This window comes from Triticum aestivum, chromosome 5D (genome assembly GCF_018294505.1).
Source record: "Triticum aestivum cultivar Chinese Spring chromosome 5D, IWGSC CS RefSeq v2.1, whole genome shotgun sequence".
NCBI lineage: Eukaryota > Viridiplantae > Streptophyta > Magnoliopsida > Poales > Poaceae > Triticum > Triticum aestivum.
Window position 1 is genome coordinate 35612387 of NC_057808.1, and position 72089 is coordinate 35684475.

At 46.2% G+C, this 72089-nt stretch overlaps 3 protein-coding genes across 3 annotated transcripts; 2 read left to right on the forward strand and 1 right to left on the reverse strand.

Annotated features, from left to right (window-relative positions):
- Nucleotides 1-29388: 29388 nt before the first annotated feature.
- On the reverse strand, nucleotides 29389-29829 carry LOC123120187 (E3 ubiquitin-protein ligase EL5-like). Its single transcript, XM_044540180.1, has one exon. It carries the CDS (start codon nucleotides 29827-29829, stop codon nucleotides 29389-29391), a length of 441 nt encoding a protein of 146 aa, XP_044396115.1.
- A 7610-nt stretch (nucleotides 29830-37439) lies between these two features.
- On the forward strand, nucleotides 37440-45228 carry LOC123125249 (E3 ubiquitin-protein ligase Os03g0188200-like). Its single transcript, XM_044545770.1, has 2 exons — nucleotides 37440-37775; nucleotides 45157-45228. Exons 1-2 carry the CDS (start codon nucleotides 37440-37442, stop codon nucleotides 45226-45228), a joined length of 408 nt encoding a protein of 135 aa, XP_044401705.1.
- A 2611-nt stretch (nucleotides 45229-47839) lies between these two features.
- LOC123120189 (E3 ubiquitin-protein ligase Os03g0188200-like) lies at nucleotides 47840-48328 on the forward strand. Its single transcript, XM_044540181.1, has one exon. The coding sequence runs from the start codon at nucleotides 47840-47842 to the stop codon at nucleotides 48326-48328; it is 489 nt and encodes a 162-aa protein (XP_044396116.1).
- The last annotated feature ends 23761 nt before the right edge of the window (nucleotides 48329-72089 follow it).

Consider the following 72089-nt stretch of genomic DNA (forward strand, 5'->3'; position numbering starts at 1 on the left):
GGATTTCATTTTTTTGAACTTATTTCAACTCCTGACTTTTTGTGTGTTCAAAATGCACCATTCAAAGCCACATCATCATTTTTCAATCCTTTCTGACTTCATTTGTTATTTTTCATGCATTTACTAATTATTTTGAGCTATAAGACCCTAAAATTGAAAACTCATCTGTTTCAATCCTTTCTGACTTCATTTGTTATTTTTCATGTATTTACTAATTATTTTGAGCTATAAGACCCTAAAATTGAAAAGCATTTCAAATGAACTCAGAAAAGGTTGAAAGTTGGCATGGTATCATCATTTCATCCACATAGCATGTGCAAGAAAGTTGAGAGGGTTACGGAAAAACTGGATGCACTTCGTGTACAAAACGGACAATCTCTTTCAAAGTATCAGGATTTCATACGGAAACTCGTCTGTTACAAAGGGATTTCATTTTTTAAAACTTATTTGAACTCCTGACTTTTTGTGTGTTCAAAATGCACCATTCAAAGCCACATCATCATTTTTAAATCCTTTCTGAATTCATTTGTTATTTTTCATGCATTTACTAATTTTTTTGAGCTATAAGACCCTAAAATTGAAAAGCATTTAAAATGAACTCTGAAAAGGTTGAAAGTTGGCATGGTATCATCATTTCATCCACATAGCATGTGCAAGAAAGCTGAGAGGGTTACGACAAAACCTGGATGCACTTCGTGTACAAAACGGACAATCTCTTTCAAAGTATCAGGATTTCATACGGAAACTCGTCTGTTACAAAGGGATTTCATTTTTCTAAACTTATTTGAACTCCTGACTTTTTGTGTGTTCAAAATGCCCCATTCAAAGCTACATCATGATTTTTCAATCCTTTCTGACTTCATATGTTATTTTTCATGCATGTACTAATTATTTTGAGCTATAAGACCCTAAAATTGAAAAGCATTTCAAATGAACTCTGAAAAGGTTGAAAGTTGGCATGGTATCATCATTTCATCCACATAGCATGTGCAAGAAAGTTGAGAGGGTCCCGGCAAAAACTGGATGCACTTCGTGTACAAAACGGACAATCTCTTTCAAAGTATCAGGATTTCATACGGAAACTCGTCTGTTACAAAGGGATTTCATTTTTTAAAAACTTATTTGAACTCCTGACTTTTTGTGTGTTCAAAATGCACCATTCAAAGCCACATCGTCATTTTTCAATCCTTTCTGACTTCATTTGTTATTTTTCATGCATATACTAATTATTTTGAGCTATAAGACCCTAAAATTGAAAAGCATTTCAAATGAACTCTGAAAAGGTTGAAACTTGGCATGGTATCATCATTTCATTCACATACCATGTGCAAGAAAGTTGAGAGGGTCCCGGCAAAAACTGGATGCACTTCGTGTACAAAACGGACAATCTCTTTCAAAGTATCAGGATTTCATACGGAAACTCGTCTGTTACAAAGGGATTTCATTTTTTAAACTTATTTGAACTCCTGACTTTTTGTGTGTTCAAAATGCACCATTCAAACCACATCATCATTTTTCAATCCTTTCTGACTTCATTTATTATTTTTCATGCATTTACTAATTATATTGAGCTATAAGACCCTGAAATTGAAAAGCATTTCAAATGAACTCTGAAAAGGTTGAAAGTTGGCATGGTATCATCATTTCATTCACATACCATGTGCAAGAAAGTTGAGAGGGTCCCGGCAAAAACTGGATGCACTTCGTGTACAAAATGGACAATCTCTTTCAAAGTATCAGGATTTCATACGGAAACTCGTCTGTTACAAAGGGATTTCATTTTTTAAAACTTATTTGAACTCCTGACTTTTGTGTGTTCAAAATGCACCATTCAAAGCCACATCATCATTTTTCAATCCTTTCTGACTTCATTTGTTATTTTTCATGCATTTACTAATTATTTTGAGCTATAAGACCCTAAAATTGAAAACTCATCTGTTTCAATCCTTTCTGACTTCATTTGTTATTTTTCATGTATTTACTAATTATTTTGAGCTATAAGACCCTGAAACTGAAAAGCATTTCAAATGAACTCTGAAAATGTTGAAAGTTGGCATGGTATCATCATTTCATCCACATAGCATGTCAAGAAAGTTGAGAGGGTCCCGGCAAAAACTGGATGCACTTCGTGTACAAAACGGACAATCTCTTTCAAAGTATCAGGATTTCATACGGAAACTCGTCTGTTACAAAGGGATTTCATTTTTTAAAACTTATTCGAATTTCTGACTTTTTTTGTGTTCAAAATGCACCATTCGAAGCCACATCATCATTTTTCAATCCTTTCTGACTTCATTTGTTATTTTTCATGCATTTACTAATTATTTTGAGCTATAAGACCCTAAAATTGAAAAGCATTTCAAATGAACTCTGAAAAGGTTGAAAGTTGGCATGGTATCATCAGTTCATCCACATAGCATGTGCAAGAAAGTTGAGAGGGTTACGGCAAAAACTGGATGCACTTCGTGTACAAAACGGACAATCCCTTTCAAAGTATCAGGATTCTATACGGAAACTCGTCTGTTACAAAGGGATTTCATTTTTTTTAAACTTATTTGAACTCTTGAATTTTTGTGTGTTCAGAATGCACCATTCAAAGCCACATCATCATTTTTCAATCCTTTCTGACTTCTTTTGTTATTTTTCATGTATTTACTAATTTTTTTGAGCTATAAGACCCTAAAATTGAAAAGCATTTAAAATGAACTCTGAAAAGGTCGAAAGTTGGCATGGTATCATCATTTCATCCACATAGCATGTGCAAGAAAGTTGAGAGGGTCCCGGCAGAAACTGGATGCACTTCATGTACAAAACGGACAATCTCTTTCAAAGTATTAGGATTTCATACGGAAACTCGTCCGTTACAAAGGGATTTCATTTTTTAAAACTTATTTGATCTCCTGACTTTTTGTGTGTTAAAAATGCACCATTCAAAGCCACATCATCATTTTTCAATCCTTTCTGACTTCATTTGTTATTTTTCATGCATTTACTAATTATTTTGAGCTATAAGACCCTAAAATTGAAAAGCATTTCAAATGAACTCTGAAAAGGTTGAAAGTTGGCATGGTATCATCATTTCATCCACATAGCATGTGCAAGAAAGTTGAGAGGGTCCCGGCAGAAACTGGATGCACTTCGTGTACAAAACGGACAATCTCTTTCAAAGTATCGGGATTTCATACGGAAACTCGTATGTTACAAAGGGATTTCATTTTTTAAAACTTATTTGAACTCCTGACTTTTTGTGTGTTCAAAATGCACCATTCAAAGCCACATCATCATTTTTCAATCCTTTCTGACTTCATTTGTTATTTTTCATGCATTTACTATTTATTTTGAGCTATAAGACCCTAAAATTGAAAAGCATTTCAAATGAACTCTGAAAAGGTTGAAAGTTGGCATGGTATCATCATTTCATCCACATAGCATGTGCAAGAAAGTTGAGAGGGTCCCGGCAAAAACTGGATGCACTTCGTGTACAAAACGAACAATATCTTTCAAAGTATCAGGATTTCATACAGAAACTCGTTTGTTACAAAGGGATTTCATTTTTTTAAACTCATTTGAACTCCTGACTTTTTGTGTGTTCAAAATGCACCATTCAAAGCCACATCGTCATTTTTCAATCCTTTCTGACTTCATTTGTTATTTTTCATGCATTTACTAATTATTTTGAGCTATAAGACCCTAAAATTGAAAAGCATTTCAAATGAACTCTAAAAAGGTTGAAAGTTGGCATGGTATCATCATTTCATCCACATAGCATGTGCAAGAAAGCTGAGAGGGTTACGGCAGAAACTGGATGCACTTCGTGTACAAAACGGACAATCTCTTTCAAAGTATCAGGATTTCATACGGAAACTCGTCTGTTACAAAGGGATTTCATTTTTTAAAACTTATTTGAACTCCTGACTTTTTGTGTGTTCAAAATGCACCATTCAAAGCCACATCATCATTTTTCAATCCTTTCTGACTTCATTTGTTATTTTTCATGCATTTACTATTTATTTTGAGCTATAAGACCCTAAAATTGAAAAGCATTTCAAATGAACTTTGAAAAGGTTGAAGGTTGGCATGGTATCATCATTTCATCCACATAGCATGTGCAAGAAAGTTGAGAGGGTCCCGGCAAAAACTGGATGCACTTCGTGTACAAAACGAACAATATCTTTCAAAGTATCAGGATTTCATACGGAAACTCGTTTGTTACAAAGGGATTTCATTTTTTAAAACTCATTTGAACTCCTGACTTTTTGTGTGTTCAAAATGCACCATTCAAAGCCACATCATCATTTTTCAATCCGTTCTGACTTCATTTGTTATTTTTCATGCATTTACTAATTATTTTGAGCTATAAGACCCTAAAATTGAAAAGCATTTCAAATGAAATCTGAAAAGGTTGAAAGTTGGCATGGTATCATCATTTCATCCACATAGCATGTGCAAGAAACTTGAGAGGGTCCCGGCAAAAACTGGATGCACTTCGTGTACAAAACGAACAATATCTTTCAAAGTATCAGGATTTCATACGGAAACTCGTTTGTTACAAAGGGATTTCATTTTTTAAAACTCATTTGAACTCCTGACTTTTTGTGTGTTCAAAATGCACCATTCAAAGCCACATCATCATTTTTCAATCCGTTCTGACTTCATTTGTTATTTTTCATGCATTTACTAATTATTTTGAGCTATAAGACCCTAAAATTGAAAAGCATTTCAAATGAAATCTGAAAAGGTTGAAAGTTGGCATGGTATCATCATTTCATCCACATAGCATGTGCAAGAAACTTGAGAGGGTTACGGCAAAAACTGGATGCACTTCGTGTACAAAACGGACAATCTCTTTCAAAGTATCAGGATTTCATACGGAAACTCGTCTGTTACAAAGGGATTTCATTTTTTTTAACTTATTTGAACTCTTAAATTTTTGTGTGTTCAGAATGCACCATTCAAAGCCACATCATCATTTTTCAATCCTTTCTGACTTCATTTGTTATTTTTCATGTATTTACTAATTTTTTTGAGCTATAAGACCCTAAAATTGAAAAGCATTTAAAATGAACTCTGAAAAGGTTGAAAGTTGGCATGGTATCATCATTTCATCCACATAGCATGTGCAAGAAAGTTGAGAGGGTCCCGGCAGAAACTGGATGCACTTCATGTACAAAACGGACAATCTCTTTCAAAGTATTAGGATTTCATACGGAAACTCGTCTCTTACAAAGGGATTTCATTTTTTAAAACTTATTTGATCTCCTGACTTTTTGTGTGTTCAAAATGCACCATTCAAAGCCACATCATCATTTTTCAATCCTTTCTGACTTCATTTGTTATTTTTCATGCATTTACTAATTATTTTGAGCTATAAGACCCTAAAATTGAAAAGCATTTCAAATGAACTCTGAAAAGGTTGAAAGTTGGCATGGTATCATCATTTCATCCACATAGCATGTGCAAGAAAGTTGAGAGGGTCCCGGCAGAAACTGGATGCACTTCGTGTACAAAACGGACAATCTCTTTCAAAGTATCGGGATTTCATACGGAAACTCGTATGTTACAAAGGGATTTCATTTTTTAAAACTTATTTGAACTCCTGACTTTTTGTGTGTTCAAAATGCACCATTCAAAGCCACATCATCATTTTTCAATCCTTTCTGACTTCATTTGTTATTTTTCATGCATTTACTATTTATTTTGAGCTATAAGGCCCTAAAATTGAAAAGCATTTCAAATGAACTCTGAAAAGGTTGAAAGTTGGCATGGTATCATCATTTCATCCACATAGTATGTGCAAGAAAGTTGAGAGGGTCCCGGCAAAAACTGGATGCACTTCGTGTACAAAACGAACAATATCTTTCAAAGTATCAGGATTTCATACGGAAACTCGTTTGTTACAAAGGGATTTCATTTTTTAAAACTCATTTGTACTCCTGACTTTTTGTGTGTTCAAAATGCACCATTCAAAGCCACATCGTCATTTTTCAATCCTTTCTGACTTCATTTGTTATTTTTCATGCATTTACTAATTATTTTGAGCTATAAGACCCTAAAATTGAAAAGCATTTCAAATGAACTCTGAAAAGGTTGAAAGTTGGCATGGTATCATCATTTCATCCACATAGCATGTGCAAGAAAGTTGAGAGGGTTACGGCAGAAACTGGATGCACTTCGTGTACAAAACGGACAATCTCTTTCAAAGTATCAGGATTTCATACGGAAACTCGTCTGTTACAAAGGGATTTCATTTTTTAAAACTTATTTGAACTCCTGACTTTTTGTGTGTTCAAAATGCACCATTCAAAGCCACATCATCATTTTTCAATCCTTTCTAACTTCATTTGTTATTTTTCATGCATTTACTAATTATTTTGAGCTATAAGACCCTAAAATTGAAAAGCATTTCAAATGAACTCTGAAAAGGTTGAAAGTTGGCATGGTATCATCATTTCATCCACATAGCATGTGCAAGAAAGTTGAGAGGGTTACGGCAGAAACTGGATGCACTTCGTGTCCAAAACGGACAATCTCTTTCAAAGTATCAGGATTTCATACGGAAACTCGTCTGTTACAAAGGGATTTCATTTTTTTAAACTTATTTGAACTCCTGACTTTCTGTGTGTTCAAAATGCACCATTCAAAGCCACATCATCATTTTTCAATCCTTTCTGACTTCATTTGTTATTTTTCATGCATTTACTAATTATTTTGAGCTATAAGACCCTAAAATTGAAAAGCATTTCAAATGAACTCTGAAAAGGTTGAAAGTTGGCATGGTATCATCATTTCATCCACATAGCATGTGCAAGAAAGCTGAGAGGGTTACGACAAAAACTGGATGCACTTCGTGTACAAAACGGACAATCTCTTTCAAAGTATCAGGATTTCATACGGAAACTCGTCTGTTACAAAGGGATTTCATTTTTCTAAACTTATTTGAACTCCTGACTTTTTGTGTGTTCAAAATGCCCCATTCAAAGCTACATCATGATTTTTCAATCCTTTCTGACTTCATATGTTATTTTTCATGCATTTACTAATTATTTTGAGCTATAAGACCCTAAAATTGAAAAGCATTTCAAATGAACTCTGAAAAGGTTGAAAGTTGGCATGGTATCATCATTTCATCCACATAGCATGTGCAAGAAAGTTGAGAGGGTCCCGGCAAAAACTGGATGCACTTCGTGTACAAAACGGACAATCTCTTTCAAAGTATCAGGATTTCATACGGAAACTCGTCTGTTACAAAGGGATTTCATTTTTAAAACTTATTTGAACTCCTGACTTTTTGTGTGTTCAAAATGCACCATTCAAAGCCACATCGTCATTTTTCAATCCTTTCTGACTTCATTTGTTATTTTTCATGCATTTACTAATTATTTTGAGCTATAAGACCCTAAAATTGAAAAGCATTTCAAATGAACTCTGAAAAGGTTGAAACTTGGCATGGTATCATCATTTCATTCACATACCATGTGCAAGAAAGTTGAGAGGGTCCCGGCAAAAACTGGATGCACTTCGTGTACAAAACGGACAATCTCTTTCAAAGTATCAGGATTTCATACGGAAACTCGTCTGTTACAAAGGGATTTCATTTTTTAAACTTATTTGAACTCCTGACTTTTTGTGTGTTCAAAATGCACCATTCAAACCACATCATCATTTTTCAATCCTTTCTGACTTCATTTATTATTTTTCATGCATTTACTAATTATATTGAGCTATAAGACCCTGAAATTGAAAAGCATTTCAAATGAACTCTGAAAAGGTTGAAAGTTGGCATGGTATCATCATTTCATTCACATACCATGTGCAAGAAAGTTGAGAGGGTCCCGGCAAAAACTGGATGCACTTCGTGTACAAAATGGACAATCTCTTTCAAAGTATCAGGATTTCATACGGAAACTCGTCTGTTACAAAGGGATTTCATTTTTTAAAACTTATTTGAACTCCTGACTTTTGTGTGTTCAAAATGCACCATTCAAAGCCACATCATCATTTTTCAATCCTTTCTGACTTCATTTGTTATTTTTCATGCATTTACTAATTATTTTGAGCTATAAGACCCTAAAATTGAAAACTCATCTGTTTCAATCCTTTCTGACTTCATTTGTTATTTTTCATGTATTTACTAATTATTTTGAGCTATAAGACCCTGAAACTGAAAAGCATTTCAAATGAACTCTGAAAATGTTGAAAGTTGGCATGGTATCATCATTTCATCCACATAGCATGTCAAGAAAGTTGAGAGGGTCCCGGCAAAAACTGGATGCACTTCGTGTACAAAACGGACAATCTCTTTCAAAGTATCAGGATTTCATACGGAAACTCGTCTGTTACAAACGGATTTCATTTTTTAAAACTTATTCGAATTTCTGACTTTTTTTGTGTTCAAAATGCACCATTCGAAGCCACATCATCATTTTTCAATCCTTTCTGACTTCATTTGTTATTTTTCATGCATTTACTAATTATTTTGAGCTATAAGACCCTAAAATTGAAAAGCATTTCAAATGAACTCTGAAAAGGTTGAAAGTTGGCATGTTATCATCAGTTCATCCACATAGCATGTGCAAGAAAGTTGAGAGGGTTACGGCAAAAACTGGATGCACTTCGTGTACAAAACGGACAATCCCTTTCAAAGTATCAGGATTCTATACGGAAACTCGTCTGTTACAAAGGGATTTCATTTTTTTTAAACTTATTTGAACTCTTGAATTTTTGTGTGTTCAGAATGCACCATTCAAAGCCACATCATCATTTTTCAATCCTTTCTGACTTCTTTTGTTATTTTTCATGTATTTACTAATTTTTTTGAGCTATAAGACCCTAAAATTGAAAAGCATTTAAAATGAACTCTGAAAAGGTCGAAAGTTGGCATGGTATCATCATTTCATCCACATAGCATGTGCAAGAAAGTTGAGAGGGTCCCGGCAGAAACTGGATGCACTTCATGTACAAAACGGACAATCTCTTTCAAAGTATTAGGATTTCATACGGAAACTCGTCCGTTACAAAGGGATTTCATTTTTTAAAACTTATTTGATCTCCTGACTTTTTGTGTGTTAAAAATGCACCATTCAAAGCCACATCATCATTTTTCAATCCTTTCTGACTTCATTTGTTATTTTTCATGCATTTACTAATTATTTTGAGCTATAAGACCCTAAAATTGAAAAGCATTTCAAATGAACTCTGAAAAGGTTGAAAGTTGGCATGGTATCATCATTTCATCCACATAGCATGTGCAAGAAAGTTGAGAGGGTCCCGGCAGAAACTGGATGCACTTCGTGTACAAAACGGACAATCTCTTTCAAAGTATCGGGATTTCATACGGAAACTCGTATGTTACAAAGGGATTTCATTTTTTAAAACTTATTTGAACTCCTGACTTTTTGTGTGTTCAAAATGCACCATTCAAAGCCACATCATCATTTTTCAATCCTTTCTGACTTCATTTGTTATTTTTCATGCATTTACTATTTATTTTGAGCTATAAGACCCTAAAATTGAAAAGCATTTCAAATGAACTCTGAAAAGGTTGAAAGTTGGCATGGTATCATCATTTCATCCACATAGCATGTGCAAGAAAGTTGAGAGGGTCCCGGCAAAAACTGGATGCACTTCGTGTACAAAACGAACAATATCTTTCAAAGTATCAGGATTTCATACAGAAACTCGTTTGTTACAAAGGGATTTCATTTTTTTAAACTCATTTGAACTCCTGACTTTTTGTGTGTTCAAAATGCACCATTCAAAGCCACATCGTCATTTTTCAATCCTTTCTGACTTCATTTGTTATTTTTCATGCATTTACTAATTATTTTGAGCTATAAGACCCTAAAATTGAAAAGCATTTCAAATGAACTCTAAAAAGGTTGAAAGTTGGCATGGTATCATCATTTCATCCACATAGCATGTGCAAGAAAGCTGAGAGGGTTACGGCAGAAACTGGATGCACTTCGTGTACAAAACGGACAATCTCTTTCAAAGTATCAGGATTTCATACGGAAACTCGTCTGTTACAAAGGGATTTCATTTTTTAAAACTTATTTGAACTCCTGACTTTTTGTGTGTTCAAAATGCACCATTCAAAGCCACATCATCATTTTTCAATCCTTTCTGACTTCATTTGTTATTTTTCATGCATTTACTATTTATTTTGAGCTATAAGACCCTAAAATTGAAAAGCATTTCAAATGAACTTTGAAAAGGTTGAAGGTTGGCATGGTATCATCATTTCATCCACATAGCATGTGCAAGAAAGTTGAGAGGGTCCCGGCAAAAACTGGATGCACTTCGTGTACAAAACGAACAATATCTTTCAAAGTATCAGGATTTCATACGGAAACTCGTTTGTTACAAAGGGATTTCATTTTTTAAAACTCATTTGAACTCCTGACTTTTTGTGTGTTCAAAATGCACCATTCAAAGCCACATCATCATTTTTCAATCCGTTCTGACTTCATTTGTTATTTTTCATGCATTTACTAATTATTTTGAGCTATAAGACCCTAAAATTGAAAAGCATTTCAAATGAAATCTGAAAAGGTTGAAAGTTGGCATGGTATCATCATTTCATCCACATAGCATGTGCAAGAAACTTGAGAGGGTCCCGGCAAAAACTGGATGCACTTCGTGTACAAAACGAACAATATCTTTCAAAGTATCAGGATTTCATACGGAAACTCGTTTGTTACAAAGGGATTTCATTTTTTAAAACTCATTTGAACTCCTGACTTTTTGTGTGTTCAAAATGCACCATTTAAAGCCACATCATCATTTTTCAATCCGTTCTGACTTCATTTGTTATTTTTCATGCATTTACTAATTATTTTGAGCTATAAGACCCTAAAATTGAAAAGCATTTCAAATGAAATCTGAAAAGGTTGAAAGTTGGCATGGTATCATCATTTCATCCACATAGCATGTGCAAGAAACTTGAGAGGGTTACGGCAAAAACTGGATGCACTTCGTGTACAAAACGGACAATCTCTTTCAAAGTATCAGGATTTCATACGGAAACTCGTCTGTTACAAAGGGATTTCATTTTTTTTTAACTTATTTGAACTCTTAAATTTTTGTGTGTTCAGAATGCACCATTCAAAGCCACATCATCATTTTTCAATCCTTTCTGACTTCATTTGTTATTTTTCATGTATTTACTAGTTTTTTTGAGCTATAAGACCCTAAAATTGAAAAGCATTTAAAATGAACTCTGAAAAGGTTGAAAGTTGGCATGGTATCATCATTTCATCCACATAGCATGTGCAAGAAAGTTGAGAGGGTCCCGGCAGAAACTGGATGCACTTCATGTACAAAACGGACAATCTCTTTCAAAGTATTAGGATTTCATACGGAAACTCGTCTCTTACAAAGGGATTTCATTTTTTAAAACTTATTTGATCTCCTGACTTTTTGTGTGTTCAAAATGCACCATTCAAAGCCACATCATCATTTTTCAATCCTTTCTGACTTCATTTGTTATTTTTCATGCATTTACTAATTATTTTGAGCTATAAGACCCTAAAATTGAAAAGCATTTCAAATGAACTCTGAAAAGGTTGAAAGTTGGCATGGTATCATCATTTCATCCACATAGCATGTGCAAGAAAGTTGAGAGGGTCCCGGCAGAAACTGGATGCACTTCGTGTACAAAACGGACAATCTCTTTCAAAGTATCGGGATTTCATACGGAAACTCGTATGTTACAAAGGGATTTCATTTTTTAAAACTTATTTGAACTCCTGACTTTTTGTGTGTTCAAAATGCACCATTCAAAGCCACATCATCATTTTTCAATCCTTTCTGACTTCATTTGTTATTTTTCATGCATTTACTATTTATTTTGAGTTATAAGGCCCTAAAATTGAAAAGCATTTCAAATGAACTCTGAAAAGGTTGAAAGTTGGCATGGTATCATCATTTCATCCACATAGTATGTGCAAGAAAGTTGAGAGGGTCCCGGCAAAAACTGGATGCACTTCGTGTACAAAACGAACAATATCTTTCAAAGTATCAGGATTTCATACGGAAACTCGTTTGTTACAAAGGGATTTCATTTTTTAAAACTCATTTGTACTCCTGACTTTTTGTGTGTTCAAAATGCACCATTCAAAGCCACATCGTCATTTTTCAATCCTTTCTGACTTCATTTGTTATTTTTCATGCATTTACTAATTATTTTGAGCTATAAGACCCTAAAATTGAAAAGCATTTCAAATGAACTCTGAAAAGGTTGAAAGTTGGCATGGTATCATCATTTCATCCACATAGCATGTGCAAGAAAGTTGAGAGGGTTACGGCAGAAACTGGATGCACTTCGTGTACAAAACGGACAATCTCTTTCAAAGTATCAGGATTTCATACGGAAACTCGTCTGTTACAAAGGGATTTCATTTTTTAAAACTTATTTGAACTCCTGACTTTTTGTGTGTTCAAAATGCACCATTCAAAGCCACATCATCATTTTTCAATCCTTTCTAACTTCATTTGTTATTTTTCATGCATTTACTATTTATTTTGAGCTATAAGACCCTAAAATTGAAAAGCATTTCAAATGAACTCTGAAAAGGTTGAAAGTTGGCATGGTATCATCATTTCATCCACATAGCATGTGCAAGAAAGTTGAGAGGGTTACGGCAGAAACTGGATGCACTTCGTGTCCAAAACGGACAATCTCTTTCAAAGTATCAGGATTTCATACGGAAACTCGTCTGTTACAAAGGGATTTCATTTTTTTAAACTTATTTGAACTCCTGACTTTCTGTGTGTTCAAAATGCACCATTCAAAGCCACATCATCATTTTTCAATCCTTTCTGACTTCATTTGTTATTTTTCATGCATTTACTAATTATTTTGAGCTATAAGACCCTAAAATTGAAAAGCATTTCAAATGAACTTTGAAAAGGTTGAAGGTTGGCATGGTATCATCATTTCATCCACATAGCATGTGCAAGAAAGTTGAGAGGGTCCCGGCAAAAACTGGATGCACTTCGTGTACAAAACGAACAATATCTTTCAAAGTATCAGGATTTCATACGGAAACTCGTTTGTTACAAAGGGATTTCATTTTTTAAAACTCATTTGAACTACTGACTTTTTGTGTGTTCAAAATGCACCATTCAAAGCCACATCATCATTTTTCAATCCGTTCTGACTTCATTTGTTATTTTTCATGCATTTACTAATTATTTTGAGCTATAAGACCCTAAAATTGAAAAGCATTTCAAATGAAATCTGAAAAGGTTGAAAGTTGGCATGGTATCATCATTTCATCCACATAGCATGTGCAAGAAACTTGAGAGGGTTACGGCAAAAATTGGATGCACTTCGTGTACAAAACGGACAATCTCTTTCAAAGTATCAGGATTTCATACGGAAACTCGTCTGTTACAAAGGGATTTCATTTTTTAAAACTTATTTGAACTCCTGACTTTTTATGTGTTCAAAATGCACCATTCGAAGCCACATCATCATTTTTCAATCCTTTCTGACTTCATTTGTTATTTTTCATGCATTTACTAATTACTTTTGAGCTATAAGACCCTAAAATTGAAAAGCATTTCAAATGAACTCTGAAAAGGTTGAAAGTTGGCATGGTATCATCATTTCATCCAAATAGCATGTGCAAGAAAGCTGAGAGGGTTACGACAAAAACTGGATGCACTTCGTGTACAAAACGGACAATCTCTTTCAAAGTATCAGGATTTCATAGGAAACTCGTCTGTTACAAAGGGATTTCATTTTTTTAAAACTTATTTGAACTCTTGACTTTTTGTGTGTTCAAAACGCACCATTCAAAGCCACATCATCATTTTTCAATCCTTTCTGATTTCATTTGTTATTTTTCATGCATTTACTAATTATTTTGAGCTATAAGACCCTAAAATTGAAAAGCATTTCAAATGAACTCTGAAAAGGTTGAAAGTTGGCATGGTATCATCATTTCATTCACATAACATGTGCAAGAAAGTTGAGAGGGTCCCGGCAAAAACTGGATGCACTTCGTGTACAAAACGGACAATCTCTTTCAAAGTATCAGGATTTCATACGGAAACTCGTCTGTTACAAAGGGATTTCATTTTTTAAAACTTATTTGAACTCCTGACTTTCTGTGTGTTCAAAATGCACCATTCAAAGCCACATCATCATTTTTCAATCCTTTCTGACTTCATTTGTTATTTTTCATGCATTTACTAATTATTTTGAGCTATAAGACCCATAAAATTAAAAAGCATTTCAAATGAACTCTGAAAAGGTTGAAAGTTGGCATGGTATCATCATTTCATCCACATAGCATGTGCAAGAAAGTTGAGAGGGTTACGGCAAAAACTGGATGCACTTCGTGTACAAAAAGGACAATCTCTTTCAAAGTATCAGGATTTTATACGGAAACTCGTCTGTTACAAAGGGATTTCATTTTTTAAAACTTATTTGAACTCCTGACTTTTTGTGTGTTCAAAATGCACCATTCAAAGCCTTTCAAAGTATCAGGGTTTCGGACGAAAACTCATCTGTTACAAAGGGATTTCATTTTCTTGAACTTATTTGAACTCCAGACTTTTTGTGTGTTCAAAATGAACCATTCAAAGCAGAGACTGATTTTGAATGTTGCATCTTCAACACAGAAAAAGTCTGTAAAGATCGCCAACCCCAACATAAAAAATGAGCATAGATGCGCCTATAGAGAAAATTCAACCTAAATTCATAATAAATTTCTACGAATTTCAGAGAAACTCACTATGAATTTAGGTCAAATTCCCTGTATAAGGGCATCTATTTTCATTTTGAGAGGAGCTCAACAAGGCAGAGAGGGACGGGCTGTGATGAATGATATATGTGATGTATGAGATTGATCATGTTCTTGTAATAGGAATCACGACTTGCATGTCGATGAGTATGACAACCGGCAGGAGCCATAGGAGTTGTCTTAATTTATTGTATGACCTGCGTGTCAATGAAAAACGCCATGTAATTACTTTACTTTATTGCTAACCGTTAGCCATAGTAGTAGAAGTAATAGTTGGCGAGACAACTTCATGAAGACACGATGATGGAGATCATGATGATGGAGATCATGGTGTCATGCCGGTGACGAAGGTGATCATGCCGCGCCTCGAAGATGGAGATCAAAAGGCGCAAGATGATATTGGCCATATCATGTCACTTTATGATTTGCATGTGATGTTTGTCATGTTTACATCTTATTTTCTTAGAACGACGGCAGCATAAATAAGATGATCCCTCACTAAAATTTCAAGAGATGTGTTCCCCCTAACTGTGCATCGTTGCGAAGGTTCGTTGTTTCGAAGCACCACGTGATGATCGGGTGTGATAGATTCTAACGTTCGCATACAACGGGTGTTGACGAGCCTAGCATGTACAAACATGGCCTCTGAACACAAGAAAAACACTTAGGTTGACTTGACGAGCCTAGCATGTACAGACATGGCCTCGGAACACAAGAGACCGAAAGGTCGAACATGAGTGGTATAGTAGATACGATCAACATGGAGATGTTCACCGATGATGACTAGTCCGTCTCACGTGATGATCGGACACGGCCTAGTCGATTCGGATCATGTATCACTTAGATGACTAGAGGGATGTCTATCTAAGTGGGAGTTCATTAAATAATCAGATGAACTTAATTATCATGAACATAGTCAAAAGGTCTTTGCAAATAATGTCGTAGCTTACGCTTTAGTTCAACTAAGATATGTTCCTAGAGAAAATTTAGTTGAAAGTTGATAGTAGCAATTATGCGGACTGGGTCCGTAAACTGAGGATTGTCCTCATTGCTGCACAGAAGGCTTATGTCCTTAATGCACCGCTCGGTGTGCTGAACCTCGAGCGTCATTTGTGGATGTTGCGAACATCTGACATACATGTTTTGATGACTACGTGATAGTTCAGTGCGTAATGTTGAACGGTTTAAAATTGTGGCACCAAAGACGGTTTTAAAACGTCGCAGAACATATGAGATGTTCCAAAGACTGAAATTGGGATTTCAGAATAGTGCCCACGTCAAGAGGTATGAGACCTCTGACAAGTTTCTTAAGCCTGCAAACTAAGGGAGAAAAGCTCAATCATTGAGCATGTGCTCAGATTGTCTGAGTACTACAATCACTTGAATCGAGTGGGAGTTAATCTTCCAGATGAGATAGTGATGGTTCTCCATAGTCACTGCCACCAAGCTATTAGAGCTTCGTGATGAACTATAACATATCAGGGATAGACATGATGATCCTTGAGCAACTCGCGATGTTTGACACCGCGAAAGTAGAAATCAAGTAGGAGCATCAATTGTTGATGGTTAGTAAAACCACTAGTTTCTATAAGGGCAAGGGAAAGAAGGGATACTTCATGAAACGGCAAATCAGTTACTGCTCTAGTGAAGAAACCCAAGGTTGAACCCAAACCCGAGAATAAGTGCTTCTGAAATGAGGGGAACGGTCACTGAAGCAGAACTACCCTAGATACTTCGTAGATGAGAAGGCTGGCAAGGTCGACAGAAGTATATTGGATATACATTATATTAATCTGTACTTTACTAGTACTCCTAGTAGCACCAGGGTATTAGATACCGGTTCGGTTGCTAAGTGTTAGTAACTCGAAATAAAAGCTGCGGAATAAACGGAGACTAGCTAAAGGTGAGATGACGATATGTGTTGGAAGTGTTTCCAAGGTTGATGTGATCAAGCATCGCATGCTCCCTCTACCATCGAGATTGGGGTTAAACCTGAATAATTGTTATTTGGTGTTTGCGTTGAGCATAGACATGATTGGATTATGTTTATCGCAATACGGTTATTCATTAAAGGAGAATAATGGTTACTCTGTCTATTTGAATAATACCTTCAATGGTCTTGCACCTAAAATGAATGGTTTACTGAATCTCGATCGTAGTGATACACATGTTCATGCCAAAAGATATAAGATAGTAATGATAGTACCACATACTTGTGGCACTGCCACTTGAGTCATATTGGTATAGAACGCATGAAGAAGCTCCATGTAGATGGATCTTTGGACTCACTCATTTTTGAAAAGAATGAGACATGCGAACCATGTCTATTGGTATATATGCATGAAGAAACTCCATGCAGATGGATCATTTGGACTCACTTGATTTTGAATCACTTGAGACATGCAAATCATACCACATGGGCAAGATGACTGAAAGGCCTCGTTTTCAGTAAGATGGAACAAGAGAGCAACTTGTTGGAAGTAATACATTTGATGTGTGCAGTCCAATGAGTGCTGAGGCACGCAGTGGATATCGTTATGTTCTTACTTCACAGATGATTTGAGTAGATGCTGAGAATATTTACTTGATGAAACACAAGTCTGAATTATTGAAAGGTTCAAGTAATTTCAGAGTGAAGTTGAAGATCGTCGTGACAAGAGGATAAAATGTCTGTGATATGATCATAGAGATGAATATCAGAGTTACGAGTTTGGCACACAATTAAGAAATTGTGGAAATTGTTTCACGACTAATACCGCCTGGAACACCATACTGTGATGGTGTGTCCGAACATCATAACTGCACCCTATTGGATATGGTGCATACCATGATGTCTCTTATCGAATTACAACTATCGTTTATGGGTTAGGCATTAGAGACAACCGCATTCACTTTAAATAGGGCACCACGCAATTCCGTTGAGACGACACCGTATGAACTATGGTTTAGAGAAACCTAAGCTGTCGTTTCTTAAAAGTTTGGGGCTGCGACGCTTATGTGAAAAAGTTTCAGGCTGATAAGCTCGAACCCAAAGTGGATAAATGCATCTTCATAGAATACCCAAAACAGTTGGGTATACCTCCTATTTCAGATCTGGAAGCAAAAGTGATTGTTTCTAGAAACGGGTCCTTTCTCGAGGAAAAGTTTCTCTCGAAAGAATTGAGTGGGAGGATGGTGGAGACTTGATGAGGTCACTGAACCGTCACTTCAACTAATGTGTAGCAGGGCACAGGAAGTTGTTCCTGTGGCACCTACACCAATTGAAGTGGAAGCTTATGATAGTGATCATGAAACTTCAGATCAAGTCACTACCAAACCTCATAGGATGACAAGGATGCGTACTACTTCAGAGTGGCACGTAATCCTGTCTTGGAAGTCATGTTGCTAGACAACAGTGAACCTACGAGCTATGGAGAAGCGATGGTGGGCCCGGATTCCGACGAATGGCTTGAGGCCATAAAATCCGAGAGGATCCATGTATGAAAACAAAGTATAGACTTTGAAAGAACTACTTGATGGTCGTAAGGCTGTTGGGTACAGATGGATTTTAAAGGGAAGACAGGACAATGATGGTAAGTGTCACCATTAAGAAAGCTCGACTTGTCGTTAAGATGTTTTCCGGCAAGTTCAAGGAGTTGACTGCGATGAGACTTTCTCACTCTTAGTGATGCTAAGAGTCTGTTAGAATTATATTAGCAGTTACTGCATTATTTATGAAATCTTGCGGATAGGATGTCAAAACATTGTTTCCTCGACGATTTTCTTGAGGAAAGGTTGTATGTGATACAACCAGAAGGTTTTGTCAATCCTGAAAGATGCTAACAAGTATGCAAAGCTCCAGCAATCCTTCTGAGGATTGGAGTAAGCATCTCGGAGTTGGAATGAACGCTTTGATGAGATGATCAAAGATTTTGGATTTATACAAGGTTCATGAGAAACTTGTATTTCCAAAGAAATGAGTGGGAGCACTATAGAATTTTTGATGAGTATATGTTGTTAACATATTGTTGATCAGAAATGATGTAGAATTTCTGGAAAGCATCCAGGGTTATTTGAAAGGTGTTTTTTAATGGAAAACCTGGATTAAGCTACTTGAACATTGAGCATCAAGATCTATAAGGATAGATCAAAAACGCTTAATAGTACTTTCAAATGAATACATACCGTGACAAGATTTTGAAGGAGTTCAAAATAGATCAGCAAAGAAGGAGTTCTTGGCTGTGTTACAAGGTATGAGTATTGAGTAAGACTCAAGACCTGACCACGGCAGAAGAGAGAGAAAGGACGAAGGTCGTCCCCTATGCTTTAGACGTAGGCTCTACAGTATGCTATGCTGTGTACCGCACCTGAAGTGTGCCTTGCCATGAGTTAGTCAAGGGGTACAATAGTGATCCGGGAATGGATCACATGACAGCGGTCGAACTTATCCTTAGTATCTAGTGGACTAAGGAATTTTCTCGATTATGGAGGTGGTAAAACAGTTCGTCGTAAAGGGTTACGTCGATGCAAACTTTGACACTAATCTGGATGACTCTGAGTAGTAAACCGGATTCGTATAGTAGAGCAGTTATTTGGAATAGCTCCAAGTAGCGCGTGGTAGCTACATCTACAAGATAACATAGAGATTTGTAAAGCACACACGGATCTGAATGTTGCAGACCCATTGACTAAAACCTCTCTCGTAAGCATAACATGATCAAACCCTAGAACTCATTGAGTGTTAATCACATGGTGATGTGGACTAGATTATTGACTCTAGTGAACTTTGAGTGTTAATCACATGGTGATGTGAACTAGATTATTGACTCTAGTGCAAGTGGGAGACTGTTGGAAATATGCCCTAGAGGCAATAATAAAATGGTTATTATTGTATTTCCTTGTTCATAATAATTGTCTGTTGTTCATGCTATAATTGTATTAACTGGAAACCGTAATACATGTGTGAATACATAGACCACAACATGTCCCTAGTAAGCCTCTAGTTGACTAGCTCGTTGATCAATAGATGGTTATGGTTTCCTGACCATGGACATTGGATGTCATTGATAACGGGATCACATCATTAGGAGAATGATGTGATGGACAAGACCCAATCCTAAGCATAGCACAAGATCGTGTAGTTCGTTTGCTAGAGCTTTTCTAATGTCAAGTATCATTTCCTTAGACCATGAGATTGTGCAACTCCCGGATACCGTAGGAATGCTTTGGGTGTACCAAACGTCACAACGTAACTGGGTGGCTATAAAGGTGCACTACAGGTATCTCCGAAAGTGTCTGTTGGGTTGGCACGAATCGAGACTGGGATTTGTCACTCCGTATGACGGAGAGGTATCTCTGGGCCCACTCGGTAATGCATCATCATAATGAGCTCAATGTGACCAAGTGTTTGGTCATGGGATCATGCATTACGGTACGAGTAAAGTGACTTGCCGGTAACGAGATTGAACAAGGTATTGGGATACCGACGATCGAATCTCGGGCAAGTAACGTACCGATTGACAAAGGGAATTGTATACGGGATTGATTGAATCCTCGACATCGTGGTTCATCCGATGAGATCATCATGGAACATGTGGGAGCAAACATGGGTATCCAGATCCCGCTGTTGGTTATTGACCGGAGAGTCGTCTCGGTCATGTCTGCATGTCTCCCGAACCCGTAGGGTCTACACACTTAAGGTTCGGTGACGCTAGGGTTGTAGAGATATTAGTATGCGGAAATCCAAAAGTCGTTCGGAGTCCCGGATGAGATCCCGGATGTCACGAGGAGTTCTGGAATGGTCCGGAGGTAAAGATTTATATATGGGAAGTCCTATTTTGGCCACCGGAAAATGTTCCGGATTTTTTCGGTATTGTACCGGGAAGGTTCTAGAAGGTTCCAAAGTGGGGCCCACCTGCATGGGGGGACCCACATGAAAGTGGGTAGTGGGGGCAAGGCCCCACACCCCTGGTCAAGGCGCACCAAGATCCCACCTTAGAAGGAATAAGATCATATCCCGAAGGGATAAGATCAAGATCCCTAAAAAAAGGGGGATAACAATCGGTGGGGAAGGGAAATGATGGGATTTCTTTTCCCCACCTTTGCCAACGCCCCAATGGACTTGGAAGGCAAGAAACCAGCCCCCTCCACCCCTATATATAGTGGGGAGGCACATGGGAGCAGCACCCCAAGCCCTGGCGCCTCCCTCCCTCCCGTGACACCTCTTCCTCCCCGCTTGCGCTTGGCGAAGCCCTGCCGGGATCCCGCTACTTCCACCACCACGTCGTCGTGCTGCTGGATCTCCATCAACTTCTCCTCCCCCCTTGCTGGATCAAGAAGGAGGAGACGTCCCCGCTCCGTACGTGTGTTGAACGCGGAGGTGCCGTCCGTTCGGCGCTAGGATCATCGGTGATTTGGATCACGACGAGTACGACTCCATCAACCCCGTTCTCTTGAATGCTTCCGCGCGCGATCTACAAGGGTATGTAGATGCACTCCCCTCTCTCTCTCGTTACTAGATGACTCCATAGATTGATCTTGGTGATACGTAGAAAATTTTAAATTTCTGCTACGTTCCCCGACAGTAATTACCTCACCAGTGGTAATTATGTCACAATTAATTTGATCACTGGTGCATGGGGTCATGTGATCAATTGTAGTGGGTATCATTAACAACGATACCCACTACAATAGCACACATCTAAATGTGATCCAGTGGTGGAAAGGCAAGGAACCTAGACACCTAGGTGTCCCAAACGGTCGTCCTAAAGCAATTGCTTGCAAGGATGGCCTATGTCGTACGAATTATTTTCGACTACACAACATGGTGATCGCTAGGTATGGAAGCAGAAATAAAGCATAGAGCATTAGATTTCAATTGAAGTTTTGTTTTGAGGGAGGAGCTTCCAACTATGAAGCACATGCATTAGCTAAATTCTCTCATTCTTTAGAGCAACTTCAACGGGCCGATCCAAACGGACGACGCATTTGTCCGTTTTTATCCATTTGGGTCGGTCGTTCGCCCGGCGTCCGCCAAGTTTTACATTTGGGTCGGCGGTGTGCCCAACGCGCTGACCCATTTCATGTCCACACTCAATTTTAAAAAAGGCCCGCGGCCACAGATCATGCCAGCGGCCATAGATCATGCCGGCACCATGCCAGCGCCAGCATACATTGCCGGCTTCAAAAAATATCACCGCAATTCATGCTGGCGCACTCGGCAGTAGCCGGCACACATGCCAGCACACAAAAAGGGGTGGGACTTGAGTTCGACCACGCCATCGCGGCCTCGTGGTCATGCCAGCACACAAGCCGGCATACAAAAAAGGAAGGCGCTCGGGGCCACGAGATCACTCATCGGTGAACTTGAGCATGTCGGCCTGCATCTTCTCGAACCACGGCCTCTTCCTTGGTGACACGGTGTTGAGATCCACCTTCATGATCTCCACCCCGGTCATCATGCTCGCGAGAGCCACTTCTTTCGTCTTGGTCTTGGCGTTGGCGGCCTCGATCTCTAGCATCTTGGCTTGCTTCTCCGCCTCCAGCTCAAGCATCTTGGCTTGCTTCTCCGCGTCCATCTCAAGCCTCCTCCTTTGGATCTCCATGAAGGTGTTCATTTGCTCTTCTTTGAAACGCTGGCGCTCCTCCTCCCTATAGTCCTTCTTGTTCATCATGCCCTCCACGCTTGCGATCAAGGCGTTGGATGCCGCATCCCGCTTGTCCTCCTTCTTGGAGTTGATCTTCCCCCGCGGCCGTGCCGGCTTGCCGTCCCCAACCTCCTCCACGGCTTGCTTCCCCGCACGCGACTTGAGGGCGGCATATTGCGCCTTGAACTTCTCCTCGTCCTTGATGACCCGAAAGCAATGGGAGAGGTTGAAGCACTTGCCATTGTGTTGGACCTTGAATGCCTCCAAAGCTTGAAATGCCTAAAAAATGTTTCCATGCAAGCATATGGGCAAATGATATGCAAATGAGCACGCAAGCATGAACTTGATGACACAGAAGAGGGCGGCTTGCTAGCATACCATGTCTTGCATGCCGATGCCGCTCATGGGGCGGGCCTTGATGCTCTCAAGAGTGGCACAAAGCTTGTTGCACTCTTGTTTGATCACCCTCCATCGCTTGGAAATGGACACCCACCCGCGTGTGCTCACTATTTGGTAAGGCGGAAACTTCTTGCGCTCATGAAACTCCTGGTGGACACGAATCCAAAAGGTTGAATGCTTTTGTTCGGCGCCCGTCTTGGGGTCTTGTCCAATGTCTCGCCAACACTCGCAAAGAAGCTTGTCCTCGGCAGCCGTGTATGCCTTCGTACGCTTTCTCTTGCGCTTCGGCTTAGGACCGGCGGCTTGGTTGGCGAGCTCGTCCTCGAACAAAGGCTCCACTTCGATGTCGCACTCGTCCTCTTCCTCTTGCCCGTAGTCGTCTGGGAACTCGTGGTCGAGTGGGAAGCCGTCCAGGTCCATGCCGACCTGATCACGCATGAAGGCCGCCTGGTCGGGATCATAGCCAGCGACCGACGTGAATGCCCCGCGGCCGTCCTGCCTTTGTGTCTCATCGGGATCGTAGCCAGCGGCCGGCACACCGCCCTCGAAGATGAGGTTCTACATGTAGTCCTCGTCGACGGCGGACGAAATTCCCTCGAACAGGTTGCGGGCGTCCGGGAGCACGCCGGTCGGCGTCTGCCGCACGCGTTTCCTCGCGCCTCCGGATACGAGCCACCTGCCACCGGGGTGGCGTGGAGGTCGATGGGCGCGGGCGCGGGCGTGGAAGGCGCGACCACGCTCACGTCGGGTGAGCACTCCCCAGAGAGGTGGGAGGCCTGCGGGTACACGTGGAAGTCGGGCATCGGGTTGCAAGCCGACGCGCGGGGCGAGTCGGGCAGCACCATCCGAGGGAACGCCGATGAGCCGGTGCTGGCCGCGGCGACGGCGGCGTTGAGGAGGCTGTGCTGGCTAGCGTTTAACCCTAGCATGTAGAGAGCCTCCCCCGTTGCCGCCCCGACGCGGGCGTTGGTGACCTCCTGCTGCGCGGCGGCGGCGACGGCGGCAGCCGCGACAGCTTCATCCCTCGCGTCCGTGGCGTGCCTCCGGCCTTTTCTCTTGGCTGACTCCCTTGCCCGTTGTTCGGGCGTCAGCGCGTTCTTTGGCTTGGGCGCGGCGGCGGTCTTGCGCAGGGCACGAGGCTTGCTTTTGCCGGAGGGGGCGGTCGTCTTGCCGGACGAGGCGAGGGAGGCGAGGCCGGCTACGGCGTCGAGGTCGAGGTCGTCGTCCATGGCGGGTGTGGGGCGGGAGGGTTTTTGGGGCAAATGGGGGGACATTGTGGTGGCTGCCACCGACCGGCGAACCCGGGGAAAGAAGTAGGCGCGCGCATGCGTCCGTCTTGTGTCCGCGCCGACGCAAATCCGGCTCAAAATTGGCCGGGAATGGATCGCCATCCGGACGCGTGTCCGTTTGGGTTGGCACGTTGGGCCGCCTTTTGTGTCCGCGCTGACCCAAACGGACGCCAGCAGACGAAATGGTCGCCCTATTGGAGTTGATCTTAGGTCAGGGGCCCATGAACCACTTTGTATCCCTCTTCATGTAAACTTTGAGAGTAATAAAGTTCTTTCACAAAATAAAAAATAAAACTTTGCTAGCTGGGATTTAGTTTGCTCTCATTCACGAGCACATCCATTGAATCAAAAAGCGTGTTGCGATTCGTGCAGATGTCCCAGCAAAAGAAGTACGTGGCCTTCTTTGTTATTTTATTGGCTTGTTATCGTGGTGGTGGCCCTTGTGGCCCGGCCTCCTTTGGTTGATAGATTCTTTTTCCCGAGGAACTTTGGTTAACAGATGAAGTGGGAGTACGTACTGACACCGCCTCAAAAAAAGAAAGGAAAAGTGTTCAAATCACCCGATAATTTTCTGGACAATTCATCCGCGTCCCATGCATGCCACGCGTCCAGGCGCCTGCATTGTGTCCCTCCCTTATCTTCAGGCGTCTTCTTCCCCGCACCGGCTATCTGGAAAATTCCCCTTTTCTTTCTCCTACCTCTCCCTTCTTCCGTGCTTGTCTTTCCGTATCACCTCTCTCTCTTGCAACCTGGCCGGCGGCCACCAGAGCCGCGAGTCGCCGCCGCTGTTGTCATCAGTTGTTGCAACACACGGAAGGGAAAGTGCAGTGCTGCGAGCGCCTGAGGTACGGAGGTGATGAGATCTCGGCCCACATCACTGTTGCATCCCCGCTTCATCCCGGCACCGGTGTCGCAATGGAGCTTCGCCGGAGTTGCATTGGAGCTTCGCTAGGAGGTGCCAGTGCTGCGTTGGAGCTCCTCTCGGGCTGCAGTGAAGCTTCGCCGGAGTTGTATTGGAGCATCACGGAGCCGCCGGTGTTGTGTTGGAGCTCCTCCCGGGCTGCAATGGAGCTTCGCCCGAGTTGTATTGGAGCTTCGCGGAGCCGCCGGTGCTGCGTTGGAGCTCCTCCCGGGCTGCAATGGAGCCTCGCGCGGAGTTGCATTGGAGCTCTGGCGGAGCCGTCGGTGCTGCGTTGGAGCTCCACCGGAGGCTGCAACGGAGCTTTGTCGGTCGCGTCGGTGCTGCCATGAGCATCGGGGCGCCGGTGCTGCATACGGTGGTCGCTTGGTCGGCAACGTCGACAACTGCTGCATATGGTGGCGAGCGTGGAGCAGAGCTAGTGCTGCGATGGAGCATCGCAGGGGGTCGCATGTGCTCCAACGGAGCATCGTCGGCACCACCGCCCGCCGGTCTAGTCGTCGGTGTTGTGATGCAGAATCGCGGCAGGCTATGGAGAAGAGACAAGGTCAGGAAGGGGGTTGTCCTCGTGGATGTCTAGCGAGAGAAGGAAGATGGGCTTCGAGGCTACAGATCGAACGGCCCCGTACGCCTAATCAGACGGCTCCTCAGACGGATGATTTTTTGCAAATATCATCCGGATGATTTATAGCAGCGGCCAAAAAGAAAACGTAGCGATGCTGCCTTTTATTAGGTGAGTGGTGCTGCCTTGTCTCTTTTTACCTGTGTGAGGTCATGTGTGTTTTTTCTTCTTTGTTCGTTTTTCAACACTTTGTTGATCTTTTGCATTTGGGTTCTTTGACACTACTTTTTGTTCTTTCTTCTATTTTCTATTTTCTATATTTTTGTTATCTATTTTCATATTTTTATTTTACTTTTATTACTTGTTTTTAATAATTTTATTTGTGTCATGTTTTTTCATTCCAATGACATTAAAAGACAGGTCTCCCTTTCAGTGGAAATGTTTTTTCCATGAGGTTTTTGGTCATTTTCTGTGTGATCAAAGATTTAAGTCGGGTCACAACTACAATTTTTTAAATGGAATCGCAACTGCTATCTTTTCATGACGGGTAGCAACTATATATTTTCAGATGGGGTCGCACTGTGGGGTTTCAAAAATGGATCACAACGGCGGGTTTTCAAATGTGGCCGCAACTGCAAGCTTTCAAGTCGGGTTGTAACTGCAAGTTTTTAAATGGGGCAAGTTTTCAAATCAGGTTTCAACTGCAAGTTTTTAAATGGGCTCGCAACTGCAAGTATTCAAGTCAGGCTGCAACTGCAGGTTTTCATGTCGGTTCGCAACTGAAAGTTTTCAAGTCGAGTCGTAACAGCAAGTCTCCAAGTGGGGTCGCAACTCCATGTTTTTAAATGGGTTGTAACTAGAAGTTTTCAAGTGGCGACACAATTGCAAGTTTTTAAGTCGCGTCGCCACTTCAAGTTTTCAAGTGGGTCGCAACTATAGATTCTCAAATGGTTCATAACTGTAAGTTTTCATGTGCAGTCATAACAACAAGTTTTTTAGTGGGGTCGCAGCTTCAAGTTTTCTAGTCGGGTCACAACTGCTAGTTTTTAAGTGGGGCCGCAATTGCAAGTTTACAAATGGTAGCAAATTTCAAGTGGACACGCAACTGTAAGTTCTCAGGTGGGGCCGCAACTACAAGTTTTCAAGTCGGACCACAACTGCATATTTTCAAATGGGATCACAACTGCATGTTTTCAAATGAGGCCCCACCAGCATGTTTCAAGTCGGGCCACACTTTTTTCAATCTTTTTGTTATTTTTTCTGTAAAATGTTGTTATTTTGTCCTGTAGGGTTGATTTTTTTCATTTTGAATGCATCTCTTTTTTCAGTCCAAAATCACTGACACAAGCTATCTACAAACTCCTTTCTGTTGTTTATCTGCAGTATACATAGCTTATAGAAATCTAGTTCAATCCAGCAACAAAAGGAGACGAATGGCCTGGCAAGGAAGTAAAGACCAATCCTATAAGCAAATTCGTTTAAAATAAAATCATATAAGCAAATTACAAAAATCCAACCAACAACCAGCCAGCCACTTAACTAGCCCAAGCCCGTACACAAAATTGTAACTGGGCTATAAGGGCATATACAATGCATAGCCCTAAGGTGATGCCCCGTATGCCATGTAGGATCGGATATCAGAAATAGTAGGTTCGGATGAAGCAGAAGGATCTTCTGCAGGAGGCGGGTGCTTGGGGGAATAAAGTATGGTCCGATGCATAAAGCAGATAAAGTTGAAGTGAAAAGTAGAGAAGCATGTGTAGTGGGAGTCTTTATTTTCTATTCATTGATGCGGCCCACTAGTGATAGGTTGCATTGGAGAGAAAAATCAATGTAGATGCTTGAAGCTACTTTTTATCATGGGGCATCTGTATCCATATGGCACCATTGTACATACCATAACAACAAGTGGTGATGTCAGCTGATATCACATAAATGAGACCAAACTATATCTTTTCCTAATAATAAAGTGCTTAATGCTTCTGGTGGTACGTCATACAAATTGCACCCGGAGTTATCAATATTTACCCACCATGCCACCGGTAAGTGGAAAAAAACGATTCGTTTTCCCTTCACAAATCACCGTCGGATTTCGGTTATTTATCAAGGCGAGCTCTTCTTATACCACAAACATGCTAGTAGCACAATGACTTGACCGTCCTCCCTCCATCCTAGACGTGGGATCAAATCCCACTTCTCCCCCTTTTTGCTGATGTATTTCCTTACTAATTTCTGTAGGCGTAGGATACAATTGCCTCGCCCAAGCGTGACTTAGTTGATGCTTGCAATGTGGCAATTTTGGCCTAGCTACTCTATTTTAAACTTTCTTTTCTTTTTTTAACAGATTCAAATGCTTTAAAAAAATATCTTTCATACCATAACTTCAAAATAAACATGCTATATATGAAAATCCCTCAAAAAATGTGTAGATTTCAAATATGCTATTATCTTGCATGTTAATTATTTCTAAAATTATGTTTAAGATGCACCTTTAACTAATATTTTTCTTTATATGGTGTATTTTGGAAATGCCTATTATATCCATACCTACTTTAACTATTGGCGTACGATACAATTGCCTCGCCCAAGCGTGGCTTAGCTGATGGTTGCAATGTTGTAATTTCGGCCCAGCTACTCTATTTTAAACTTTCTTTTCATATTTTAACAGATTCAAATGCTTTTAATTTTTTTTCAAACCATAACGTCAAAATAAACATGCTATATATAGAAATCCCTCAAAAAATGTGTAGATTTCAAATATGCTATTATCTTGCATGTTAATTATTTCTAAAATTATGTTTAAGATGCACCCTTAACTAATACATTTCTTTATATGGTGTATTTTGAAAATGCCTATTATATCTATACCTACATTAACTATTAAAGTAAAAAGTGTTCTGCCCATGACTTTTTTAAAAATCGATGTATCAAAAAATGTTAATGAAATTGTTTAAATTTTTCAAATTTAAGAAATGTTCATGAATAAAAAAATATGCAAAAAATTCAAAAACTGTTTGTGACTTACAAAATAGTTTACTCATAAATGTTCACTGATTCAAAAAATTATCATGCATTTCGAAAAATGTTCGTTAAATCAAAAAAATTATCGTGAATTTTAAGAATTGTTCCACCAATTTTCAAAACAATGTTTTTCCATTCTAGAAATATTTGCTGATTCAAGATTTTGTTTTTATAAAAATGTTCACCATTTATAAAAAAATGTTTGCAAATAGTATAAAATTTTCACAATTTCAAATATGTTCATGAGTTTAAAAAATATTCAAAAATTTATAAAAGTGTTCATTAATTTGAAAAAGTTCACGATTTCAAATATGTTCACGAGTTTAAAAAATATTCATAATTTCACGAAATTGAGAGAGATAGTGTGTCTCGATTGTGCAGCAATATGTGATCATGGCTATTGAAGATTATGATTTTTTTTCTTCTCTTGCAACGTACGGGCCCTTTTGCTAGTCTCATCAAAATAGTTTCTAGGCACTCCCTTTTGCCATTCGGTTAGATAGAGTACGTACCAAACTCAGAAAGCTTCTGCGGTTAGCAATCCAGGAACGAATGTCCCAGCTAGCTTCTAAATTTAGCTGTGTCTTCGTTGAGACAACGATGGTCATGAGACCTGCCTAGCTTGGCTACGTACTCCGCCCTAGCTACATGGCGGCTCCGTACAGGGCACCTATACATCTTCCGGCACATAGATGGTCATTGGTCACCGAGTTGCTCCGTACGAGGCATTGAGTACGACACATCTTGCCGCTATACGGCCGGAACGAACGGTCCCCACGCCGGACAGGCTACCTCGATCCGCATGCTGACGCTGTGACGGTTAGCATGCACTGGTGGTGCTCTGCGGCGACGTGCGGCACAGCGGGCAGCTGGGCCGCCGCCGGAGCCACTGGTCGACGCACCGCCGATGGAACACGTGCGCGCAGCCGGGGAGCACCCGCAGCTCGTCGCCGTCTGCGTACTCCGCCAGGCACACCGCGCACCCGCGCTCCTCCTCCTTTGCCGTCCGCTCACCGGTAGCCGCCGCCTGATGATGCTGGATCGACGTGGAGTACACCGTCGTCGGGCACGCGGCCATGACGGCCTCGTCGAGCCCCGCGGCGGCGGCAGCGCACCTGCCGTCCCCGAGCTCGATGTCGACCACGCCCTGCTGCGACGAGCTCTGCGCCACTCGCCGTCGGTTGGAGCAGAAAAAGGTGAAGAGGGAAAGCACGACGAGCAGAGCCATGGAGGCGCCGATTAGAAGGCTGTCCCTTGACATGGTCGCAACTCGCAAAGCAGGGACAACCTGACCGTGCCTCATACGTACATATACTCTCTGCGTGTGTTGAGATTTGCGCCAACGGCCACCTCACGGTCAGATCGAATCTCCGCCGTCGACCACAAAGGCAACGGTAATGACGATGGCCATGCCTCGCGTTCTCCTTTTACCTTTTCCTGTCACCGATTGTTCGTTGCTTGCTGCGTGCACGATTCCCTGTTGAGATATACAGTTGTATTCATGTTCTTGGGACCTTTCTCTCCAATTTTTATGAATCGACCTTTTTTGCTTTGATTTGACAGAGAAAAGAGCCTGCAATATTCACCAGTAAAGAGGGTAGGGTGTCGTGCCATGTTCGCTAATGCAAATGCGACAGCTAGAAAAGAAAAGCATGTCTCTTAATAGAATCGTGAACAATTACTAGTAATGATGGAAGAACAGGATGCTTAAGTGTAGGCGACTAAGACGGTGAAGCGTACCTAATTAGTTGATAGTGTTTGATCCTCGGGTGATCGACTATACACATGTTTATACTATGAGTGATATCGATGAAGCTACGGAATGAGATATTTCCTTGCACTTTCGTGCGACAGGAATTAGGGTTCAAAGAGGGTTAATTAGAGATTATCCTAAAGGGTACCATTTGCATCCTTAAAATGAATGCAAACTAACTCTTAAATTCTTCTAAACGAGGATTCTGGCGGACATCCAACTTCAGAGAGTGGAGACTAGATTGTTATAACATAAGAGACGCTTCGTATAGCGGTTAATTATATAGTGGGGGGGAGGGGGGGGGGAGGGGGGGGGGGGCAACTTTGTTTTATGTTATTGTCTGACAATATCCTACCTTAGTAAAAAAAAGTTGCTTTTAAAAGCATGCTAGTTGCCAAGAACCTACTTGGGGGCCCAATTCATGAAAAAAAATGATATTGTGACATACTCTCTCCGTCCGAAAAAACTTGTCCCTCAAATAAATGTATCTAGCACCAAGTTAATGCATGCTAGATACATCAATTTGAGGGATAAGCTTGGGACAAACTTTTTCGGACGGAGGGAGTAGTTTTCTATAATAATATAAACATGCATGTGTATGTTAGAAACTATGGATACATATTGTCATGTACGAAATTTCGTTTTGTAGCTCAGACTCCATGGAGTCTCTTTAATGAAAATTTTCAAAAAGAATTTTTTTTCTAGTTTTAATAAAAAAAAATTGGGGGGGAGGGGGATCCACATTATATATGGTTATATTTTACACATGTGTAAATTTACAAATGATTTAATATGTGAGCTACAAAAAAAATTGTGGATTTTTTTCCAGAACTTATTTGAAACTGTAAAAAAAATCCAGAAGGGCTCCATGGAGAACGGGTTCAAGAACATCTCACTCTTGTCATCAGGTAGTATTAATATACAAAATTGAGTCATAATGTAAGTTTTTGCATCTTTTTTTTCACGAATACGCAAGCTTGCGTATCTTTCCGTTGATAGAAGGAATAGAATGAGTACATAGGGGTACAACACATGACACGAACGCAGGCAGGCGTGAACATGGTGCCCGGAGCAGAGAGACAAGGGATGCTCGACCCGAACAGAAGATACATCACAACTAAACCTACCAAACCCGAACCACGAGCGACAATGCCGAACCGACAAGAATTCCAACATCACCCGAACCAACACCAGGGACACCGCGAGCAAGCTAGATAGCGCCTTCAAGAAGGTGGACGACGTCGAGACGCCGTCGCCATCCGGTCCGGGGTAACCAGACCTAGGGTTTCCCCTGAGCTCGAAGAGGGGCAAAGCTGAAGGCCTTGGAAGCGCCTTCAAGAAGGAAACGACACCCGCGGGCGCCGTCGCTGCCAGCACCGGTAAACCAAGCGGGGATCTCTCCCTGGCCTTAAGCTGAGCAATCCCATAGCCGCCGAGTCTGGAATCGAAGATGAGGAAGTCCACGTTGGTCGGAATCGCCATGTCGGGAAGGGGTTGGCGGGGCTGCACTTGCCGTCGGAGGGTGGCACCGCCACCGCACCCACGAGCGTTGGATCCAGCAAAAGGGGAGACTTTGAGGCCTCTGGGGTGGGGCAGGCGACGGAGTGAGCCACACGGAGGGCAAGGGACGACGGCATCCAACAACGCCGACAAGCTAGGACTGGAGAGACGCAGATCCGAGCTACCGTGGCCATAGCCGTCGAGACATCGGCGCGCCAGGTAAGCTGGAAGGGACGCAGCTACCTGATGACCGAGGCCGGAGCTGCCCGGTAAAACACCGGCAGCGAAAGACACCGGAGAGACGCGGGCCTAAGCCGTCGGGGCCAGAACAGCACCAGCGAGTGCCCGCCGCGAGGGGCTCCATGTATGCCACAACCACAGATGCGTCGCCACGCACCCGCAAGAACAGTCACCGTGGCTCGTAAGGAACAAAAGTAGGATGCCTAAATGTACTCAATTTTGTCTTGTGTGGACTAGGGAGTAGGGTCCATAGAAACAACTATGCATGCAAACTATCAGGAGTATGATCGTGAAAGTTAGAACTTGCAAGAAAATGGAGATTCGAGTTAAAGAGATGCAAATAGCAGGTGGCTTGACGATGTAATGTCAAGGTTTAGAAGTTGTCAAGATCTTGCTCATCATTGTCTCAGGTTCGAAGCACAAAGATTCTAAGACCACAAATGTCTCAGCAGAACCGCCACAAAGAGCCCGCCAATTGCATGCACAAAGGTCCCAATGTCACTCGCCGAGATCTTCCATAAACAATGCAATCTTCCTATCCATAACCCCGCCGCACGGACCCACAAAATTATGCATATGGTTCTACGGTTACCGTGTAGGAGGAAATGACAAAGAAAAAAAAAGAACATGGTGGGCTGATGAAGACGAGGGAAATTCTCAGTAGTCACCAGGCGCCGCTACCGCCGCCCCTAATTGCTGTCGGCGTCGCATCGAGTTCTCGTTGGTGGTATGAGCGGGCAGGGAGGGCATGCAGCTAGAAATAGCCATGAAACCTGGACGCGGTCCCTAGGTCTGCATCACGTCGACGCCGGTCGACGCGGCGTCACCTGGATGAGGTGGCCTCACCGGCAATGATGAGCCACCATCTCTCCCCTATCCCTTGTGGTAGTTCATGAGAAACGCTCGTCTTCAACAAGCAAAAAAACACAAAGGGGAGAAAGGGGGCTCGTCAGCAACAAAATGAGCGCACGAATCTTGGAAACAACAACTATTTAGGTATATATTCCCTCCGTTCTTAAATATAAGTCTTTTTAAAGATTTGAATACAAACTACACATACAGATGTATATAGACACACTTTAGAGTGTAGATTCACTCATTTTGCTCAGTATGTAGTCTTTTATTGAAATCTCTAAAAAGACTTATATTTAAGAACGGAGGGAATAGGTTTCGTGCAGGCAGAGAAGTGACTGTGCACCAAATGCAAAAAAAAAAAGTCAACTGTCTCTCAGGTGAAAATGACGAGATTGGACTTAATGGTCTTCATTAGCCAACACAAATTAAGCCACGGCAAGTCGGCAACCCCTTCTTGACCGCTAAAATTATGTTCCCGGTTTCATTCCACGAGACCACAAACGTTAAAAAAAAAACAGACTAGTACTACTAGCAAGTCTCCACCAAGGGGTAGCAAGCCAATAAGTTAGAGCATCTCTAGCAAACCCCGCATCCTCCGGACGGCATGCAAAATGCGTTTGCAGTTCGCGAAAAAACGGTGTCTAAAAAAAATGTCTCAAAAAGTTCGCGGAAAAGCGGCTTTGCGGGCCGGCGCGGACGGCCGTGGATGCAAACCCCGCATAACGTATCCGTAAAAAAGGATATTCACGGAATATGCTATTTTACGGGTCGGCTTTGCGTGGTCTGATCTGGCGCAGCTCCTACCGGCCCGGAAAATCTAAATTTGCACCTTAATTTGATCCAACATAATGCATTTCTTTGCTTTTTTAACAACATTGGATACATAAGACATCACCAAATCTTTCACATTTGAAGAACACCCATCCGGGGTGCTTCGGTGTACCCGAAGTTAGCCGCAGCACTGTTCGCGTGCAGTCGTCGCACTGTGTGAGCGGCATCGGCGAGCCACAGAGCCGCTGCGCGAGTGCCGAGCCAGGTGGACGGCCGGACGAATCCATGCCCGCAAACCGTCGGCGGCGGCTGCGGGAGGACGAACCCATACCTGCATGCGGCGATGCGACCTTGCCGGGGCTGCGGGAGATGCTCCCGGACCATTCCATCGCTTGGCGCAGCCACCGGCGACCGGAAAAGCCAAATCCGGCGGCCCACGATGAAGGGCCGCAGATCCTCAACTTTTCGGCCCGCCGACGCAGGAGGGGGGGGAGAGGGGAGGCCTCATGCGTGTGGCGGCCTTTTTGGCGTGCTCCCGCCGGCTGCTTTCACCGGAATCTTGGGCGGCGGCCCGGCAGCAGGGCGAGGCGGAGAGGGGAGGTGGTTGGTGGGGAAAGCGCGGGCTGAAATGTCCCCCACCACCAACCGCTTTCGCTTATATGTAGGGCACCGCAGCGGCGAGAGGGAAACCCGCGTATTCGCGGGTTGAGGCCGAGATTTTGCCGCATCCCTCAAATTTTTTTTCGAGCCGGCCGCCTTTGCGTGTTCTGTTCGGACGGGATTTTCCGCGCCGACCCGCATTTTAACGGTTATTTTGCGGGTCGGAGCTTTTTGAGGGATTGCTAGAGTTGCTCTTAGGAACAGCACATAAACTAAGCTTCCTTTTTTCGGCCTAATCACACGAGGCTGCTCTGCAGGCTCCGCTTTCTGGCAAACTTACTACTGACACGAAACCTGAAGCAACAAGCAATCGTATAAAAGAGTAGTATTACTTTGACGAGGATGCATGCCTAATTAGCCTGCCAATTACAACTACCGCGTTAATCTGGATTTGGACCGGGCTAAATCCTTGGCAGCAAGAGTGTAATATATATTATCAGAGATCTGATTTGATCTCGACCGTCTCGACCGTGACATGGCCGGCAGCTTAAGCTAGCTCGACGTACGGACAAGCTAACTAGGCATTTCTACATCGAAAGTTTCGAAAATTACCATATTGCTGCAGGTTGTAGTAGGATATTGATGCGATGGACCACCATGTCGTATTAAAATATGTCTATATTCATCCGTATGTAGTTCGTATTAAAATATCTAAAACGGCCTATATTTTAAAACGAAGGGAGTAATTCATGTAGTTGAAATAAATAAGTAAATATAAATGATATAAACTGACTCGTTAATTATTCCAAACGAGGCCCAATAAATGCAAAAATGATATCGTGTCACAGTTCACTTTGCCGTAATAATGATATAAACACACTATGGATACTAGTAAGGTATATGCATTGCACGCATGAGATTTAACAACCAAATTATGAATAAACACCACACTATTGCATGTAAACTTTGAGTCATAAATGCATAATGTGTTCATTTAATTCTTATAGTTCATCTCATTTAAAATCAATTTGTTTTTAAAAAAATAATCTATTTTATTCATAAAATTGTGCGTTGTAAAGCATAAAGTAAAAACAAATAATGGTAATTCATCTAAAAAAAATGGGCAATTATGATACAGAAGATTCTAGAACAAAAGAGAAGTGCTTGTGTTTTAAGGTTTGCGCATTATGCTTAACTTCAACCGTGGAGTATTTTAGATTGTACATATGTCAGAATCTGATGGAATGTAGATGATATCCAACGCCCGGTAGTACTCGAATTTGCCATCTCTGCACCGTCGGATTGGCTTCATCCAACGACCATATTTCAAAGTTATTTGCACACTATATAGGAGTATAGATATATTTTCAAGTACAAAATTTCATTTTGTAGCTCGAACTCCATGAAGCCTCTTTAATGGAGTAATTGACAAAACACTACCACTTTTGGGGTCCGAGGGAACTAGCATTTGAACAAAAACTACCACTTTTTTTGTAATTTGTCCCTAAAAATATCACATTTTATTGATGACTGTTTTAGAGGATTTAAACACGTTTATTACAAGCAGGACCCACCCGTCGGGGCTGATGTGGCAAAAAAGTCATCGCCGTTTATTTTGATCGGTATGTTGACTATTATGACGGGTGGAGTCCACATCAACCTTCTTCTTACTCCGTTTTTTTGTTGAAAAGGACCCGCCGGCGAACGCAATTGACAAAAAAGACCACCTACGGATTAATTTGACAAAAAAGACCACCCACGCTGTGGCGGCAGGGGCGCCAGCCGACGCGTGGCACCTGCCGCCACGCCGGCAGGCGGCGGTCCCAGCCGGGAAGCCCAGCCTATAACAGCCAGCGCCGCGTCGGAACGGAACGACGGGAAGCAGGTGGGCCCTGCCGCCTTAGGGCGTGGCGGCAGGCCTGCATGGCCGCTGCTGGTACTGCGCTGCGCGACCCATATAAACCCACACGCACAGCTTGCCTATAGTACTACTACGTAGGTACGTGCACAAAGGACACTGAGATCGTTTGTCACGACGGGAAGCAAAGCATATTTGTATACGCAGTGAAGCGCACGTGTACGTACTTGCTGTGCAGTGTAGTTTCTCTTGTTGCATTTCTGGCTAGCCCATGCCTAGCTGTACAAAGTTTGGCCAGTGATGGATGCATGCATTATTCGCAGCACTAGGAGCGGCCATGCAGGCCTGCTGCCACGCCCTAAGGCGGCAGGGCCCACCTGTGTCCCGCCGTTCCGTTCTGACGCGGTGCTGGCTGTTATCGGCTGGCTGCCACTGTGGCGGCATGAGCTGCCGCGCGTCGGCTGCCGCGCCTGCCGCCACAACGTGGGTGGTCTTTTTTGTCAATTTCATCCACATGTGGTCTTTTTTGACAATTGTGTTCGTAAGCCAGTCCTTTTCGACAAAAAATCTCTTACTCCTCTCTCTCTCTCTAACATTTCAAAAGTCAGTTTTTCAAGTCTTAACAAAATCAGAAAAAAAAGTCCAGATGTCATATATATGGATGTGTTCATTTTTTAGGGGACGTGCATGGATGTATTCTACACGTGTGTAATTTTGTATAATGAGTGCTTCAATACGTGAGCTAAACATGCCTCGGCAACCCCTTTTGACTGCTGAAATTCTTTAGCTACGAGCAAATTCCACGAGACAACACACAGGGTAGTACCACGAGCAAATTCCAGAGTCTCCAAGGCAGCTAGCCAACAGGCTACGAACAGCACAGAAACTACACGAAGCTACGCTGCAGGCACCCTTTCTGGCAAACTTACTCCTGACACAAAAAGGCACTATTATACTAACTTCGTGAATCATCGTCGCATGTACGTAACAAGCAATCATAAAAGATTATTACTTTGACGAGAAACTGCCGGTAATTAACTAAATAGTCAAATAACGTGACGCTTAATTAGCTTGCCAATTACAACGACCGTGTTAATTTGGATTTGGAGCGAGCTAGTAGTTCCTTGGCAGTGAGTATTCATATGTCCGGGGCTGATGCCAGCGATCTGATTTGATCTCGACCGTGACGTTGCCGGCAGCTCGACGCACGCACGGACAAATCACAAACCAATCATATACTGTACGTACATAGAAGCGGCACGGCCAGGTTGTAGTATATGCTCCATTGGCCACCATGCCCGGCTCCACCGTGCTGCTGATCGCCGCCTCCATGGCCGCGCTCCTCGTTATCTCCCTCTTCACCTTCCTCTGCTCCAACCAGCGCCAGGCGCACCGCACGCCGCCGTCGCTCTCACAGCGGAGCGTCGTCGACGTTGAGCTCGGTCATGGGTGTGCGGCCGCAGGGATCGACGAGGCCGTCCTGGCCACGTACACGACCACGGTGTACTCCTCGGCGGCGAGGCGACGGGACGAAGGCCAGATGGCTGCTGCCGAAGCGTCGGCCGACGGTGACCAGCCGCCCGACGACACGGACACGCACACGACGTGCGCGGTGTGCCTGGCTGAGTACGCACACTAGTAGGAAAAGGGGTTTTTACCCCGATTCATAAGGGCCTTTAGTCCCGGTTCTGAAACCGGGACTAAAGGGTCGTTACTAATGCCCTGGTCCTTTAGTCCCGGTTCTTACACGAATCGGGACTAAAGGACGTCCACGTGGCCGGTACGGGGAGCCCAGGCAGGAGGGCCTTTGGTCCCGGTTGGTGTCACCAACCGGGACCAATAGGCAGGGCCTTTTGTCCCGGTTGGTGTCACCAACCGGGACCAATAGGCATACACGCGTCAGCAGCTGGCAGGAGGTGAGGTTTTTGTTTTTTTTTAAAAGGGGGTGGTTTAGGGGTTTTGGGGGGTTAATTTAGGTGTTTCATATATTGTGTTAGCTAGCTAATTAATAGAGAGAAGTGTCCTCTCTTATCTCCGTGCTTGGTCGACGCTACGTACTATATACGTATGGAGAGGAGTAGATACGCTAGCTAGTAATCAAATGAAGGAAACAGAAGATCGTCATGAACATATGCATACAGAGAGAAGTGATATCGACCACCTCTCCTTTTCCGAGATATTGGTCGAACAACAAGTTCTCGTATATCTATCCGACACTACCGGCTACATATATACAATAATTATCTCTTACAATACAATCTCCTAATTAAATTGTAGGAACACAGGGTCCACATAGTATTCTCCGTTTTCAGCGATCACGTGGTCAAGGAAGAATGCCGCCAATTCCTCTTGAATTCCTCGCATACGATCTTCTGCTAGGAGTTCATCCCGCTTCCGAAACATCTAATTTGAAGAAGGGGGTCAATATATATATGAATAAATGAAACTCAACACAAATGATGGTAATAAAATAAAATTGTGAATATTATTGCTTACGCACTTCATATTGTTCTTCAGTGTAGCCCCGCTCACAGGTCGTGTAGCGGATGGACTCGCAAACGTAGTATCCACAGTAATTATTCCCGGGTTCCTGCCACAACCACTTTACAAGAAATAGAGGTCAATCAAACTGATAAGCAAGCATGCTAAATGGTATTGATGAAACTAGCGCTTGAATCACTAGGAGATGCGCGGAACATGCTACTATAGTACTTACTTTCGGGTGATTAAATTGCAGCTTCTTCGGCAGTCCCGGAGCTTTTGAGGTGAATTTTCTCCAAACCCTGCCAGACAAAGAAAACAATTACTTGATATCAGGAAATGAACAAAGTTGCTGATATGGTGGATAATGATCGATTTAACTTACTTCTCGAGCATTTGAGTCATGTTCGCATAGTCCTGGGGATCTTTTCGTCGCGAGTCTAAGACGGTTACTACTCCCTGCTCAAGCTTAATCTCTAGGAGAATACAGTGGAAGCTGCGCATGCATGCATAAGTCATCAATTACATTACCATAACCTGGACTAATAAGGGAAACTGAATATGCACAAGACAGTAACACTCACTTGAAGTTGTAAGGAAAGAGTATTATATCTTTGTTTTGATTTAATACCAACGATTGTAGCAAGTTGGCCTCGGCTTCTTTGGGATGTTTTTCAACCGTATATGCATCTATGAGATTTGTGCTAATGAACCCAATATCACCGATTTGTTTTTTCTTTAATTCGGCGATCTTCAATCTGCATAATATAGTGAGGATAAGTATAAATACATGCAATGAAAGAGCTGACCTATATAGTGAGACTTAATGACAGAAGTAGTACTACTTACAGACTGTAGCAAGTGATCGTTGTTTTATCGAGGGCCTTTTGATTGTAAAACTGGAAAAATCCTCAAATGGAACACTCAGCAGATCAATTCCAACGAGGTCATGCTCCGGTTTAACTCTCAGCGTCAAAGTATCCATCCCATCAGACTCTCTGCAGGTTTTCATGTACCAATCATGTAGTCTTCGCATCATCGTGCTTAGAGATCTTTCATCTTTGAGGAGAGGCTTCCCGTAATGGTATGTGTGTTCGTCCACCTCCATGATTTCATAATGTACATCGTCGGGCAGGTAATCTCCAAGATTGCTAAAACCGGGCACCATACTCTGATCATTAGCGACGATGTCTTTTGACACCTTGAGCGGGGGGCACGATTGGTTCGCTTGTTCGCCGAGCTGGGCAATTTTTTTTCCCAGCTCGTCGTTCTTTCATCCTTTTATCACTGACAGTACTTCCCGACCGCTCCGCTTCGGCATATGTCTTTGCAAGAATGCGCTCATAGTTGCCTCTCGGCGGAGACTTTGGTGGTTTTGTCAGGGCAGCCAGAGTGCGCTTTGCTTTCACCGGATCTACCTTCTCCTCCGGAGGTGGATGTTTCTTTGCTTTCACTTCGGCTCGCACGATCTTCGCGTTCTCCTCCTCGGTCCTCTCGTATGGTAACTTCTCTGGAGTCTTCAGAGAAGGACCGAATCTGTATTGCCTCCCGCCTCTGGCAGCTGTACTGCTAGGCGCCGGCAGAGCAGACGGAGCGGCTGCGGCTGTCTTCTTTCCTTGCTTACGAGGCGGAGGAGAAGGACTACGACGCGCCGGAGCAGCCGCAGCGGCGGCGGGTCTCTTCCGCCCTTGCTGATGAGGCGGAGAAGGAGGAGGCTGGCTGCTCTGGCGCGCCGGCGCTGGCGGAGAAGGAGGCGGAGTGCCGCCACGCGCCAGAGAAGGAGGCTGAGTGCCCTGATCACTCGCCGGAGGAGGAGGCGGAGTGCCCTTACTCGCCGGAGCCGTCCAGTTCGGAAGCTTGATGAGCTCCTTCCGCCATAGGCACGGAGTCTTCAGAGCTAAACCCAGCCGAGTCTCCCCTTCACCGGTAGGGTGGTCAAGCTGGAGGTCCTCAAATCCCTCCGTTATTTCATCCACCATCACCCTAGCATATCCTTCTGGAATCGGCCGGCAGTGGTAGGTTGCGCCAGGTTCAGTAGATAAAACAGAGCCAACAGCCGCCTTGACTTTGAAGTTCTGCCATTCCGCCATAAGGTGGCAATGTTGAGACTCCGTGATAGCATCAACGGGGTAGCTAGCAGGAGCCGCATGCTCCAGCTAAAGCAGCTCGGTGGAAGCCACGCTGCTTCTCGGCTGAGATGGCGGTGTAGCTTCGGGGGCAGTTTCGGCATCTCGATTGCCGTCTCGTTCCTCTAGCGCTTGAACCCTTTCGTGCAGCTTCTGAATTTGGATCTGCTCCACTTTTTTCCTCCTTTCCTGGGTTTTGTAACCGCCCGCGTCCGGAAAACCAGCCTTCCACGAAACGGAGCCTGGCGTGCCTCGTGTCCGTCCAGGGTGCTCAGGATTCCCGAGGGCCATTGTGAGCTCGTCGTTCTCTCTGTCTGGAACGAACGTCCCTTGCTGCGCTGCATCGATATAGTGCTTAAGCTTCTTGACGGGTATTGCAAGTTGCTCGTCCGTCCAACGACACCTCCCTGATACAGGGTCCAAGGTTCGCCAGCCCCGAAGAACCAAGTCCGGCAACGGTCTGGCCAGTTCATTGTCTCTGGTTCGATCCCTTTATCAAGCAGATCCCTCTCAGACTTGGCCCACTTAGGCCGGGCTTTGAGGTAGCCACCTGACCCCGTGCGATGGTGAAGCTTCTTCTTCGTAGCATTCTTCTTGTTTGTCGCTGACATCTTCTTACTCTTTTCCGATGTCTTGTGGGCCACAAATGCGGGCCAGTGATCTCTGATCTTCTCATACCGGCCGACGAATTCTGGTGTCTCTTCTTTGTCGACAAACGTTTTCAGCTCATTCTTCCACCTCCTGAATAGGTCTGCCATCTTCTTAAGAGCATGAGACTTGATTAATTGCTCTATAACTGGCTTCTCCGGATCCTCCTCTGGCGGTAGGGTGAAATTTGCCTTCAGCTCAGTCCAAAGATCATCTTTCTGCATATCATTGACATAAGACACCTCAGGGTCTTCCTTCTTAGGCTTATACCATTGGTGGATGCTGATCGGGATCTTGTCCCTAACTAGAACCCCGCACTGAGCAGCAAAAGCATCCTTTGTCCGGAGGGGTTCAATCGGTTGGCCGTCGCGCGCGATTGCTGTGATCTCAAACCTTTCATCCGAGCGCAACTTTCTCTTCGGGCCTCGTCTCTTTACCGAAGTTGTGCTCGATCCGGAGGGCTAGAAAAAAGAAGAAAGATGAGTGTTAATTAATATGTGTACATACCAAAACAATGAATGCATCAATTAGCTAGTCAGCACATGTTTAACTAATATATTTACCTGGCCGGACTCTGTTCGGTCACCGGAGCCGTCACCACGGGCTCCTTCTTGCACCAGCATTGGGTCACCGGAGCCATCATAATCATGTCTTTCCTCCTCCACTCTTCGATCACCGTAGCCTGCTTCTTCACCCTGTTCTTCCAGACCATCATTGTCGTTAAGATACGACAAGATATCACCTCCGGCTAAGATTATGTCCCCCAACACCTCTTCTGCTTGCTCATCTCGTCCGTGCTCTATTGTTTCTGCAAATATTACAACATGGCAATTATTACACAAACATGACAGCAGGTGGATATATTAGTGCAAACGTAGACCTAGCTCTTATTCCGGGTTTGGGGTGGCCTAGGCAACGCTTCAAGGGTAGGGGCGCGGCGGGAGGGGGTAGGAGACCGACATCGTTTTTTTCTAGGGTTTGGGTGTCCTCGAGAGTTTTGGTCGAGCGAGAGGGCCGGGGGGTGCTCCCGTGGTATAAGTTATCACGGTCGAGAGGGGGTATACATATCGACCGTCCATCATGTCGAAGTTATCTGGGAGGGAGTTATATATATCGACAACGACGACATACATACACGGGAAAATAATATTATCGGGGAGGGGGTATATCGACCCCCCCACGTGTTGAAGTTATCGGGAGGGGGTTATATCGACAACGACGACATACATACACGGGAAAATAATGTTATCGAGGAGGGGGTATATCGACCCCCCCTCGTGTTGAAGTTATCCCCCCTCGTGTTGAAGTTATCGGGAGGGGTAATATCGACAACGACGACATACATACACGGGAAAATAATGTTATCGGGGAGGGGGTATATCGACCCCCCCCCACGTGTTGAAGTTATCAGGAGGGGGTTATATCGACAACGACGACATATATACACGGGAAAATAATGTTATCGGGGAGGGGGTATATCGACCCCCCCTCGTGTTGAAGTTATCCCCCCTCGTGTTGAAGTTATTGGGAGGGGTATATATCGACGACGACAGACCCGATAAAACATAAGAAAACGAAGAAGAAATAAAAAGAGGAGAAGAAGAAAGGAATAGAGGAGAGGATTGAAGAAAAAAAAGAAGAAAAAAAAGAGGAGAAGAAGAAAGGAATAGAGGAGAAGAAGAAAAAATAGAATAGAATATTTTCTATTTTTTCTTCTTCTCCTCTTCTTTTTCTTCTTTTTTCCTCTTCTTATTTATTTCTCCTCTTCTTCTTTCTTTCCTCTTCTTATTTTCTTCTTTCCTATCCTTCTTTTTCTTCTTCTTCCCTTCCTAGCTAGATATATAAAACTTTTCTAAAATTGTAACTTTTGCATATATAAAACTTTTCCATGGATCATCATTTCTCATATATATCGAATATATATCCATTGTCATATATAAAAACTTTCTATATATGAACAAAAAACTTTCTATGAACAAAAAAACATTTTTGACATATATATTCATACATTTTGAACATCTACATACATACAATTTTTTTTGGTTCACATATACATTATAGCCACATACACATATACATCACATATGAACAAAAAAATTAAACTAATAAAAATAAAAAAAACATATAGCCACATACATACACATAGACAATATATATATATATATATATGATTAAAAAAATTAAACTAATAAAAAAACAGAGCCGGGGCGGCGGCTCTCACAACGGGGGCGGCTAGGACGATGGCGACGGCGGGGGCGGCGAGGGCGCCGGCGCGCGGGGGCGGGACGGGGCGAGGGCGCCGGCGAGCACGCGCGGGCCGGGCAGGGGGCTCGGGCGCCGAGGCGGCGCGCGCGAGCAGGGGAGCACGAGGCAGGGCGGCGCGTGGGGCCAGGGCGATGGCGATGAGCACCGGGCGGCGACCCGTCGAGGCAAGGGCGCGGGGCGACGACGACGAGGAGCGGGCGGCGACGGCGAGCACGGGCAGCCTGGCGGCGTCGGTGGCAACTGGCGAGGGATCTGAAAATTTCCCAAGTGTTGGCTTATATTGGCACACCTTTGGTCCCGGTTGGTGGCACCAACCGGGACCAATGCCACCCTTTAGTCCCGGTTGGTGCCACCAACCGGGACCAAAGGTCCCTTTCAGCAGCGCAAAGGGCGGGAAGCGGCGGCCTTTGGTCCCGGTTGATGGCACCAACCGGGACTAAAGGGGGGGCATTGGTCCCGGTTGGTGCCACCAACCGGGACCAAAGGCCTTGCACTGCTTCAAGAAAACCAACCAAATTCCTTTTTTTTGGATCAACCAACCAAATTGCTGTAATAGCACGATCCGCAAGACCTAGAAGGGATCTACACATGACATCGGTGGCTTCTCCTCCGCCTGCTATTTGCCGCTTTGACACTGTTGACAGATCCGAGTTCCACCTGCTAGGCTCGAATGGTAGATATTACGGGCAACTGTATGTGAATCCCACTCCAAGGGATCACCCTTCTCTATCCCAGATATGGCGGTTATGGAGTTGATGGCTCGTGTTTTTTTCCCTTTTGCTTTATTTTTTTTGTTTTGTTTCTACTTACAACAAAAAACTTATTTATTTTATTTCTAATTACTTATGTATTTTACTTTAATTATTTTATTTTTATTTATTTTACTGCTGATATTTTTATTTATTTTACTGCTGCTATTTTTACTTAATTTATTAAGGTTTATTTATTGTAGTTACTATAGTTTATTTTATTTTATTTTATTAAGGTTTATTTATTTTATTAAGGTTTATTTATTTTATAAATATAAAAAATGAACATAGATGCGCTTATAGAGAAAATTAAACCTAAATTCACAGTAAATTTCAATTTACTGTGAATTTAGGTGAAATTCCCTGTATAAGGGCATCTATTTTCACTTTAAGAGAAGCTCAACAAGGCATAGAGGGACGGGCTTATAAACTGGTGTGAGCACCCTTCGGTTGGCGAGGTGGGACTAAACACTGGCCACAACTAGGACCAGCCCTTTAGTCCCGGTTTGTGGTATGAACCGGGACTAAAGGGTGGTGGGCCAGGAGCGTGGCCCATTGGTCCCGGTTTGTCCCACCAACCGGGACCAAAGGGTCCGGACGAACCGGGACCAATCCCCCACGAGGCCCTGCAGGCCCCTGGCCGCACGAACCGGGACCAATGCTCACATTAGTCCCGGTTCGTGACTGAACCGCGGCTAATGTGAAAACTGCCCTGTGACCTAAGCCCTGTTTTCTACTAGTGGCAGACGGCGACGAGCTCTGGCGGCTGCCCGGCTATAAGCACGCGTTCCACCGGCTGTGCGTCGAAGAGTGACTCCAGCGGCGGCCAAGCTGCCCGCTCTGTCGCACGTCGCCGCCCGCCACGCGCGCCGCCTGACGCCACCACCAATGACTCCTGAACCGCCACGGCGTTAGGTCGATCGCATGGGGACCATGCAACTTGGGGTTCGCCGCGGCCATGGCCGCCACGGCCTATTCGCTCGCGTGCTCGCTCTCGATCTGACCATCCGCCAGCCGGCACTGCTCTTGGAGGAACAGGTTGTGCAACTGTTCCTCCTACGCCTGCTGGAACACTGACTTGGGCTCCGGTGCAGGCTGCTCCTCCGCCATGCAGCATTGTAGTGCGTTTGTGCCTGCTTCATGGTGAAGCCGGCGTGCACAGGCGCAGGCTCCGATGCGGTGTCATAGGAGCACGTCTCCATCGTGGAGGTCTGCTGCAAATTCCGCTGCAAAATGACGAACGCATGAAGCAGAAGAGTGATGTTATTGTGCGCAAGATCATTGATACTAGTGTCATTGGTGAGAGTTGTAGCCACCGATTTATGAAATGGAAATAGCTTCGATGATCTTGACGCTCACGGGTTGTCCAGATCTACAGGCCTGTTGGTATGGGAGAGTTCCGAGCGAAAGCCTAGACCCTACTCTGTCGGTGCCGTCGATGATGGCGCTTTCAGCTGTTGTTTCCCCTCTTGGAGGCATCGTCATGAAACTCCTCTTCCTCTATGAGGGGCTTGGGCTCTCCGGGTGAAAACATAAACTCCAGATGGTTTTAGGAGTGGGTAACGGTGGCGTCTTCGTTTTCCTCCCATGGGGGACATTGCTTGGAAGAGCTAGCTTGTGCTTGGTGCACATGGTTTTCTCTTGCGTCGGCTTTGGTGAATGCCGAGGCAGCGGCGCCTGATGGCTGATGTGCACCGAGACGGCGGCCTTGGAATAATGCGTGAAACGGCTCCATGGTGAGGGGCAGCGACTCGTCGTTTGCTTGGGTGGCAATCTTGGGCCACTTGGGTGGCAGGTTTGTCGACTCGGTCGATGCTTCCCAACGGGGGCCGTTGGACGGTATGCCGGGGCGGTGTCCCCGGATGTGTTGCGGCGTTCGTGGTCTGTGTGTGGTTGTCTTGAGCTGCTTGGGATGCGGGCATCCGTGTCTTGTGGCATTGCAACTCGGGAGCGAGTGGTGGCCTGTCGGGGCGGCGACCCTGGATGTGGTGCGGCATTCTTGGTCTGCACGTGATTGCCTTGTGCAGCGTGGGCTGCGGGGAATCCGGGTCGTGCGACATTGCGGCTCGAGTGCGGGCGGTGGCATGTCGGGGCAGCGTCCCCGGAAAGTGGTGTTGGTGGGCTGCGTAGGGCATTGCATGGCGGATGAAGGTTCGGGCGGCGGACCCGAGATTTCGGCATCAACAAGAGCGTTTTACCTTGTGTCGACAATGATGGGGGGAGCGATGTCGAAGACACGGTAATGGTTGCGGTATTCGGCTCTTCTCCGATGTACCCGTGGGATTGCCTCCGTTGGTTTCTTGCCGCGAAGTCGAACCCGAGGTGGCGGGTTACGATGACGAGCAACAAGTGGTTCGTTCGGTGATCTTTTGCGGCGTCAGCTGTGCCTAATTCTTCTTCGCGATTCTTTGTTAGAGTTGGAGCTGTGCTGCCTGGTCGCAGGTGGCCGAGTCCTGGCCCAGATCCTTACATAGCTCCACGCGGCCTCTGCGGTGTGGGTTGAGTCGACGATCGCTTGATGGTGATGTCGGAGTCGTTTGCTCAGAGTTTAGGAATGACGACGACGCCTCTAGGGGCAGAGTGCTGACAATGACGCCTGCATGCTGTCTCGGTGAGGCCCTCTTTGGAGTGATGTGAGTGTGGTATCTTACGTGCGCTGCTCAGCAGTTATGATGGTTTTTCGCCCGACTTTTCATAATTAACTGGTAATCTTGTTTTTGCTCGATTTTCCTTTATTAACCGATCTAACCTTTTCCTTTTTAATGTATGTATAATTTCTGCCATTTAAAAAAAATAGTGGATTGTTTCCTACGGAAATGGGAGAAAAAGCAAGAGACTGACGAGATGCGAGTAAACGGTCCTTTTCTAGCCATCACATTTCCATTAGTCAAACATGCCACGGCAACCCTTCTTGACTAATGAAATTCTTTAGCTCCCGGTTTCATTCCACGACCACGAGACAACACCGTAGTACCACGAGTAGCAAATTCCAGAGTCCCCAAGGGCAGCTAGCCAACAGGTTACGAACAGCACATAAACTAATCACACGAAGCTACGCTGCAGGCACGCTTTCTGGCAAACTTACTCCTGACACGAAAATTTTGGTCGTAAAAGGCTCTATTATTATACACTACTGACACGTGAATCATCGACGCAAGCAACAAGCAACGTAAATGGGAGTAGTACTTTGACGAGGAGCGGCGGTAATAGTCAAACGCAGATGAAACCACCGCGTTAATTTGGATTTGGACCGGTCTAATTCCTTGGCAGTGAGTATATACATATACCAGAGATCTGATTTGATCTCGACCTTCTCGACCGTGACGTGGCCGGCAGCTCGACGCACGCACGCACGGACAAACCAATCATAGTACATGTAGAAGTGGCACGCAGCAAAGGTTGCGGTATATGCTCCTGCCGCCAACATGCCCGGCTCCACTGTGATGCTGATCTCCGGCTCCATGGCCGCGCTTCTCGTCATCTCCCTCTTCACCTTCCTCTGCTCCAACCGGCGCCAGGCGCACCGCGCGCCGCCGTCGCACTCAGAGCGGTGCGTCGTTGACGTCGAGCTCGGCCACGGGTGCGGGGCCACAGGGATCGACGACGCCGTCCTGGCCGCGTACACGACCACGGTGTACTCCTCCGCGGCGAAGCGACGGGGGGAAGACCAGATGGCTGTTGCCGAAGCGTCGGCCGACGGTGACCAGCCGCCCGACGACACGCACACGACGTGCGCGGTGTGCCTGGCGGAGTACGCGGACGGCGACGAGCTCCGCCGGCTGCCCGGCTGCAAGCACGCGTTCCACCGGCTGTGTGTCGACGAGTGGCTCCGGCGGCGGCCGAGCTGCCCGCTCTGCCGCACATCGCCGCCCGCCACGCGCGCACCGCCTGCGGCCACCACCGATGACTCCTGAACCGCCACGGCGTAAGGTAGCATGCCGATCGGGACCATGCATGCATGCCGTTGCCGTATAGCGGCGAAACCGAAATGCGGCGTAGTACAGGGCATGTCTAGTTCGAACCCAAATGCTGCCGTTGCCAGGACAATGACATGTAGTACGTGGCAGAAGAAATGTTCCGTATGAAGCCGCCATGTATGCTCTAGAGCAGAGTCCGTGCGTAGGTCGTCATGCATTGGCATGTGCGGCACAAGAGATGTAAATTCATGAAATTTTGTTAGTGACATTTTTTTTTTGATTAGGAGCTTGCATATCAATTCAATTATGGTCCGGCTATTACCTTGATTCTTAGAATCCTCATATTCTCCTAGCCCAGTGGCCAGCGAGCCGGTGTGTCTCGTGGCCGACGCAGGTTCGAGCCACGGCTCGGACGCTGCTGTCTCACATTTCTTCTCTTAATAAAAAAATCAGTAGGGGCTTCTCCTCTACTAGTCTAGTTTTTTGCTATAGATCATTAACAATCAATGGGAATCCTCCCTTCCTCCCGTCGTCAGCTACTCCGGCCACGGCGGCCACTCCTCCTGCCGTTGGTCCTTCCGACCCCGGCAGCCACCTTCCCCCTCAGATCTGGAGCGTGGTCTCGCTTCGTTCGACATGGGTTCCAACCCCCGCTTGGTGACATCCTCCTTCCGCCGAGACGGCGAGCGGCCGGTGGTTTCGGGCCTGTGACTGTCGTCGTGTTCGGAGGCGTCCGAGGCACAGGGGCCGGCGTTGCTGCCTCCCCCCCTGCGGCGGCCCCCGCGGAGGCTTGGAGGGCTCCTCCCCCTTCCAAGAAGGAACTGTGGCGTCAGCACCGGCGCCAGGAAGAGCAGGCGGGCTCTGCGGCGGCCAGGGAGCGCCACGAGATCTCCCCGGAGATGGTCGGCCTCTGCTTCCGCTGTTTCGAGGAGGGACATCTCAGGAAGGACTGCACCAACGACATCGTGTGCTTCCGTTGCATCCTTCCTGGCCATGTCTCCAAGGATTGCAAGCGACCCAGGAGTCCGTCCCCGGAGGAGGAGCTCAGGCGCCTCACCGCGTCCAAGGTGGCACGTCGTGAGCCAGGGGGCGCAGGCGGTGCGCGCGGCCGCGGCAACGGCTCCCCCTGCTTCCGCCGCCACCGGCCGCCTCCTACGGTGCATGCCGCCCCGGCGGCGTGGCCTAGGATTGTGGCGTCCCGTCTGCAAAGCCCGCCGGCGGAGGAGCTCGCGCCTAACGACCTGTGCACCACGAGGCGCACCATGGGGCTGGGAGATCTCGAGCGGAGACTCCAGTTGGCCATGGTGGCCTACGTTGGTGGCGCAAACAGAGGCATCTCACCGGAGTTCGTGTTGGAGGCTTTGAGCGCTCAGCTCGACATCGGTCCAGAGTGGCTGTCGGTTTACCCTTTCCGTCCAGAGGACTTCCTTGTGGTGTTCGGCAGGTCGGAGCACAGGAATCTCATGGCGAGCAAGCCTTCGATCGACCACTTGGGGCGGCGCATCTTCTTCAGACCATGGAATCGCCAGGCGCAAGCGGTGCATTCGAGATTCAGCTACAAAGTTTCCCTCGTGCTTGAAGGCATCCCGCCGCACGCTTGGGACAGAGAGGTGGTGGAAGACCTGCTTGGCTGTTCTTGCATGGTGGACATGGTGGCGCCGGAGTCAAGCTCGCGTCGTGTTCTCTCTACTTTCAAGCTCACGACGTGGACGGCAGACCCCGAGGCCATCCCGACGCTGTGGTGGCTGGCTATCCCTGAGCCTGGATTGTTCGTCCCGATGGTGGAGCCGGCGCTGCTGCAATACACAAGATTCTCATCCATTTGGAATCAGTGCCGACTTCGGCGAGAGGGAGGAGCCGTGGTTCTTGACGGGGGTGGTGTCCTCCGATAGTGGGCAGAGCGGCATTACGGACTCGGGCAGTGGGTTCAGCGCCGGCAATGGCGCTGGCATCGTGCCCCAGCAGCGTGCCTGGCAGTTCAGGGTGCGCGACTCCCGTGCTGGCAGTTCGGGGCGCGGCCATGGTGGAAGTACAGCCTCGCCGCCGCCGGCCGCGGTGGTGCCTGACTGGCGCTTGCCGCCGATGGCGCCGAAGGAGATGATCTCGGCGGTGGGGCCCCACTGGCGGAGAAGGACAGTTGTCGGTCAGGATTTCTGCTTTTGACCGCTTATCCGATAAGGTGGGGACCGCAATGCCTTCTGGAATTCAAAATCATAACGACTCGATGGAGAGAGGTGCAGTCCAGCTTGCAGTCCAGGACAACGTGGCAGTTCAGGAGGGGCGACACGCACTGCGAGCGGATCTTCTATTCCGGAGCCCGCGCTTCCGCCAATTGCATCTAGGGAGTTGGCGCCTGCCGCCCCACCAACGGCTCCTGAGGGCGCGGTCGTGTGCTCGGTCGGCGAGCCGCATGCGGCCAATCCCGCAGCGCCGCGCCAACTGGATGCGGATGAGGACAGGAGGAATCCCGAGGGAGACACGGATATGACCAACCTGCCGGCCCCGATGCTGAGATCCTAGCGGGCCCGGTGGGATTGGGTGAAGCCTCGTCTGGGCCCACGCCTGTCCCTGCGGCGATGGTGGTGGGAGCCACTGAAGGCATCCCGAGGCATGCAGATTCGATCACGGACGTGGGCACGCGGGATGCGTCGGGCCCTCCACTCACGCTGCATGTGGGGCTCGTTGATGGGACCTGTGATGGGAATCATGGCCATGCACGTACGGTGGTAGCTCTTCCTGGACATGCACGTACGGAGACTATTCTCGACTCTGATCTTTCCAACTTGGCTGCCCTGGACGACTTGGAGATGCAGCGGCCTGATTCTAGTGATGAGCAAAGGGCTCTTGCAACAATCACGGAGGGGATGGCATCTCAAGAAGCTTTGGCATTCGCCCGGCTCAAAAGCTTCTGCTCCAACATCGTGAAGAAGCTCGCTCCTCCTCTGCTGAAAGAAGTACAAGCTGCAACGCTTCGGCCATAATCTGAGCCTTTCACCCCTAGGCGCACCACTCGCGCGACGAAGCGATCGGCTCCTACCTGCACCACAAAGGCCACTCCGGTGGAAAACGTGCTGCTTAGGGCGCTTGGTTTGGTCCCAGAGGATCTCACTGTTGATGACGTGGCGGTCCAGGAGCTCAAGGACTTACTCGACTCCCTCCTTCGAGAGCAGCACGTGAGAGTGATTGCGGCCTTGTTCGGCAAGACAGTCCCGATGCATGACACGGAGGCAAGCAAGGCGAGAAGCGTTGGGGCCATATAGGCTTCACGCGTGAAGGGTGGGAGTGGGTGGCTTACTTTGTCATGGATTTAAGCCCCGCACTCATATGTTGGAATGTTCGAGGCCTTAACAACCCGGCCAAGAGAAAGGCGGTCAAGGAGTACATTGACACTGTCAAGAGTAGCCTAGTTTGCTTGCAAGAAACGAAATTGGATGTAATTGATAAGTACACTATTATGCAATGTCTAGGGTTGTCCTTTGACGGTTTTGCTTACGTGCCTTCGGAGGAAACTCGAGGGGGTATCTTGCTGGCTTGGGATTCCACTATGGTGGATGTGGTGGGGGTGCAGAACGATGCTAACTTCCTGACAGGCTGGATGCAACCTAAAGGAAGCGCGTCGTGGTGGATCTCGGTGGTCTACGGACCACAAGGCGATGAGCTCAAGACCAAGTTTCTTGAGGACTTGTCGGCAAGAAGAGCAACTTGTCCGGGAGCTTGGATGATCTTAGGAGACTTTAACATGATCCTCAGAGCTTCGAAAAAGAGCAACAACAATCTCAACAGAGGCATGATGAACAAATTTAGACGGTTCATGGACGAGCATGAGCTCAAGGAGCTATACATGCATGGGAGGCATTTCACGTGGTCTAATGAGAGGGAGAGGCCCACGCTTACCAAGATTGATCGCGTTTTGGTTTCCGTGGATTGGGAGATGGATCACACGGACAACCTGTTGCAGGCCTTGTCCACCGGGATCTCTGATCATGCGCCACTTCATCTAACTACCAATGCTCCCTTCTATCATAGGAAGAGGTTCAGGTTTGTGATGTTTTGGCTTAAGTTGGAAGGCTTTGAAGAGGTTGTGCGTGAGGCTTGGACATGTGACGAACGGATTACAGACCCTTTCCAGAGGCTTAATGAGATGTTGCGTAACACTGCTACCGCCCTCCAAGCTTGGGGACAACGCAAGACTGACAACATCAAGTTGCAAATGGCAGTGGCTAATTGGATCGTTCTCAGGTTCGACGAGGCCATGGAGCAAAGGCAGCTCACGGAGCTCGAACGCTGGCTCAGAAACTCCCTTAAACTAGCGCTGCTCGGATTGGCCTCATTGCAACGAACCATTGACAGGCAGCGGTCGAGATACAGATGGCTCAAAGAAGGGGATGCCAATACCAAGTTCTTCCAGGCCTTCGCTAATGGGAGGAGAGCGAAGAACTTTATCCCGCTGATCAAGCATGGAGACGAGGTGATCACGGATCCGGATCGCATGGAGCAAGTTTTTTTGAGACTTATCAGGACATCATTGGCACGTCGCATGCAAGCCAGTTCACTCTGGACCTTAACTATCTTGGCATGGAACCTATAAAACTCGATGATCTTGAGGCCATCTTTACTGAAGAGGAGGTTTGGGCAGTCATTAAAGAGCTTCACCCGGACAGAGCCCCCGGACCTGATAGATTCATTGGTGCTTTCTACCAAAAAGCCTGGCCAATTATCAAACATGACATCATGGCCGTCCTGCTCAAGATTTATGTGGGTGGTGGTCATGGCTTCTCCAAGCTGAATCGTGCTCTTATTGTGCTGCTACCAAAGAAGCCGGATGCAGAAATAGTGGGAGATTATCGTCCTATTAGCTTGCCACATAGCATGACCAAAATATTCATGAAGCTTCTTGCCACCAGAGTACGCCTGAACATGAAGGACTTGGTCAACATCAACCAATCGGCATTCACTAAAGGAAGAAACCTACATGGCAATTTTCTCTTGGTTCGGCAAGTGGCCAGGAAGATTGCGGCGAGGAGAAGTAAAGGAGTCTTTCTAAAACTTGACATATCGAGAGCGTTCGACTCTCTCTCTTGGCCTTTCCTCTTTGTGGTTTTGAGAGCAAAAGGGTTTGGCAACAAATGGATCCGGTGGGTCTCGATCTTGCTTCAATCTACAACTACTAAGATTCTGGTTAATGGCGTGCCGGGAAGAAGCATTGCACATGCTTGTGGTCTTCGGCAAGGCGACCCCGTCTCGCCGCTCCTCTTCGTGATTGCTATGGATGCCCTAACCATGATCTTTGGCAAGGCGTTGGAGCAGAGAGTGCTATCCGCTTACAAAGGTATTTCAACTTAGCAAAGTGTGTCCATCTATGCTGATGATGTTACGCTATTCGTCCATCCTACCATCACTGACCTCAGCTTCATCAAGTTTGCGCTGGATATGTTCGGAGAAGCCTCTGGACTTAAGGTCAACTATCTGAAATCCACTGCAACTCTCATCCACGATGACCAAGAGGACAAAGAGCGCGTTATTGAGCTTCTGCACTGCAAGCTTGCGGAGTTCCCATGTCGATACCTAGGACTGCAGGTAGCCATCAAACAACTAACGAAGCAAGACTGGCAGCCACTGCTTGATCTGGTGAGGAAATGCATGCCCGCTTGGCATAGAGGGCTTGTCCAGAGAGCGGGCAGGCTAGTGCTTGCCAAGTCAGTTATCTCTGCTCGGCCAATCCACCAGCTCCTGGTGCTACAGCCACCCGCTTGGGTTCTTGAAGATATAAACAGCTGGATGCGGTCATTTTTTTGGGCTGGGAAGGACAAAGTTCATGGTGGGCAGTGTTTGGTTGCTTGGGACAGAATCTGTCGATCGGTGAAGTACGGAGGACTTTGCGTCAAAAATCTGAAACTTCAGGCGCTGGCCTTGCGGCTTAGGTGGGAATGGTTGAGACGTACCGAGCCTGGAGGCAAGAGCCGTTTTTGACTGCTTGGCGCGCATCGAAGTTGGACGAGGAGACAGAGTGTTGTTCTGGAAGGATCGTTGGATACATGGCCACTCTGTGCAAGACATCGCTGTCGGTGTCAAAACCGGCGGATCTCGGGTAGGGGGTCCCGAACTGTGCGTCTAGGATCGATGGTATCAGGAGACGGGGGACACGATGTTTACCCAGGTTCGGGCCCTCTCTATGGAGGTAATACCCTACTTCCTGCTTGATTGATCTTGATGAATATGAGTGTTACAAGAGATGATCTACCACGAGATCGTAATGGCTAAACCCTAGAAGCCTAGCCTATGTGTACATGGTAATGAATCTATCCTTTCCGGACTAACCCCTCCAGTTTATATAGACACCGGGGGGATCTAGGGTCTACACGGAGTCGGTTACATAAGAAGGAATCTTCATAGTCGGTCGCCAAGCTTGCCCTCCACGCCAAGTAGAGTCCAATCCGGACACGGTGCAGCCTTCGGCCTTCATGTCTTCACAGCCCATCAGTCCGGCCCATGGATAACAGGCCGGACGCCTGAGGACCCCTTAGTCCAGGACTCCCTCAGTAGCCCCCGAACCAGTCTTCAATAGCGAGATGCTCGGCACTCATATTGTCTTCGGCATTGCAAGGCAGGTACCCTCTCCAAGTAGTATATTCGGCCATTGATCCAATATCACTCCCTTCGGCTTCTGTGCGCTAATATCTTCGTGTTCCATGTGTCGAGCGAATGCGGGGAGACAAGGTATTTTTTGTGAATTACACCCCGTCCACGCAAGGCAGAGCGCCTATTTAAAGATACTGGATCTTAGATCCAGGCTACACTGCATCGAGAAAATCCCCAGAGACTGCCAGGAGAAACCATTCCATCATGGCTAGCATTCCCAGCTCCTCCTCCCGCTCCAATCCTAAGAGAAGCGAGTGGGAGAAGTGCTCTGTGACTCATAGTCAACTAGCAAAGTTGCAAACGCAGGGATTTCTTCCTCCCGCAGATCTGGTCCCTGTTCGAGCAGGGTCGGCCTCCTTCAATGGCGTGACTCAGGCGGAGGACTTCTCCAATCCCTCCCGGGGGGGGGGGGGAGCGAGTGTGCTTCGTCCCCTATCTGCTAAGAGGCGTCGGATTTCCAGTCCATCCATTCCTCCGAGGGCTTCTGGAATATTATGGCCTCCAGCTGCACAACCTCACTCCCGCCTCTGTCCTGCACATCGCAGGTTACGTCGCTCTATGCGAGTTATTTCTGGGTGTTGAAGCCCACTTTGAACTGTGGAGAAAATTGTTCTGTCTCGTCCCGCGCAATCACGAAGGGTCAATCTTTGAAGTGGGCGGAGCCGAAGTATGGCGCGTCGCCGATACCGGATATCCATCCGGCACACCAAGGAAGGCACCTGATGAATGGCCATCCGAATGATTTTATATAGAGGACGTCGCGCTTCCCAACCCGGTTCGAAAGGGTCTTCCCGAATTTGCGCGCGTCCCGCTGAAGAAACGCCACAGTGGGCGTCCCCGGAGTCTTGTAGAGGAAGATGGTGCGGAGGTTCGTCAGCTGATGAGCAAGATAAAAGAGCTCACTCAGTTCGGACTCACAGTAATTGAGGTTATGGCGATCTCCATAGCGCGAGGGGTCTAGCCGCTCCAATACAGAGGGCTTCCAATGTGGCACTACAATGGGGAGGACGACGCCTCTCGCTGCAGCCGGAAAGGTCCGGATACCCCTGCCGCTTTGGCTAAGATATTTGCCGAACTGTTCAAAGGGGAGGAAAAGGAATTTCTTCGCATCAAACTCAGAGACGGGTACTCTATGTATAACCCTCCCAGTTGGGTAAGGCCCGACCCCTCTATTTTTACTCCTTCCATCTCCGAATTGCCTTTGATAAATTTCTAGTTTGTTTGCTTATGACAGCACTGGCGAAATGTCACCGAGGGATTTTATAGTCCCGCCCCACAGCCAGAGGACCACAACCGGGAGCTTGATCCCGGGTTTGAAGAGGATCCGGATATATTTGTGGTGCTCGCGGAGGGGGTGTTTTACCAGACGAGCTATGATGGCACAGAAGTGGCCATTATCGCCGACTAACCCGGTCTTCTTCCTGCTTCACAGGTAAGTAATCAAGAAACACCTCCTTTGAAAGGGTGCTCGTACTCTGCCTCACCCACCGCATTGTCACGCGTTCTACAGGGGAGGTATTTGGCGATACCGAGGAAATCAGTTCCTGCGCCGGGCAGGCCTTCAAAGAGGAGGGCCTTCAAAGAGGAGGGCCGGATATATTTGTTCCTGCGCCGGGCCCTCATCGAGGAGGTACGGATAAATATATTTTTCAGTGGTTGTGTCCAACTGTGACCTATGCGCCTGTTTGATTACAGGAAAAAGGTTCGCCGAACTGTGTCCGGGGGTCCGGCCGGCCGCGCTCCCAACGACCAAGATTTATATCCAGTCGGGGAGACGGGAGCCGATGTAGGAACAAAGCCAGACTGCCCTTCGGCCGAGGGTTCGGACAATATGTTTGTTACCAACTCGGAAGTAGAGAGCGCCATGAATCATCGGCGCCGCAGAGCTGTTTTACGAGACCCGAAGTTCTCGGACGAGGCATTTAATGCCTTTAGCTCGGGCGACGCATACATCCGAGCTGCTCGAGACGGGCTTAGAAAAGCCACGAGGCAATATCTGACAGATGTGCAGGTAAGTTTTCTTTGTCAAAAAAGGATAGCCATATACCCGTAGCCCCCGGGACTGAAAGCAGTTGGTACAACTGATTTAAGGACCATTGTATGACCAGGTTCTTACAGAGAAGAACAACCTGCTGACCCAAGAGCTGGAACAATGTCGGGCGCAGCTAAATGCTGCTACCGCCGAACTGGAAAAGTCCAAAAAGGCGTCGCCTGGTAATTTTCCCCTCCATCGAGAAAATATAATCATATGCCATTAATGCTAACAGTCCTGCCTATATCATGACATGATTGTCAGAGGAACTCAAAGAGGCGCTGGAAGTCGCGCAAGCGAATGAACAAGAAGCCAAGAGGCTACATGCTGCGGGCGAACGTGTGCTGAAGCAGGCCATTGTTGAGAAAAACCAGCTCCAGGATTGCAAAACCCATCTAGGCGAAGAGTTGAAGGATGTGCAGGCCCAGCTAGCCAATTCCGTGAAGGAGAACAAGAAGCTGTGGGCGGCATATTCAGTATGTGTCCGAACTATTGTTAAAGTAGTTCGGAGATAGATAGAACTGATATAATTATGATTGCAGGTATATTGATGGGCCGCCCTGAAGAGGAGGTGTCCGGATCAGCTGGTGATCTGCTGCAAAGACTGTCGCAGGTGCACGAGCATGCTCGGCTGGCCATGCGGAGTGTTGCCAAGGCCTTATGGCCATCCGCCTCCCCTCCAGGAAGTATGGAGGAGCTTGTAGAGCTGTTCAAAGGAGCGCGGCGGCGTATCCGATTATGGAAGATATCGGCCTGTCGAGAGGGTGCGCGAGAAGCTTGGGCCATGGTGAAAACTCGGTATACCAAGCTTGATCCTAATCACATGGCTCGGGTCGGACCGCTAGGGTCGAATGGGGAAGAAATTCCCGTTAGTTTAGTGTATGACCAAGTAGAGGTGGCCGCCAAATATTCCCAACAGGATTGTAAGTTAGACCGCCTGTTGGACGGTATAGAGAAGGAAGTGTTTGAGTCCCAGTGACTATGTACTTTCCTTACCCTATGTAATTCTAGCTGAATTGTATAGCATTTGTCATGGCAGACCTTTTCGCTTCAACCTCCAGACTCGATGGTGCGGAGTGTTTCCGAATACCCTCGCGGCCGAATAGACCGGGGTATGCTTGGAAAACTAGGCGTAGGGGTCATAGTTGCTTGAACAGACAAGTTGTATCCGGCTAGTTATGTTATATTACATTGAGATTGTAAGAAACATCTTCCAGGGAGAATAGTTCCGTTAAGGGTTCCTTTCCCTGGGTGTGCATGCATTAGTAGACATGTCCGAATTGTGATGTAAAAATCACAGTGTGTATAGCTTCTGGGGGTTCACAATAGAGTGAGTGCAAAGAGTATTTTTCATCCACCGACCGAATATTCCCTTAAAATGCTAGCTTTCGGCTTCACCCAGTCTGAGATACACATCCGGATAACCCGGCAGTAACAATCGCAGAGGTGCTCCCTTTACCACCTAGCCGAACAATCGGGAACGTAGGGGTAAACACAGGAGCCAGGCAACCCAGCTTGGCCAAAACTTAAGTCATATCGATGCATATAATGGTGAAGAAAAGACATACGGGAAGAATGCGTATGTATGGTGAGCTTGATGCTCGGAGAATAGTATTAACAAGCTTCTGTTAAAGAAGCCCCTAGGTATGATGGGCGTACATATGTAAAAATGTGTACGTCAGAGTGTTCGGTCAAGCCGAATGAGAGCTTTAAAGCGAAAAAAGGAATTGTGTAAAAGGGAGAAAAAGTAATGGAAACTATAGGGGAGAAGGAGACTAACAAAGAGTTCGGCGCTAGGCATAGAACCTTCGGAGTCTGGCCGCGTTCCAGGGGTTCGGCTCTAGGCAATTGTCTGATGCGTCACGAAGACGGTACGCTCCTCCGGTAAGAACTTCGTCAATTATGAAGGGACCCTCCCATTTGGGCTTGAGTTTGTCCTTTTTCTTCTTCGGCAAGCGTAGAACGAGTTCGCCAACATTGTAATTCTTGGCCCGTACTTCTCTGCTTTGATATCTTCGAGCCTGCTGCTGATAAAATGCTGAACGGGCTTTTGCGACGTCGCGCTCCTCCTCCAGGGCGTCTAGGCTGTCCTGCCGATCCAACTCGGCCTCTTTCTCTTCGTACATACGCACTCGAGGTGAGTCATGTATAATATCGCAGGGCAATACAACCTCTGCACCACACACCATAAAGAAAGGTGTGTATCCGGTAGTACGGTTGGGCGTTGTCCGCAGCCCCCAGAGTACGGAGTCAAGCTCCTCGACCCAGTGTTTGTCTGATTCTTTCAAAGACCGCACTAGCCTGGGTTTGATGCCGCTCATAATAAGACCATTAGCTCGCTTGACTTGACCGTTTGTTTGCGGTTGGTAGACAGAGGCGTAATCGAGCTTAATGCCCAGATTAGCACACCAGGTTTTCACCTCATCAGCCGTGAAATTGGAACCGTTATCAATGATGATGCTGTGCGGTACACCATAACGGTGCACCACATCGGATATAAATGCGATCACCGGTCCGAACTCGGCCGTTTTAACTGGTCTAGCCTCTATCAGCTTGGTGAATTTGTCCACCATGACCAGCAGATATTTTTTCTTATGGCTTCCCCCTTTAAGGGGTCGAACCATGTCCAAGCCCCAGACCGCAAAGGGCCATGTAATGGGGATTGTTTGTAGGGCGGTTGGGGGCATATGGCTTTGGTTGGCGAAGGGTTGGCATCGAACGCAGTGCTGGACGAGGTCCTGTGCGTCTACCCGGGCCGTAGGCCAATAGAATCCTATCCAGAAGGCCTTGCTGACAAGTGCCCGGGCTGTGGCGTGGTGCCCACCGAGACCGGCGTGAATTTCTGCCAAGAGTTTCCGCCCCTCCTCCTCGGAGATACACCTTTGAAGGACTCCGGTAGTGCTTTTTTTGTAGAGCTCTCCCTCGTGAACTTTATAGGCCTTCGAACGTCGGACTATGTGGCAAGCCTCGTTCTGATCTTCTGGGAGCTCCTTCCTATTAAAGTAGGCCAAGAATGGTTCGGTCCACGGGGCAATTACTGCCATGATGAGGTGGGCCGATGGTGTTATTTCGGTGGCTGAGCCTCCGATGATATTGGCGTGTTCGCTATCTGTGTTTGTGTTCGGAACGGGACTGTCGTTGCTATCTCCCCCTTGCCACACCACGGATGGCTTTAAGAGCCTTTCGAGGAAGATGTTAGGTGGGACGGGGTCGCGCTTAGCGCCGATGCGAGCAAGGACGTTTGTCGCCTGATTACTTTCGCGGGCAACGTGATGAAATTCGAGCCCCTCGAACCGAGCCGACATTTTCAAGACGACATTGCGATAAGCTGCCATCTTTGGATCTTTGGCATCAAAGTCTCTGTTAATTTGGGATATTGCAAGGTTCGAGTCCCCGCGCACCTCCAGGCGTTGTATGCCCATTGATACGGCCATCCGGAGGCCATGTAGCAAGGCCTTGTATTCGGCTGCGTTGTTGGAGTCTGTGTATAATATTTAGCGTACGTACTAGACGATATCTCCTGTGGGGGACGTTAATACGATGCCTGCCCCTAGCCCTGCCAACATTTTGGAGCCGTCAAAATGCATGACCCAGTTGGAATATGCGCCGTACTCTTTAGGGAGTTCGGCCTCTGTCCATTCGGCGATGAGCCAGTACATGGGATTTGATGGCTCGCCGTGGTTTGTACGTGATGTCGAATGGCAGGAGCTCAATGGCCCATTTGGCAATCTGGCCCGTTGCATCCCGGTTGTTGATTATATCATTAAGGGGCACTTCGGAAGCCACCATGATCGAACACTCCTGAAAGTAGTGTCGCAATTTTCAAGATGCCATGAAGACTGCATATGCTATCTTCTGATAGTGAGGGTACCGGGATTTGCATGGTGTGAGGACGGTGGATATGTAGTATACCGGCTTCTGGAGCGGAAATTTGTGTCCGTCCTGTTCTCGTTCGACAACGAGTACAGCGCTCACCACCTGGTGTATTGCCGATATATATAGGAGCATTGGTTCGCCGACGTTTGGCACAGCCAGGATTGGGTTGCTTGCCAAAAGGGATTTTATTTCCTCCAGTCTGGCTGTCGCTGTGTCTGTCCATTTGAAGTTATCGGTGCGCCGCAGAAGGCGATAAAGGGGCAGTGCCTTTTCCCCCAACCTGGAGATAAAGCGGCTTAAAGTTGCCACGCACCCGGCAAGTTTTTGGACCTGTTTGAGTTCGGTTGGCGTGGCCAACTGCGACAGAGCTCGGATTTTGGCTGGATTTGCTTCAATTCCTCTGTTGGAAACGATGAAGCCTAGTAGTTTACCGGCGGGGATGCCGAAGACGCACTTTTCCGGGTTAAGCTTGATGTCGTATGTGCGGAGGTTGTCGAATGTGAGACGCAAGTCGTCTATCAGTGTTTCAACGTGTCTAGTTTTGATGACGACGTCGTCCACGTAGGCCTCCACTGTTTGCCGATCTGTTTCTCGAGGCATGTTTGGATCATGCGCTGGTAGGTGGCGCCGGCGTTCTTGAGCCCGAAAGGGCATGGTGTTGAAGCAAAACGGCCCGTATGGTGTAATGAATGCTGTTGCGGCTTGATCGGACTCCTTCATTTTGATTTGATGGTATCCGGAATATGCATCAAGCAAGCACAGCGAGCCGTGTCCTGCGATAGCGTCAATGATTTGATCAATGCGTGGAAGAGGGAAGGGATCCTTAGGGCAAGCCTTGTTAAGGTCTTTGAAGTCGACGCATAGGCGCCAGGATTTATCCTTCTTGGTACCATTACCAAGTTTGCTAGCCAGTCCGGATGTTTAATATATTTGATGAATCCGGCCTCGATGAGTTTGGCTAGCTCCTCACCCATAGCTTGTCGTTTGGGTTCGGAAAAGCGCCGCAGTGTTTGCTTGACCGGTTTATATCCCTTTAGTATGTTGAGGCTGTGTTCGGCCAACTCGCGGGGATTCCTGGCATATCTGAGGGGTGTCAGGCGAATATATCCCAGTTTTCGCGCAAGAAGTCTCATAGTGCGGCGTCTACTGTGGGGCTGAGTTGCGCTCCGATGGAAGCTGTCTTCTTCGGGTCTGTTGGATGGACCTGAAATTTGACCGTTTCTTCTGCTGGCTTGAAGAAAGTAGATTTGGGTCGTTTGTCCAGGATGACATCATCTCTATCCACAGTGGAGCGTAGTGCGGTTAGTTCTTCAGCCGCAAGGGCCTCAGATAATGCCTCGAGGGCCAAGGATGCGGTTTTGTTCTCGGCGCGGAGTGCTATATCCGGATCGCTGATGAGGGTGATTATTCCATTAGGCCCGGGCATTTTTAGCTTAATATACCCATAATGAGGTATGGCTTGAAAGCGCATGAAGGCCTCTCGCCCTAATAGGGCGTGGTATCCACTGTTGAAAGGGGCCACCTGGAAAGTTATTTCTTCGGACCGATAATTCTCCGGCGTGCCGAATACCACATCAAGTGTAATTTTTCCCGCACACCGCGCTTCCCGACTGGGGATGATACCTCGAAAGGTTGTGCTGCTTTTCTCGATGCGGCTCCTGTCTATTTCCATCTTGTGGAGCGTGTCCTCGTAAATGAGGTTTAGTCCGCTGCCGCCGTCCATGAGGACTTTCGTGAGTCGAAAACCGTCCACGATGGGACTGAGGACTAATGCAGCTGGCGCTCGGACTGTTCTGTATTTAGGTTCGTCACTGGCGTTAAAGGTTATGGCCGTGTCGTTCCAGGGGTTAATTGCGGCGACCTGGCAAACTTCGGCGAGATCGCGCAGTGCCCTTTTACGCTTATTGTTTGAAGCGAATGTCTCGAAGACTGTCAATACTCTATTGTCGTCGTTTGCTGGAGGGTGTTGTTCTGGGGTGTCCTTGATAAGGATGTCCTCGCCGCTCTTGGCTACCTGCCGAAGTATCCAACATGCTCTGAGGCTGTGGGTTGCCATGGTATCTGGCGTCGTGTGTATTTTACATGGGCCATTGAGCCATCCCTCCAGAACGGTGCCGTGCAGCGTAATGGGTTTATGTTTTTTGACTGTTCGGCTGGGCGTGCCACGGGGGTGCGTCCTTTTCGCCTGTAGGATGAGTTGGGTTGGGACCGACGGTTCCCAGCGAGCTGCCTGAGTTTTCCAGGCGCTTTCCATCGCGCTGTACTTTTGTACGATAGTTGCTAAGTCAGCGAACTTTACTATGCGGCGGCGATTGATGGCATTGAGGATACCTTCGTCCGCGCAGTTGTTGCGGAATGCCGCTATCACGTCTTCGTCGCGCAATCTTTTACCTTATTTTTGACAAGGAGGAATCTGGCCCAGAAGTGGTGGACCATTTCCTGAGACTTTTGTTTGATGCTCATGAGAGCGTCTATGTCCGGGTGGGTGGGTGGAGCGAAATCCGAACCCTGACCCGATTTTGGATCCGGAGTTTGAAGATCTACCGGACTTGGCAGTTTGGGCTCGGGATATCGACTGATTTTTTAGGCTCATCGTCCGACTCAGTGTTCGGGGGACGGGAGACGCCTTTCTGCCGGAGAATATCCGGCCCTTCAAGATCGGAGATCCGAACATAGTTCGTCTTCAATATAGTAGAAGAGTTGCTCCGCTCCTCGACTACCGCTATCTGATGGGTGATCGGCGGAGTTTTGATTTCTCTCTGGTCGGGTTTAAGCCCAACCCGATCGTAGTATGTAGCGACCCGCAAGGCGGCCATGCGATCCAGGAGTTCGTTTAACGACGACAACTCCATTGGATCCATGCCGGCGGAGTATTCAGGATCGACGCGGAGGCGATTTTCGATGACTTGAGAGGTCATCGTCGGCTTAAGGGCCGACCCGGCGGTCATGACGAATCCGCCCAGCCGGAGAGTTTGGCCTGGGGCCAGGACTCCTCTGGAGATGATATTATCCTTGAAAACAAGGTGAGCCATCAATCCTCTTGGTGACGGCACAGCGGAACTCTCAATGAAAGCACCAATGTCGGTGTCAAAACCGGTGGATCTCGGGTAGGGGGTCCCGAACTATGCGTCTAGGATCGATGGTATCAGGAGACGGGGGACACGATGTTTACCCAGGTTCGGGCCCTCTCTATGGAGGTAATACCCTACTTCTTGCTTGATTGATCTTGATGAATATGAGTGTTACAAGAGATGATCTACCACGAGATCGTAATGGCTAAACCCTAGAAGCCTAGCCTATGTGTATATGGTAATGAATCTATCCTTTCCGGACTAACCCCTCCGGTTTATATAGACACCGGGGGGGATCTAGGGTTTACACGGAGTCGGTTACATAAGAAGGAATCTTCATAGTCGGTCGCCAAGCTTGCCCTCCACGCCAAGTAGAGTCCAATCCGGACACGGTGCAGCCTTCGGCCTTCATGTCTTCACAGCCCATCAGTCCGGCCCATGGATAACAGGCCGGACGCCTGAGGACCCCTTAGTCCAGGACTCCCTCAATCGCGCCTCTCATTCTCGAGATGGTAGAAACACGCCACATCAACACCAGGACAGTACAATGGGCACTAGAGGAGGAGCAATGGTCACTGGACGTCCCTTTCATTTCCTCACACATGGCACTTATTCAGCTCATGCATTTGAGGCACGGCATTGCCTCGGTGCATCGGGATGATCAGTCGCCTGACAGCTTCCTTTGGCCATGTGCGACCTCCTTGACTTATTCGGCCAAATCTACCTACACTCGACTTTGCGAGGGCCTGCCGATTTGCCCTTACGCCGCAGCCATATGGAGAAGCCTCGCACCCCTCAAATGCAAGATCTTTGCTTGGTTTGCTTCACAACATCGCCTGTGGACCGCGGATCGACGCGCTCGACATGGGTTGCAAGATCACACCTCGGCTTGCGATACTTGTTTGCAGGACAAAGACACTGTGGACCACATCTTGGTGCAATGTGGCTACGCGCGTGCCACTTGGACGCGCTGTTTCGATAAGCTACATATTCAGATCTCCTGTCCCGCGAGCACAGACTCCTTTGTCGAATGGTGGATGCTACAACGATCGGGCTTCGCGAAGGAAGACAAACGTGGGTTCGACACCCTGGTCATTTGCACGGCATGGTCACTCTGGAAGCAAAGGAATGCCAGGGTGTTTAACAGAGCTGAGCAACAGGTGGATGCACAGGATCTCGTGAAGATACTTGATGAACTTAGAGATTGGAAGATGGCGGCCGGGGAGGAGGTAGTTTACAACGCTTTGTGAGAGATTAGTTTTGGGTTCCTTGTAGGAGTGGTGGTGGGTGTTAGTCTTCGAGTGTCCCGCACTCGCTAGACCTCTTGTAAATTGCTTTGCTCCCTTCTATAAAAGTAAGGCACGTGCTTTGGGTGCTCTAAAAAAATATATTCACCATTTCCTCTAAAAGGACATGCTTGAAACATTAACCACTGATGCAATCAATAGAGAATACTTATTAGATAGTATGTAACAAGAAATTTTGAGTGTCTAAAAGATAAATAATTCTTGTGCGAATCGATGGCGGCGGCGCGGCGCGATGGAGAGATCCAATCGGAGCCGGCTTGGAAACGAACAAACGCCCTGCGATATGTGTGGGTTCATGCTGTAACTAACAAGGCCTCACCGAGTTTGGTTATGTGTATTTCATAAATCTTTTTTGTTTATTATTACTTATATATGTACATACTATTCATGGTTTTAAATGAATAAAAAAACCAGCTCGCACAAAATCATTTTTCAAGTGCCTAAGGAAATGACTAACAACCTACCTACCCACCACAACCACCACCTTGAAACTAGCTCTGAAAGAGGAAAAAGTAAAAAAAAAACAGAAACCCTAGCTTCTAGGTAACCACGTCCGCCAACAAAAAACAAGAACAAATCAGAAACCCTAGCTTCTATAAGAAAGACATGTCAGAAGGGATGAGAAGATGAAGAAGAACCACCCACGTACTGCTCGAGACGAGAAGCTGAAGAGAAACGAATGGTGGCGAAGAATCAAGAGGAGGGGAGGAGGAAACATAGGAGACACACGGACAAGGAAAGAGCAGGAAATAGAGGCGGTCGAACTCACTCTCCCCCTATACAAAACCAGACGAAAAAGGGCCAACCCAATTATGAACGAAGGGTGTGCGGCGCCCCAACAACCAGAAGCAAAATTAGGTTTGCCTCAAGAAAAAGAAAGACGACATGACAAGGAAAATGCCTATGGTTGGCTAGTTCAAACTTATGGTGCACCGGCACCATGGTGCCCGTTTTTGTGAAAAAATAAATAAATATCCACATTTAGAACTTCCAAAAAATAAAAATAAAATCTGTGGAAACTTGTATGTGTTCAATATGGATCCATGAAATTTTGTTTTGAAAAAAAATGTAACTTGTAAGCTGTACAAAAAAAATTCCAGCCCAACAACAAAAAAGCGGCCCATTTGAAAAAAAAGTCTTTTCTTTATACGCCACGTGTGGAAGTAAAATATTTTGAAATTTTGCACATACGTAGTATACAGTATGTGCTTTTCTATCAAAAAAACAAATATTATTTTTGCACCGTAGAAAATTGTTTTTTTAAGGGCACCATGGTGCCCGTGCACCATTTGTAAATTTCGTATGCCCATGTCCCAGCTCTCCCACAGACAGAAATAGAGCCCAACTAAGCAAGAGAAGAAATAGAAATACTACACTAATTATATTTATATTACTGAAGAAACACTGCATTATAGAGTTGCACGAATTAGCATATCCTTATAATGTATTACTATGCTTGGACAAGGAAAAACTGAAGTAAATGTGACCGAAGTCGCTGCATCATCTGCGGTCTTAGACAAATTTGTATTACTCATGTTTCGCGAGCTCAGAATAAAGCTAGTAATAGTTTAGCTAGGTTTGCTCGAGTTGAAAGGTGGACTATGACTTGGCTAGGATCTGGGCCGGATGAAGTCTTGGGTTTCTCCTTTCATGATTATAAAGACATTGTTATTTGAGTAATACAAGTGTTTCCGCAAAAAAAAACTTTGCCCCTTTTCTTTTCTTTTTTTTACGAAAACTTCAGCTTTGTTTGCATACATGGGCAGAGACATGAATGGTTTACTCCGCGGCGGCTGTGGCCCCATACGGACTACTCCCTCCGTTTTTAGATATAAATTTTTGTAGATTTCAATAGGCCAGCGCTAGCCGGTCCAGCCCAGGCCGTTGGATTTAAGCCGTGCGACCGTTGGATCCGGGCAAAAAAAAGCAAACAAATCGCCCCAGCTTCTTCTTCCTTCCTCCGCGTACGCATCTAGCCGTCATGGATGAGCGAGGCCCCCGACTCGAAGCACCACCCGGCTTGGCCGCCCCCAACGCCGGTCACCGCCCTCGCCACCGGTTGCTGCCCTCGCCGTAGGTTGCCTCCTTCGCACGCGCGTCACTGCTCCTCCCAACCATCTCACTTGTTCGCAGCTTCCGTCGTGGTCGGATCCCCCGCCAAACTTGGCCATGGCTGACACGGAGCCTCCGTCGGCAGCGGTTGAAGCTCCCCGCCCCCGTGGTTGCAGCATCTGGTGCACCACCCCCCTCCGTCCTCGCCGTCGAGCTCGCCGCAGGCGTCGCCGTCTCTGCTGGCCTCCATCGACATGCATCGTACCTACAGAATTCCAGTGGTTGATTGAAGCAAAATCAAACAACGCTTGCAGCAAAACCAAACTTAGGTTCCAGCAAAAATGACATGAAACATTTGAGAGCTCTGCAGCCGATGAAGCAAAAAATTACATCTGTTCCAGCAAAACAATACATCGGTTCCAGCAAAAACAAAAATTTTGGTTCTGTAAAAAAGAAAAAAACATCAGCAAAAACGGCCACCCCCTTCTTGCAGCTCCCCTGGTCACCGGTTGTAGCTCCAGCGTACATGGTTGCAACTCCCGGTGTTTGAACGACGTTGGATGCAGCCCTCCTCCCCACTGGATGCAGCTTCCTCCGGCGAGGTGTCAACCTTGCAGCACAGCCACCAGCTGGTTCCAGCAAATCGGGACACCGCTTCCAGCAAAAATGAAAAAAGTTCATCAAATCAAATGAGGATGGTAGCAAAAAAGAAAAGGGTTGTAGCAAAACTAATGAGTGGATCCAGCAAATAAAAAATCTGGTTCCACCAACCCTCCGGCTCCAGCACAGACTCGTCGCTGCCGTGGCCGATTGCAGCTTGGTCATGGTGAACTAACGAAGCCCTGGCTATGGTTACCATGGAGAGGGCGTTCGTCCAGTTGCCGGCGGACAAGGCGACGAGCGCGCCCCTGGCTGTCGGCGGCCATGGAGAGGGGTGAATCCGGCGCCGGTGATCCGCGCATGATTCAAAACGAGGAGCATCGAGTTGCCGGCAGCTATGGCGACGAGCGCGCCCGGGATGCGAGTGGATGGGGAGGAAGACGCGACTGGATAAGGAAGGAGATGAGCAACGAAGGGATAAGAAAAAAAAGCCACGCGTGTCGCGGGCGGTGCGCGGACCCCAACAGCCTCGCATTTGTTCCCCGTGTGTGGCTAAACAGGCGCTTAGATCGCTAAAAACATCCAACAATCCGCGCGTGACCGGCCGCGGTCCGCCGGCTACAAACATTTCCCATTTCAATATGGCTTACATACATAATATGGACTACATATGGTACAGTGCATACCGTATCCGCATATAATCTATATTAAAATCTTGACTAGCTACACCATCTGATATGTTGCCGCCCGGTCCCGACACGAAAGGACACGACAGGCAATCTATCTAGGCAGTTTGTTTGTCTGTTAGAGTTTCACGCGGAGCATTGTACACTGAATAAATAAAGTCAAGGAATGAATACAAATGTGTGATTCATTCGACCCATGCGCTACCGTGTTCCTCTTCTACACTCTGCTCTAGCTAGTGCATGCATGCATGGAGGCTACGTGCGGCAGAGCGGGCAGCTCGGCCGCCGCCGCAGCCATTCATCGAGGCACGGCCGGTGGAACGCATGCCGGCACCCGGGCAGCCAACGAAGATCGTCGCCGTCTGCGTACTCCGTCAGGCACACCGCGCACGTCGTGTCGCGCGTGTCTCCCGGCGCCTGGCCATCTTCGCCCAACGCGGCGGCAGCAGCCATCAGGCTCTGGCCTTCGCCCAGTCGCCTCGCAGCCGAAGAATACACTGCGGTCGGGTACGCGGCCAGGACGGCCTCGTCGATCCCGCACTGTCGCCCCAGCCCGAGGCCGAGCTCGAGGTCGACGACGCTCCGCTGTGACGGCGACGGCGACGGCGACGCGCGGTGCGCCTGGCGCCGGCTGGAGCAGAGGACGACGGTGGAGAGGGAGACGCCGAGAAGCGCGGCCACGAAGGCGCCGATCAGCACCACGGCGGAGCCGGGCATGGTGGTCGCTGGCAGCAATATCGTAGTAGTACAACGGAACCTGTCCGGCCGTGTGCTTGGTTTGTCCGTGCGTGCGTCGAGCTGCCGGTCACGTCACGGTCGATATCAAATCCGATCACTGCATCCTCCTCTCCCACCAATTTTCGCTACGTATACTTCTAACTAACTAATTATGGCTTGATTTTCACGGGGTGGGCTCTTCCATCCCATCTTCTCACGTTGCTTATTACGTTAATCACATAATTATCATTACGTAGGTGTAGCATTACTCGTCAAGAAGGGGTTGCCATGGTTTGTGCTGGCTGATGAAGACCGTTCACTCAAATCTTCATTTTTCCCCCAAAGAAACAGTCGACTGTTTTTTTCTTCATTTCGTGCACAGTCACTTCCCTGCCTACACTGACTGTTTTGCAGATTCGCGCACACATATTGTTGCTGCGAGCCCGCCTCCCCCCTTTCCCATTGTGTTTTGTTACTTGTTGCACACAAATTTTTCTCATTAACAACCACAAGGCGTTGGGGAGAGAGAGGAACTCATCATCGCTGGAGAGGCCACCCCATCAAGGTGATGCCACGGCGATCTGTGTAGAGATGATGAAGACCTAGGGACCGCGTCCATGTTCCTTGGTTGTTTCTGTTTGCATGCCCTCCCACCCGCACGTACCATCCATGGGAACTCAATGCGACGGTGGAAGATGAATCTAGTTTGAGATTGTGCTTTGTCATTTCCTCCAGCTCGGTAACCGTAGAACATTTGCATATCCTGGTGTGTCCCTGCTGCGGGGTTATGGTCCGAACATTGCTTGTTTTTGGAAGACCTCGCCTAGTGACGTTGGACCTTTGTGGTCCATAAGCCATGGTTGGATACAATGGTGCAGCCAGGATCCGGCCACACCCCAGGCCAGCCTTGCACCTACAGTGGGCTATAATATGCAACAGTACCACTGTACGCTACAGTGAATGAAGCACATCTCGGCCATGCCCCAGGCGGCGGCCCTAGGCAGCCTGACGCCGTCACTGGTTAGTAGGTGGGCATGCAATTCGTGGCCTCTTTGTGGGCTACAACGTCGAGACATTTTGTTGTCTTATAACCTTTATGGTTCGAACCTCCGTCAATGAGGAGCAGGATAATCACAACTTCTAAACCTCGAAATTACATCGTCGAGCCACCTCCTATTTGCATCTCTTTAAATTGAATCCCCATTTTCTTGCAAGTTCTAACTTTCACAGTCGTACTCTTGATAGTTTGCATGCAGAGTTGTTTCTATGGACTCTCCGTCAAAAAAAAAAAATTTAGTTGTTTCTATGGACTCCCCGTCAAAAAAAAATTCAGTTGTTTCTATGGACTCTACTCCCTAGTAGTTCACAGAAGACAAATCAAGTACAATTAGGGATCCTACTTTTTGTTCCTTATGGGATGCAAATTTTTTGCATTATGACTCAAATTTTGTATATTAATACAACCTGACAAGAGATTGATGTTTTGGAACTCAGGCTCCATGGAGACCTTCGAAAAAAGGTAAAAATCAAAAGCTTTAGTTTTCAAAGAAGTTCAGGAAAAAAATCCACATGTCCATATGTATTTTACATTCGTATAAATTATCATGTTGAAATGACATAAGATGTGAGCTACACACACACAAAAACTAATTCACAGATTTTAATAGTGAATGGAGAGTACTAAAACTCCACAATTTTTTTGTAGCTCACATATTAAACCATTCATAATAAAAAATTACACATGTGAAATGTGTTTTTTTTCTAAAATTTAATAAAACTTGAAACAATGATTTTTGAAAGTTTTCATTAAAGAAGCTACATGGAGTCCCGAGCTACAAAACGAAATTCCGTACATGACAATATGTATCCATAGTTTCTAAACATATACATGGGTGTTTATATAATTTTTTGAAGGTGGGTTTTTTATATTATTACGGGAAAGTATGTCACAATATCATTTGTTCCTCATGAATTGGCTCCCCAAATAAGATTTTTGCTAGCTGGCATGCTTTTAAATACAACTTTTTTTTACTAAGGTAGTGTATTGTCAGACAATAACAGAAAACAAAGTCGCCCCACTATATATAAATTTTTTTTTGCGGGGGAAAAGGGTTGTATATTAATTAACCTGGATTGCGGCAATCCAGTTCACACAAGTTTAAAACCCTCTCAGTGCCTGACCATAACCATACGGCTGTCTTTATCTCACATCTACGAAGTGATCTTTTATGTTAACAATCTAGTCTCCACTCTCTGAAGTTGGATATCCGCTCGTTGGAAAGAATTTAAGAATTAGTTTGCATTCATTTTAAGGCCGGGTGTAAATGGTACCCTTTGGTTTAACTAAATGAATTGTATTTTTAGAGTTTAAATAACTTTTAAAATTCTATTCATTTGCTTGAACCAAGGAGAGGTTCAAGAGTACCCCTGGGGGTACCCCCTCCCTAATTCATGTCACATCAAAGATTGGCGAAATATCTCACGTTTCAAAACTCGGCCCTTGAGGATCTCGATTTCTTAAAAAAGAAGGTAGTTGCCCAATTAATTTGCGGGGAACCAGGCGAAAACCGTATCTTCACCGTTCATGGTATAAACAGGTGTATAGTCGATCACCCGAGGATTAATAACAATCAACTAATAAGGCACACTTCACCTCTTAATCTCCTACTTAAGCATCCTATTCTTCCATCATTACCTTTTTAACACATTCTTCCATCATTACTAGTAATTGTTCACTATTCTATTAAGATACACACTTTTCTTTTCTAGCTGACACAT

Coding starts and splice junctions, on each gene's coding strand:
- LOC123120189 (XM_044540181.1), top strand. CDS start 47,840: ATGCCCGGCTCCACTGTGATGCTGATCTCCGGCTCCATGGCCGCGCTT.
- LOC123120187 (XM_044540180.1), bottom strand. CDS start 29,829: ATGTCAAGGGACAGCCTTCTAATCGGCGCCTCCATGGCTCTGCTCGTC.
- LOC123125249 (XM_044545770.1), top strand. CDS start 37,440: ATGCCCGGCTCCACCGTGCTGCTGATCGCCGCCTCCATGGCCGCGCTC. Junction 37,776..45,156: donor CGGTGTGCCTGGCTGAGTAC/GCACACTAGTAG, acceptor TTTCTACTAGTG/GCAGACGGCGACGAGCTCTG.